At 37.9% G+C, this 52,655-nt stretch overlaps 3 protein-coding genes across 5 annotated transcripts in view; all 3 read left to right on the top strand.

The window, feature by feature from the left end:
• itga2 (integrin subunit alpha 2) overlaps positions 1-1,834 on the top strand; it is a 36,580-nt gene extending 34,746 nt beyond the window's left edge. Inside the window, exon 30 of the mRNA XM_015382619.1 lies at positions 398-1,834. Coding sequence (XP_015238105.1) covers positions 398-481 — 84 coding nt within the window. The 3' untranslated portion in view covers positions 482-1,834. The remainder of the gene's footprint in view (positions 1-397) is intronic.
• A 7,690-nt stretch (positions 1,835-9,524) lies between these two features.
• Positions 9,525-17,280, top strand: fst (follistatin). 3 transcript variants are annotated; one of them, XM_015382605.1, is made up of 6 exons: positions 9,525-9,718; positions 10,836-11,027; positions 11,197-11,415; positions 13,309-13,533; positions 14,865-15,095; positions 17,111-17,280. In XM_015382605.1, exons 1-6 carry the CDS (start codon positions 9,628-9,630, stop codon positions 17,194-17,196), a joined length of 1,044 nt encoding a protein of 347 aa, XP_015238091.1. In that variant the 5' UTR covers positions 9,525-9,627; the 3' UTR covers positions 17,197-17,280. The 3 variants fall into 3 exon arrangements, with proteins under 3 accessions (XP_015238091.1, XP_015238090.1, XP_015238092.1); XM_015382604.1 differs by having other exon boundaries at positions 10,836-11,033; XM_015382606.1 differs by having other exon boundaries at positions 10,836-11,033; positions 16,733-17,280.
• A 1,726-nt stretch (positions 17,281-19,006) lies between these two features.
• Positions 19,007-43,849, top strand: ndufs4 (NADH:ubiquinone oxidoreductase subunit S4). The gene is made up of 5 exons (XM_015382568.1): positions 19,007-19,122; positions 23,947-24,025; positions 41,824-41,996; positions 42,124-42,197; positions 43,645-43,849. Exons 1-5 carry the CDS (start codon positions 19,040-19,042, stop codon positions 43,746-43,748), a joined length of 513 nt encoding a protein of 170 aa, XP_015238054.1. The 5' UTR covers positions 19,007-19,039; the 3' UTR covers positions 43,749-43,849.
• Positions 43,850-52,655: the final 8,806 nt, after the last annotated feature.

Raw genomic sequence — 52,655 nt, 5'->3', positions numbered from 1 at the left:
AAGGCTAATCATGTTTTGGGTGTACTATTCCTTTAAGTAAATTTGCAAGCCTGTACTTTGTTACTTTTACTTGAGTAAAGAAGTTTAATCAGTACTTCCACTTTTACCAGAGTATTTTTTAACACAAGTATCTGTACTTTTACTCAAGTACAGAAAGTGAGTACTTTTGCCATCTCTGAATATAATGTTCCCTGATTACCTATATCCATAATAGCTATAATAAATATAATACATAGGAAGATTAGAGTAGACTGAGAGTTGAGGCAAATTATAATATATATATATATATATATATATATACTGTTTCACGGGGCTTGGTACTAAAACTGAAATAAAGTGCATTTTTACTGAGTTAAGTTTAAAGAAAGTAATTAATCTCCATGTTTTTACTCTCTAGTTTGGATTTTTCAAAAGAAAGTACCAGCAGCTTCAGAAGGAGGACGGTGAGGACAGACAGAACCATGCTGACGAAGTTCTGTAAAGAGAAACCCCTCAGCCTTCTCTCTCTGCACAGATCAAGTGTTGTTTGACACATCTTGAGTGCAGTTAGATCACAACTCAGTCACTGGATCTCAGGCACTTTAAGGAAACAGAAGCTTGAAAGTTTAGGGATGAATGAGATTCAGTTTTTTTTTTTTTCTTTTACAGAGGTCTATTTGGTATTTTACTTTCCTTTGTGAACTATAGCAATCATTAATAACTATGCACTGATTCTGATAAAGCGTTCACAGTTTTTTTTCCCAGTATAAGTATTACAGTCCATTTTTGAGGGCTGTGGGTGAAATTTACAATAAGGCATCTGGGGTTTTACACTGTAGCTGCTTCTTATTTATGATTTTTATTGTTTGTTTTCTTACTTATTTTGCTATACGTTGTCAAAGTTTGGTTATATCTGGGAATAAAACTTAACATCTGACTCTCAGGGTTACTTTTGTATTAAATTTCTAATATTATTGGTTTAATAAGCAAGACTGAAAATAAAAATACAAAAAACTAAGCCTTTAAATAAATTAATCTAATTGCATTTATATCGTCTTTTCGTTTTCAAGAGAAGAGGAATGAGCCTGTGTCACATCATATTTTTATTCCCCAGAATGAGTTAACCACTGAGTCTTAATAACAGTTTCTTGAAAAAATTACATTTGGACTGAGAGTAGCAGTTGTATTTTTCTAACACATTCAGTTTAAGATTCAAGCTTCTGCTACAAAAGACAGTTTATTTTAGAACTTTATAATGAGCACACCCTTTATGTCATACCTATATTTATTTTTACTTTTTGTACTTTAAGAGCTAACTTTATTATTTCTTTCATAAATGCAGATTTGGAGCTCAACATACTGCTATTGGTCATACTTGTGGTACTTGTTTTTTAATCATCAGTGGTATAACTTATCTGTTTGTTGATGAGTCTTGATAATATTTTTTAACTAAGTTAATAAAGCTACTGATTATTAAAGTAGTCAAATAATATGTTAATAATATAGTTATTAAAAAGTAATCCCTTCTATTGTTGCAGCGCTGAGCTCTGCATCATCTACACTTCGTGTTTCACTCCTCTCCATGCAAACTGTGTATATCGAAGCTTAAAGCTTCAGGTGTATATTATCTGTAATGTTTTGTTTTTTTTAGATGGCCATACTTGTAAAATTATTTTACTGGTATGAAAACGGTACAAATTTGTCTAAAGCTAGCCCATATTTTTCATTAGGTGTTGGGTTTTTTTATTGAATTCCTTTTTCATTTTTATGATTTAATGTTTTAATCCCAAACATTTCGTTTTTATGAACTGTGAGCAAAAAAAAAACCCCATTAACATTTGAAAAATTCAGATTCCGTGTAATACATCTATGTTTCACATTGTGAATTGAGAAAGTGAAATAAATGATTTTTACATATATATTGATACGTGTGTGTGTTGTGCTTACATATACAGATATGTATACTATATGTATGCTTGTATTTGTATTTGCAGGGTTTTGACACAAGGTGGCAGCAAAAAACAGGCAGTAGTTTCACTTAAGAAACCGCTGATCCATGTAACTTTATACACTTTTTAAATAATATATTGTCATTTTTCTCCAGTGTAATTTATGCCTCTGCTGTTTATCATTGGAATATCCTCTTTAGAAGCCGTGTGTCTTCTAGGAACACCGTGTTGACATTTCTATCTTAAACAAACAATTTCTTTAAAATTGATTGCCATGTTCTCCTACTATAAGGGTTATTCTCTCCCTTGACACTCCTGGAATGTGTTTCTGACTGTTTTCCTTCTCATAAAGTCAGCACCCGCAACCAGCAGTCTTTACCATTAATTTCTTTGGACCTAGGCAAATGGAATATGCCATTTGTCTCTAATAAATAGCATATTTCTGTAGGAGCTTGGGTTTGGAGTGTCTCCTCATCAGAGGGGGTATGCAGAGTTTGATAAACTGCTAAGCTGCAATGTTTCACAATTACTCACACGGTGCAGTGTTGTGAAACAGCTGTTAGCTTCTATGTATAGGTGTACAGGGAGCGATGAGGAAATACTTGATGAAATGAGATACAGCAAATGTTTTTGAGCACTTTGGCAAGTTCATCCTTCTGGGGTTTTCTTCAGATGACTGGCAGCTACGGGGCCAAGCAAACGGCCCCCACCACAGTGGAATGATTGCTGCTGAATTGCTGCAGTATAAATGTAAATCAGAGATGTTATTCCATGATTTTCTTTTACGTTGACCTTCATTTGTACTTTCCCAAAGTTAATCCACATTTTTCTTACTCTAAGGCTTCTAAGATAAAGATTGCTTTCAGGAAATGAACTAACTTATCGTTAACACAATAGGTTTCATCTTTTTTGCAGATGATTAATGTGAATTTCTCCTACAAGCAGAAGAGATTAAGTATATTGCTGTCTTTTACCAGACCAAAAATGAGATGAAACAGGATGGCTAGGCAGATCTGGACTTCATCTTCACTAATGTTGACACTTCTTTTGTCAGTCATCCTTAATAAAGATCTAAGCAAACTTGCAAAGCTCAGTAATGAGATGTGCATCATGATCCTGGACAAATGGGGCTGAAATGACTCCCCTCCACAGGGAACAGAGTAAGGAGGTGGTTGATTCCCCCAAGGGAAGTTGAGTGTAGAGCCAGTGCTCTTTTCCATCAAAAGTAGTTGGTTAAGAGGATCTATACCCCTCTTTTTTTAGGAACACATTAGGAACTTGTCACTGCTGGAAAAGACTGTCTGAAATGTAAACGCAATAATGGAACGGCGGATTTCCAGATCTGTTATGAAGTTCATCCTTTCATGTCATATATTTAAATATGCAGTTATCAGCTGTTTTAGGGTTTGACAGTCTTTTTTCTTGCCTCACATTTAAGCATGGCGTTTCATACATTATGTCTGAGAACTGAGGAACAGTGAGTCAAACACGTGGCTTTAAGATAGAGATGAAGAAAAAAAGTTTCAGCCAAGACCAGAGAAGTGCAGCACCCCTCAATGGATCCCCTACAAGTTTGCAATGGATTGCAAGCATACAACTTTAAATATTTAGGTTTTTTTTTTGTGGAAAATTAACAGTAGGTGCATTAGACTAGGAGCGCCTAACTTTCAGTGCAGTTACAACTTGATTTATGCTCAGGTAACTTTGATCTTCCATTTGCTTATATGTTTTTCATGATTTCTGTTCAAAAGCCAAATTTCACTGAGGCAGTTCCAGAAGGTGCTTAAAGGGCCGCTAGATAATCATGGGGCATAAATTAACTATACAATCTGCAACTTTTGGGAATTGCCTTTTAATGTGGGGCTAAAAAAAAATAGCCATTACATTTGTTATATGCTACTCCGTTTATGACAGGGTAAAGATGTGTAAGGACATTAGAAAGCATTTAAAAACCGTCAATATTACAAAGACTTTAATATCATGAGTCATTTGTGTGAGTGAACAAAAATTTTATCAAGGTTAAGAAATTCAAACTTTTATAAAGCTTTCCTGGTTAAAATGACTTTTACTCAAAATTGGTTAGTCTGGCTTAGTTATACAATGCTGGGTTCAGAGGACTGTTACTGCGAAACAAGTTTCAGACCATTGGGGAAAAACAACTTATAGTTTTATAGGACTTTTAAACTCATAATGGTTTTAAATTCCATCACATGACAAATATTTAAAATTTGAGCTCAGGTCTATCCAACTGATTTTAATAAAGTCCTCAACACTTGATTTGATCTCTAGATAATCTTCCTGAGGTACAACCATGGCCTTAGAGTCTCACGCAGAAGGTCAGGTGGGCTAAACTGCATCCTTCTTTGTTAACGAAGGAACAAGAAAAATGTCATGTCCAAATGTAAAGAACTGATGGGAAATTAAGCTAATTCATTTATCAGTAGGAATGGAGTATAAGCCCAACTACAGATTAAGCATATATATTTCCCAACCATACCTCTGTAACGTGAAGCAGACGTGTCTTAAGCATCACAACAATGATCCAGTAAGTCCACCTAGAAGCAAATGCAGCCAATAAGTACAGTATAGCAAACAGCAGCCAAAATATGTGTTGGGTTGTTTTGTTTTTTTTTTTTTTTAGATTTCTATTACTGCTACAACCTTTTATATTAATATGTCATTAAGCATTAGTATTGCTTCTTAGTTTCTCCTGTGCTCCTCTAAACAGGCATAAGTTAATATTGTGTCCGTCTGTAGAAAAGATCCACCTGTAAAAATCAGGATAAAGGATAAATGGGTCTTCGTCAACAGGGAATATTAATGTAAATATTTGGGCTTTTCTTTTTACAATAAACACATTTTCTTCATAGTTGTTTATGATGCTATTTTTTACTACTATTAAGGATCAACCAAATTCAGCTGAGTCAGTGATTATGCTCCTCTAGGTTTTAATCTCTAGGCCAAGTGTTATTCTCTATTTCCATGATTCCATTCAAGTAAATCAGCAGGAAATAAAGTTACTTCCCACAGCTACGCTGATCAAATAAGCTCTCTCTGTGCCTCAACAAGATAATTCCCAACAGTAGTCTTGCTTATGTGCTTGTGGTTAAAGGTATTAGTAAAATCCTGGAGAGCAATCAAGTGTTCTTCTTTACTTGATATTGAAATTAATGTGAAGAGCCCCTCACTTTGCATGAAATATGTGCAACACTTCTGGACCTAGATTCACACATTTAAACTTAAAACCCTTTCATGAAGCAAATATAGATAAAAACATGTCAAAATGCCTTAAAAAGGACTATCAGTTTTTCTTCATCAAAAGATTTTTAGAGATAATCAAAATCTCTAATTCTTTTAGAGATTCTGATAATGAACACGAGAAATGGCCTTATGGGTTGAAATGGGTTATGTATTTCCAAGTCAGTTCAGTCTAAGAGTCCAAGTGCATAAATTCCAAACTGTTCAAGTTAAAACAGTGTAGTTAATTTTAGTTTATTGTGCAGATTTGTTAAAAAAAAATTCTGTTGCAGTAAAACCCATTAGATTGCATTGAGTCGTCGGCCTGCAGCATTTTCCTTTCAAGATGACCATATCCAGGGAGTGGATAGGCTCTTGCATTGTGGTGTTGACTTTGCAGGAAAGGTGGAAAGACAAACTCCTCTTTAACAAGAAGAAACCCAAACCAGAACGCTACCACTGATGAAGGTTAAAAGTTCTGATGAACTATTGAACTACTAAATTTAAAGCTGTTATCCTCTCAGTGTTGTTGTAAATCTTTCTTAACAACTGAATTTTCTTCACATTTGATTGATGGTCAAAGCAAAACATTAAACATTGGCTTCTTGTAGGCAAACAGAAAGGATCAGTTATACAGAGATTATGTGGTCACCTGCACTATTGAAAGGAGTGGAAACTGAATCACCAATCACAGTAGTAGTTTTACCATATCTGAATGTTCAATACATCTGCTAAAACCAGTAAAGATTCAAAAATCTGTAGTCGGGGAATGGGAAAAAGGTGACAAACAGGCTTTTAGAGGGACATGACATAAAAGAAAAACAAGCTTCAAATAACTTGTAATAATTTAGATTTAAGCTAATCCTGTTGCTGTAAGCCTCAGTGGTATCACCCACAATAAATCCAAGTGCAAGTCCACTAAATCTAAGTTAGGCAGCCTTAACATTTTTGATAGCAGTGCCAGATTCTTGGGGGACACTCTTGACAAAGACCTTTCTTTAAAACGGTCCGCCTTTCACCTGTAAAATTACTTAAAAATGTTGTGCATCTTCCATTAAATGTGGCATGCAGACTATTCTGTTGCATTTGAGTTTTGGATATTGAATTCATGTTCATCCAGGATAGTGCACTAAGGGGTTCTGACCCGTGAAAAGCATCACATTTCTCTTCTTATTTTTTTGCCTACCCTTGATACTCTTTAAATTTATTACCAAATTTTTCTTATTGCATTCAAAGCACAAAATATCCCAAAACCATCCTACCTGTTAGATGTACACCTTTCTGACCAGCAGAGGTAGGTAGAGTATCCAAAAATTTGACACAAGTAAGAGTAGCACTGCTAAATCATCAGAAGGAAAATCCAAGAGTTAAAAAAAAAGTATTTGGTAAAAAAGGTTACTCAGGTGCTGAGTAACTCATGACATTGTATTTTTAGGATTATTCACTAAGAACAGTCAAAATTCTGGTATTTTAAAGTCTAATTAAATAAATGAAACTCATAATTAAAGCAATTTAAAGATATGAACCCCTGGCAGAAGACAATCTTTTCTAAACCAATTTTTTTTTTTTACATGAATCTTAAAAGCCCAGTACTTCCAGTGACTATTTACCACTTACTGTGCACAAGCTCGACCTCCAAATTTAACACCTGATATAAAGTAAGCTTATATACGAAAAGGAATTATAATTTTGGCATAGACATTAACTTTTGGTCATTGCCTGGAGACCTATTGTTTTAAATAAGCTTGTTGGTCTGTTAGGGTTACACACCTTTGCTGACTAGCCTACAGCCTACTCTGCTCCCAACAATGAAGTCTATTTGCCATGCATGATCTGCTCTAGAATCAGCTTGTTCTGGGGTTGTCAAAACATTTCCAATTAAAAGTGCTTTTATTCAGTATTTATCCATTCGTTCTGCACATTTTACTGCATGGTTTAATGTAACCATCCAGTTGATTGAATCGCCTTGTAGCACTTTTTCTCTTCTTTATTTTCCATTATTTAACATGATTGTGTAGATTGTGTAGATAGCAAAGGGATCATGTAAGACACTCATATTTACTTTTAAAAGTCACAGTATGAGTTTGAACCAGATTTCAATTCAATTCAGTTTATTTATTCATCCATCCATTTTCTGTCACTCTTATCCCAAGTAGGGTTTTGAGGGGTGCTGGTCAGGTACAACCTGGACAGGTCGCCACTCCATTGCAGGGAAACACAGAGACAAACAGAGAAAACCTAACAGTCAGTTTGGACTGTGGGAGGAAGCCGGAGTACCCGGAGAGAACCTACATATGCTCAGGAAGAACATGCAAACTGCAGAAAGACCCTAATACTGGGCCGGGCCTTCTTGCTGCAAGGCGGCAGTGCTACCCACTGCTCCACTAAGCTGCCTTTATTTATATAGCGCCAGTTCACAATACATCTCAAGGCACTTTACAATTCAACCATATCATCCAGTCAAATTGATTCAAAATTTTCTATCTAAGGAAAACCAGTTGCTCACATAGACTTGTTAACTCAAATGCAATCCCTCACACTAAGCATGCTTGTAGCGACAGTGGAGAGGAAAAACTCCCTTTTTACAGGAAGAAACCTCCAGCAGAAACAGACTCAGTGTGAGCGGCCATCTGCCGAGGCCGACTGGGGTTCAAGGAGACAGAAGCAGAGATACAAAAGGCAACTGTTAACCAGCTCTGTCCAGGAAACGCACAGGCAGGCAGACAAGTTCCGAGCCAGCTCCCATGTTGGAGGAGGAAGAGAGCACATCCAGCCAGTCACAGTCAGAGAAACAGGACAACACCTAAAAACAGGCCGATCTCCAACATCTATAAACAAAGGTGTTGATGGCAGCAGCACAGCTCATATTTCTCTCCAGGATGGTGTCGCAGCCAAAGGGGACAGACCAGATGTAGCTACTATGAGAAAAAGCAGAGAGAGCATAACATTGGAGATTGAACTAAAAGATTCTGCAGAGTGGGAGAAGACTGATAGAAAGAAGCAGAATGATGGAAATAGGGGTCCCTATGTCCTCCAGCAGTCTAAGCCTATAGCAGCATAACTATAGAGATAGCTCAGGATAACCTGAGCCACTCTAACTATCAGCTTTATCAAAAAGGAAAGTTTTAAGCCCACCCTAAATAGCAGGGTTCAGAACTAGAAGAACTGACTGAAATCTGTGCACGCCTATTAAAAAGAAGAGCAAATAAAATTAGTGGTAAATATAATTGAATGAAACAAATGAATAATTGAAAAATGCAACACTACTAAACATTTGTAAAAGAATGGAATCTGGACAGTGTTTTTGTTGGGTTTGTGTGAATATTTCCAAAAAAAATAAAAAAGAGAGAGAGAGAGACACTTGACATCTTGCAGTGCTGACATGGAGTATGATCACACTGTCCTCTACCTGACTGCTGGTTAAACACCCAGATAATAAACTCCCCGATGTCTGGTTCTCGCTGCGCTCTTTACGCATGAGAGCTGTGACCAGGATTCCGCTGAAGAGGTCGCGCAAGGACTTTCTGAAGGGGTACAGTGTGTGTGTGTGCGTCCGTGTGAGTGGAGACCTGTCTGTGTGTGAGCTTCATTCAGTGAAATGCAACACCCCTGTTCTCCTCCGTCTGATGCCTTCCTCGGAAACAGGTTTGATTGTATTTAAAAGTTTGACCCGGGAGAGAAACCCAAACAACTGTCTGATCTAATATTAGCAGCGCGGCTGGTTGCAGACTACTATGAGGTCTATTATTGTCCGAGGATCGGATGTGCTACTGAAGGCAACGCTCACCATAAGATTTGCACTTCACTGACCGCAGCTGAAGGATAGAAATATCAGTTTTCTCCAAGTGATGGATTTAAAATATGATAATATAGTGTGACCCTGTATAACTTCTTGGCCTATTTCATTTTAAAGCAATAATATATATTAATATATAATTTATTATTAATAATTTATTATTATTATTATTATGATTTATTTTATGCAATAATAAATCATTATTATTATTATTGTAGAATACTGGCTATAAATTAGTATCAAATCAATAATTATCTATACTTAAGAAGAAAATACAGAGATTTTAATAAATGCAATGCACTTCATCCAAATTCTTATCCATATATTTTGGCTGGCATCTTAAATTTCCCAGCAAATCTGCCTCCATCCTGTTCCGTTTTCCATAGTACATTTCCGTGTTCTTCTGTTCTCACAGGAAGAGAAAGTTTACTCGTGTGTCACCTGATTGGGATTGAAAGAACTTTGGTAAGAAAAAAAAAAAAAAAATCTCCCCACCCCCACAGAAGAGGAGACCGCCCACCAGAGACAGTCAACCCGAGACCCCTTATAGATTTAAAAAGAGAGGCTGCATTCTCAGACTGACACTTATTCAACACTGCCACCTTAAGCAGATTACTTTTGCGCTCGCCTGTGTCAAATATACTTGCTTCACTTTGCCTATCCATCATGTTTGGGATGCTCCAGCACCACCTTCACCCGGGTGTTCTTTTCTTCTTCTTATGGCTGTGCCATCTTATGGAAGATCAAAAAGTTCAAGGTAAGCTTTTTCTATTTCTTTATTTCCTCCTCTAAACTTTGCTGTCATGCGCAAAAACGCGCGGTTGTCTGATAATTGGAAACTTTTCAGAGAGTTCTCCTTTCCTTCTGTATAGATAAATGCCCATCTCTGTCAGACGTCGCATGCATATGGCCTATATAAAACAGGTGTTATGGTGTGGGACATTTCAAAGATAGAAATTTCAAGTTTTGCAGCCCTATCCGTGCACGCAGATGCGCGCTTCAAGCCAAATCTAATCTAAATGCATTTAAAATACATATTTTTTGTGAACATTGTGTTTTTGTAATTTTCTCCTTCATCCAGTAAACTCACCTATTAACTCGATCTTCTCCAGAGGGAGTTAATGGGTGAGGTTTTATTTGTTTATTTATTTATTGCACACACCCTTTCAGTTCTGTGCGTCAAACTGTATTTTTAGTTTTTTTTTCTGACAAAAGAAATAGAAAAGTAGACTTTTCCTGATTTTTGTGGGGGTTATTTTGCAAACAAATCGAAAAGAAGATGGTTTTAGAATTAAATACCCACCAGACAGACAATGTCATGCGTGTCTGCTTCGATTTAAACGCTCCACTCGTGGCAAAATGAATTATTTTCCCTTACCACTGATACATTTGCGATTATGAATCTTTGAAATATATTTCTCCGTGTTTTATGAATGAGCGTGCCACTGTCTGGCGGATATGCATGTCTAGAATATAGTAGACGATGTTGTGTTCAGTCTTGTTACAGCCTATACACCTAAAGACTGTGGTTTTCACCGTCTAGACGCTCCAGTTTCTGTCCAGTGTTAACAAGGAGACTCTGGGAATAAAAGAAAAAAACCTTCCCCTCCCTTAAAAGAATATTCTCACTTTTTGGGGGGTTCGTGGCTGCATTATACAGGCTGTCAGTCACAGTTCGAACAGACAAGTGTTAACAGTCTTTCAAGAAAAGGGGGGGAAATAAAAAAAAAATCAGACAAAATAGCGCCGGCAGGGCGAAAGAGGAGGGAGGGCGCGTCTCGGATAATGCGGTCTGAGTGTGTCTGGTGCGTCTGGGTCAGCGGTTAGAAGCTCAACCAGCGATATTCCTTCTATTAATGAATCTTTCTTTGCAGCTGGAAACTGCTGGCTGCAGCAGGGGAAGAACGGGAGGTGCCAGGTGCTCTACATGCACGAGATGACCCGAGAGGAGTGCTGCCGGAGCGGGAGACTGGGGACGTCCTGGACCGAGGAAGATGTCCCCAACAGCACGCTCTTTAGGTGGATGATCTTCAATGGCGGAGCTCCTAATTGCATACCGTGCAAAGGTGGAGGTGCACTCATTTCCCCTGTTTTTACCCCCTTATTATAAGCATGCATGCACGAAGGTTATCTTGGTGCATAGTGTGCGTAAAATATTACAACCGAAATATTGCAGCCAAACCCTCTCTAGAATCCAACGCTCAATTGTTGTGTTTTTTTTTCTTTTTTCTTCAGAAAGCTGCGAAAATGTTGACTGCGGACCTGGAAAGAGATGCAAGATGAACAGGAAGGGCAAGCCGCGCTGCGTCTGCGCTCCAGACTGCTCCAACATCACCTGGAAAGGACCTGTGTGCGGCTCAGACGGCAAGACCTACAAAGATGAATGCGCGCTCCTGAGGGCTAAATGCAAAGGCCACCCCGACCTAGACATACAGTACCAAGGAAAATGCAAAAGTAAGTTAAACATAAATATTCTTGAACAGGTTTCAAATAATTTAAAATCACTCGTTTAAATCTCTATACTCCAACCATCACAAAACCTGTCTAAAGAGTGGCCATGTAATTTCTATTCACCCTAGAATATGAGAAGGTTTAAAATATAAGCAGCATGGCTGCTAATTATGCTTAATAAAAAAAAATAAGTAATTTATTGTTTTTTTTGTTTTGGTTTTCCACCCCAAATGATCAGAGAACCCCAGCTGTTAAGCCCTTTTGAAAACCCTTTGGTGGCGGTGAGGTGCTGCTGGCCTGACCAAGGGATAACCAAAATATACATTAATTACAGTCATGCAATTAAGTAATAAAATATGAATTTACCTAAGAAATTAATGGACGTTCATTTATGGAGCTTGCATCTAAAAAGGTTGCATTTTTCTGCTGCTAACAGGTTACTGACAGATTGTAGAGCTTACTTGTAAGCACAACCACTTAAACTTTGACTTTTAATATCATTAAGTGTCTAATGATTTTAGACACTTAATGATACATACTATTTTACTGCTCTATGATGACTCACCCCTATTCTCTAGGTTTTGATTTAAAAAATCCTCACAAGTCAGTTTATTGTGGTTTGATCCATAGATAAATAAAAAAATATTGTTTTTTTATTGAAATGCACAGTGAGCGTACTAAAATTAAAAAACTCAACCAGACAATCTTTACCTAAAAAGAAATAAGGTCACTAAATTAAAAATATTAATAGGTATGCCATCTTTGAATTGAGAAACCTTTAAAGCTGTTAACATTGAGAACATTTCCAATAACAAAATAGATCAAAATGTGAGAAAACTTTAAGATTTATTTGAGTCACTGATGAGATTGTTAAAAAAAAAAAAAAAATTATTTTTTTTTTTAATCTCACCCACTGCAGTTCTCTTCTTAAACTGTAGGAGTCAACACTGACAAAACTTTACTGCTCCATTTTGTATTTTCTTTGGGGTTTTTCTCTTTCCTGTTTTTGCTTATATTTTGTATCCTTTAATAAATCATTGACTTGAATTGTGTCATTGAACATTATTTGTAGTTTTAGTGAAATATTTGCATGAATTAATCTTAATGAAAACCAATCTCTTGTGTGATTCCATTCATTTATTATCTATAAACTTTATACTATAACATATTCCCCGTGATTGCTGTTCTGATCTCACTGAGCACTCCGGGAAATTTCCTCATGGTAGATATTTTTTATTGGAATCATTTGACACATTTCCTATTGAGTAAATACAGTTTCAGTTCAGGGGAAGCGATGGAATAATGGTTAGAGTATTTTGCTGGGGTCCCGGAGGTTCTGAGTTCAAGCCCGACTCCCACAGACTGCCACTCTGACTCCTTTAACCCCACACTGCTCCCTGGGCGCCGCACAATGGCAGCCCACTGCTCCCCAAGGGAATGGGTTAAATGCAGAGGAGAATTTCTCCAGTGTCAGTTTAATAAAGTTCAATATAATTAGTACAGTATAGTATAATTAGTTCATATACTGGTGAAATGGCCAAATACATTTATGAATAATATCACATTCCTGTAAAATGAACACTTCCAAATAAATAGTTAAAGAAAAAAAAACATTCTGTTTACAGTTATCTCCTTCCTAAACATGATATCTTAACTTGTTTTTATTCAACAAATGCTTCAAACTGAATCATGTGATTGTTAATCAGGTTTTTTTTCATACAGTTAACACAGTTATTTATTATTTTCCTCACACATTGATTTTAAAATATGTATGGTAGCTACTGGGTCCCAGTTATGTCAAGGGTCTCATATTGTTTTTATCCATCTCTGTCTGAAAGAGATCACAGCTGTCTCCTCCTCTCCTGACTCATCTTTTTCCCGTCTTTGTGTCGTCAGAAACCTGCCTCGGTGTCATGTGCCCAGGGACCACCACCTGTGTTGTGGACCAGACAAACAACGCGTACTGTGTGACGTGTAACCGGATTTGCCCTGATGTGGCTTCTTCTCAGCACTACCTGTGTGGGAATGACGGGATCACCTACGCCAGCGCCTGTCACCTGAGAAAGGCCACCTGTCTCCTGGGCAGGTCAATCGGATTGGCGTATGACGGGAAATGCATCAGTAAGTCTGCAACCGGAGACGTGAGAGCGTGAGACTTAACACCCTCACTGCGCCTCCACAGTCTCTGACTTTGAACATGCTTTCAGTGCACTATTCTGTTCCAACTGCATATTTTTACTGCCAACATTCCAGTTTAGAGGGGGTTAGATGGAGGGAAGGGGAGCTGTTTGGTAGTTGCTTGTGTTTGCTCAACAAATGATAGACATCTTATTATTTCCTGATGTTGGCAACTCCATCTCATAAGGGAGAGAAAGAAGGAGAGGGGAGGAAGGAAGAGTGCTGGGGGCCATGAAGACATACTTCAAGATTTTAACCAAATCATTTCCTATCCAGATAGCAGCCAGTCTTAGTCTTATAGTCTGAAAAAGGCTCATTTAAAGCAATTTTCTGTTCCCTTCATAACATTTTGCCCTATAAGGTTGGATTATGATTTTATTCCATTCTTAATAAACAAAAAAAATCCTGCTTGAAAACTTTTCTGAGTAAGTTATAAGAGATTTCCACTTTTTTAGAGATATCCATAATTAGGGGGAATGGCTTTCCCTATTCATATTATATCAGATTTTATGAATATAACTTTAAAAAGAAAAGGGAAATGGATACACATTCAATTAGTTGCCACATTTTTTTAAAGAGAGGGTGCAATCAGTTGGATACTTTTCTGGATTAATCAGCTCAGATTACTGATCTGCAAATTATCATCTAATTTTGCTTTTCCTTTTAGATTAAATAAGCGTAGCTTTCTCGTGGAAACCTACTATGTTCCTGAACTGTGTGTTAAAAGCAAATGAAATCTTTAAAAAAAGAAAAAACAAAGCCAAGCCTGATTAGACTATCTCTATTTTATGTTTATATCATGTAACATCAAATTTTCCCTTTAACAGAGTTAGACTTTAGAGTGGCAGATATACAGTATATATTTAGAAGAATATTTACTTTATTTCTTTCTTTTACTTTTTTATTCTATTCGTAAGTTTAAAATGTCTGTCTTACTCCTGGCTCCACTTACCCAACACACCTAGAGGGAACAACAGCATTGTGAAACTCCTGAAGTCATGCTATGGCTGTTGGTTTTGTGTTTTTTCCCATGATTATAAATGGCTCTATTTGGTAATCCCTTTGAGAGCTTTCTAAATATGTCCCTCAGGCCACTTACATCATGTTACACACAAATGTGATGGAAGCATAATAAATCTTCTAAAGTTCTATGAGAGTTTTTGATTTAGTTCTGAACTCATTCACCGCTCAAAATTTTACCCCCTATCTTGCTACCTCTTGCAGAAAACTATAGAGGTAACTGTAGTTGCTGATTTCTCCCTATCTCCATCCAGAGGCCAAGTCGTGTGAGGACATCCAGTGCAGTGCAGGAAAGAAGTGTCTGTGGGATGCTCGGATGAGCCGGGGTCGCTGCTCAAACTGCAATGAGTCCTGCCCAGAGAGTAGGACGGATGAGGTGGTGTGCGCCAGCGACAACACCACATATCCCAGTGAATGTGCCATGAAGCAGGCTGCTTGTTCTATGGGGGTGTTGCTGGAAGTCAAACACACAGGATTCTGCAACTGTAAGTAAGAATAGAAGAGGAAAGTAGAATATGAAACAAGAGAAATTAAAATCCTCCCCCATCCGTCCAAGCAAGAGACAATATTCCCTGTATTTCCAAAACACAAACCCTCTCCTTGAAAGTGTTCCTTTATCCCAACTCTTCTCAAATTTCCCTCACCAGCTATATCACTCCAGCTTTAGGAAGCAGAAAGGAATTGGAAAAGGAAGGACTTGCATAACTGTTGTCTTTGTCGCTGGCTTTTGGTCTTGTGTTCTTGATATTTTTTACTGAATTTTTGAAATACTATGTTGTGAAGAACAGGTTAGTTTTAAGTTTCAAATAAGTGACTGAACGATGTAGTCCTACATCAGTTATTACTAACACCCTTTTGGAGGAAAAATTGCCATTTAAAAAAATCTCAAATACTAAAAGTTTCCTCGTGAATGTGGTGAAAAACCTAAAGGGTCGAAATTCCTGCTCTAGACAGCCAGGCCAAAAGGGGGGCCCAGAGAAATCTTAAATTTATTTTAAAGTTTATAATTTGGACTTAAAAATGACCTAAGAGTAAACTCAGCTATGTCTCAGCTGTAAGTTTGACAACCAGTGGAGTTTAAAGATTCTAAAATGCTGCAACTTTCTTAAGTTTTAGCCTAAATACATGATGCTGATATCAGTGCAAAGGCTTTCGCAAGCTCTTTCAGAAGCATTCATTTTGACATAGAACATCTAACATAAAAGTATACCACATACAGTATATAATGGCTGTTGTATGATGGTCTTAGATTTAATTAGTCTCCCAATTCATAATCTGTTTAGGGTCCTTAAAATCTGGGGGCCACTCAAGAATATCCTGAAACTTAAAACTAAATAGCGTCATAGTCACCTGCTGAAGCAGAAAGCCTTAAATCCCATGCAGTATGTCCTGATACAGATCACATTCGCACAGTTTGTAAATTCCTCTCTTACTTTTGCTTAATTTAAAAAAAAAAAATTGTTTTCCGTCTTGTTGCTTTTGGCTGTAATCAATCGAACATCATATAAATAATAGCGTACAGCAAGCATAAGGTGATTGTAACAATGGTGCCATGTGGTGTTGCATAAAAAAGGAACTTTAATGAGGACCATTAGGATATTTAGATATCTGAAATATGAACATTCCATTTTCTGCATTTTTGGGAATTACTTTTCTATTAGTTTCTTTTTCTTGAAAAAAAACAAACAATTTTAGCTGTTTTTAAAGTATGCCGTAGACTGGTGGCCACTTTTACGATCACCTCATGAACTAATTCTAGATGTGGTTTGTTACTGTGAGCAGGATGAGCTCTTTTTTTTTTATGGCTTTTACTGTCTGCACTGTTATAATTTATGAAAATGTTATCAGATATTTTAAATCTACTTTGAAATCATGAGAGACCCTTCTTTTTTTTGTATTGCTGTTTTTGCGCTAATTTGAGTGTTTTTTTAAAGAAAAAAAGATGTACATCTATAGAAAAATGAAAAAGGAAATACCTCAGAACTGTGTAGGGTACATCTAATGTGTGGGCCATGACCCTGGACTCTTAGGTCATTATCTGGCATTATAATTAGAGGAAAAGCAAAGCGAATTTGAGAGCAGAAGAGCACACTTTTTTGTGTTATGTCTGTTTGCCTTCCAGGACTCTGCCAAAAACTGAGCTACTGGAACCATCAGCCCCAGTGTCCTTATATCTGTATAACTCACCTTGCGATCCCCACTTCCAGCCTCCCATCCAAGCCTTAACTTTTTCCCACCATCCCAGCTTTCTTCCCTATACTGTGGTGCTGACATGCTTGGTTATATAAATGGACATTGTATAATTGATGATTCTTGCAGCCAAGTCACGGAGACTCTTTCTAACAAAACTGATCATTCTAACAGAAACATCTAAAAAAAAAACATTAAGAAAAAGAAGTGCAAGACATTTCGTTCTGAAATTTTTTTTTAACATTCACTGATATTCTGCGCTGTTGTAGTCCATATTCATACAACAGCTACCATGTATTCTCCCATTTAGCCATTACAGAAGACCAGGAGGAGGAGGAAGATGGGGACTCAGACTACAAGGCCTATGTCCATTTATCTTCTCTACTGGATGGATAAGCTCCCATCACTATAAAGGGGGAGGGGGGAGCGAGAAATCATGTCCATACTGTACATTATGTGTATGCTTATTTATTTTTTAAAGAAAAAAAGGAAGTATACATATAGTTCAGTCTGCTAGATGTTTATTTATACTGTTTTTGTGTTTTATAATTTATACATTTACCTTGTCCGGCTTTCATTTATCGTGATATATTCCCCCCTTTTTTGTTGTCATTTTACTTTCTTTTTTTTTACTATGAAGAATTATATCTGTCCAAAGAAAAACAGTGTTATTTATTTGTCATTTTACTCTGTAAGTATAAGTCATCTGAAAGCTGTAAATTGCATTCTCTAAGCTGTGTAAAAAAAAAAACTTGCTTGTTCTGTCAAATCTCTATCACAGATGTTTTTGTCACATAAACGTAAATGCATGTTTAGGCTGCTTGTTTATTTATTGGGTACATATATATATATAAAATGTACTGTACATACATACATGTTTTGTTTTTTTTGGTTTACAGCTATGATATCTGACCAAAGGGGTTCTCTCACTGGTTTGATCATTACAATTGTCACAGAAATGAAATGGAATAGAAAAAAAGAGAGCCATTTGTGTTTTTTCACTCACATTTAGATTATTTTCATTGTGGCTTCTCTTGTTTAATTATGTTTTTTTTTTAAACCTTAAAGCGTTCTTCCACCGCATTCATGTCGTCTCAGCATTGAAGCCTAGGTAAGACTCTAGGCGATACTTGATCACTCCAGAAACAATGTGCCATTAACATTTTCAAACTGTCTTCTTGCCAACATACTCCGTATTGGTCTCACAGAGCTACAGAGGGATTCCTTTCCTACAGTATTCTTCTCTATATCAGACTCCTTTACAGTATTTGTTTTCCTTCTTTTTTTTTCTCTGACTGCATTTTTTATTTTAAAATATCACAAGAGAAATACAAAATTCTGTTATAATTATATATAGTTTTGTATTTTATGTAAATGTCATATGTACATACAAAGTTTGATGGTATTTGTACAGATATGAAGAGTGAAATAATAAAATCTTTTCCTTATATATTTTTTTCTGAGTTTTTTGTATTTATTTATCAGCAACATGTGACCATTCAATTTCTAAAAAGGGTCAACATAAACATCTAACTGGGGCTTGGATAATAGCATGAACCGATAAGAAAATTGCTTTTTTTTTTTTTGGTTGTTTATATCATCCTAAAAGTCACTTTTAACAAAATGTTAAAATTTCCTATGTTTTAAAATCGTCGACAGCTTACAAAGCTTGTCATTTAAGTTAAAATCTGAAAAATTGTATTGTATGCATTGCAAATTGCAAAAATACTAAATATCATGCAGTATAGCAGAAATAAAAAAAAGATTTCCATTAAAATGTATTAAGAATATTTTGTGCAAGCTTAATGAACTATGATTATTAAAAAAGTTAAGCAAAACTATTTCTTCAACATCAAAGATACTGTATCTTCAAGTTTTAACAGCTAAATTTTCTTTGTTGACAAATACCTAGCTTTGTATGTTCTGTAAAAGTAGATTTAGGCCTAGTTATGTCACTTTGTTTTGGTAATAGATGAATTTCCTAAATTGCAAAAGGTGAAGGCACACCTTATTGGACAGAAATACAATAAATAAGACAACTACTTAAATGCATTTTATTTTAGTTTATATTAGAAAATGATGTTCCTGGAAATTGTTTTCGGAATCCTGGTTTTTAAAAATCGATTACAAATTCATTTATAGCAAAAGAAAAAGAAAAAAAAAAAAGAAATGATCTCACCCTCTCACTCTTGGTTTACTGGTCTTTCGTGGCCACCGTACTTAATTGTTGCCTACAATCATGGCGTCCTCAATGTCACTTTTTGCTTTAGGTCGTCTGTCTGCGAGCAATGTAGCCTCCAGGGTTCTCCTGAACCCCTTCAGGTAACTTAATATTGATTATTTTGTATTGTTTTGCGTATCTGTTAATGTGTTTTGATTTTTGTTTCAAATGTTTAGCTCAGAGACAGAAAACCCGTCGAGGCCGATCGACCCTCTTCGTCCTAGGTTAGAAAAACAGCTACGAAAGGAGAAAATTTATTTGAAAGAAAACAAAATAAATAATGGAGGTCGTGATAATTATTTTTCATTAAATTTACCTCAACAATCTTTAACGCCTCCCTCACTTTGTTGTTACATGCTCCTTAATTTTAGATAACTGCCGTTGTTTTTATGGAAACGGTGCCAGTTAGCTTATTAGCTAAAGCTACATCAGTTTACAGATTAGTTTAAGAGCCAAGCATTTAGCTGCTACACACAGAACAAATAACACCATTAATGATTAGCGGTACACATTGAACTTATCTTTAATTAGACCCGTTATGTTCCAGACTGGGGTTTACAAATAAGTCTTCTTTATTTTTAAGGAAGCTAGATACTGGAAGCTGAACAGCACTGAGCGTGTATTATCGGACATAATTAAATATATGTACCGGCATTTGTCACATTAGACTGCGTTATAATTAGTTATAAGTATAATTTGACTTGTTTGGGTGAAAATGTTAATTACCTTTATGCATCATATAGTGACGGAGCGTGTCTGAATGTGTTTACCAGGTGTAATTTATGGATTAGCAGTTGATCAGTTGAAAGTATTTGTCTCTCTTTGAGTGACAGGGAAAACATCTGACATATAGTCTGATATTTACATGTTTGAGGCAGTGGGGGTAAAATGCTGTGAACTGTTTTGATTTTGTTTACTGATATGTTTAGACTTTAATTACGATCTGATAGAATGATTTGGTTCTGATAGAAATTATGACCTAAGGCAGGGGTAACCAATTAAAAATCAGCAGGGGCCGAATAAAGAAAATCATCAACCAGTAAAGGTCCAGAGACAGTTTTAGTTATCTGTTACTTTAAACAGAATTTAATGCTGAAATAAAATGAGCTGTTTGTGCATCCATGTTATACATTGAATTTGTAAATTAAAAAATTGAAAAATAGAACATTTTAAAATCTTAAGTGTTTTTTGAGGTAGAGAACAACAATCTTTCAGTTTGGTATATAGACAATTTCCTGATTCACATGTTTTATAAAACACCTTAAATAGCCGTTTATTTTCTTTCTTTTTTCTATCTTAATGAGAGCAGTAAGCTTTATGCTGCCCTGCAAGGCTTCAAACCTGGGCTTGAATGGAGACAAAGCCATTCTCAAGCACACATCAATGTGCTCATTTTGAGTCTGGATCAATATTAATTTTTGATTAGCTTCATGGTGGAGAATCCTGCTTCACAACAGCAGGTTGAGCCAAACATAATCTAAATGTTCAGGCTCCACTCCGGCCAGGTCAAGATCCGCTATTGCAATCGCACCAAACAGGAAAAAGAACAGTGAGAAGATCCGGTTTGTCGAATTAAAATATAGTAACAACAGATCAGTAACTACAAATTAGAGCAAATTCTTATATACTTTAAAAAGCTAACACCGTTTATCTCAAAGATTGGATGAAAACTATTGGTACTTCAACAGACCAGGAAGCAGATTTCTCATCTCCATCAGAAACCGCACATATGCTGGATGCTGATGGAGATTTTTTTTTTTTTATTAAGCCTTCATTTCTGCATGTTTTTCTCCCACAAATTTAATGATAATGTTGGGCATGCTCTCCTCGAGTTCCGAGAATAAGTTGGAGCGCAGCAATACAGGAGGAACAGCGGAGGCTGTAGGCTTTGCTTTGCGCAGGAGGTCTGGAGCTCTGCAGGGCAGAGCGGAGCTTTTGGGGTCAAAGGAGAAGCAGATAGCATGCGGTAATTTATAAATGTTTTAAATCAAGTTGTGTCCGAATTAGCCAGCAGGTCGTTCCAGATCCGGAGCCTGGTCCGCTTATCCCTGACCTCTGACCTAAGGTATTAGTTGAGCTTGAAAAATTAGGTATCAATGACTGTAATGATTTTACAAACAGCATCAACGAGCAAAGTCGTTTTTTTCCCCTCCATTTTTAAGTACTACTTTTATATCTTTAAGCACGTTTACATTATTTTCTTTAGATTTTTCTCTGATTTCTGAAGTGGATCTCAATACGCTGTACTTGTGAAACCGTCATGAGAATCACTTGATCTATGGCTTAGATTATGTTTCACAAATCTTAAAATGTATGCAACAGATCTATACACCCCTGTTTCAAAGGTATAGTTTGGGGATCTGCACTGTTTTTTTTTTTTTTTTATCTTAATGTGAATTATAATGTAAAACTTGGTTGTTGGGGAAAAAAACAAAAACAAAAAAATGAATAAATGTTGTTGAATAAGCGTGAACCATAAGCTTTTGAAGCACCCTTCCATTATTTCTGTTTTGAAGCATTTTTGTGTTGAAGTCTATCACAATGGTACATTTTCTTTGCCAAAATGCTGCATATTTGTCACATTGTGAGAACATATCCAGGGTGTAGCCCTCTATATACCCCATTTACACTACCCTTTTGAAACTGTGCCAAGATCAGTCCCACAACGATAACTAAGATAACTGTTGAGTGTGTATGGCACGCAAAACTGAACCAGAGTGTGTCAGACAACCGAACCGTGCTAAACTGGTTCTAGTTCATCAGTAGAGATCGACGGGGTTCAGTTGTGGCTCAGTTCTCAGATAACAGCAGACCGCGTCATCTCCTTACAGTCAGCCTCCGTAATCATAAAATTTCAGACATTCATAAAAATGCTAGCCTCGCTACCGTGCCACATGATTTCTAATGATAATTTTGCTTAGCACTGTGATGAACCTCAATGTCTGTCATTGTTTCCTGATTCTTTAACACCTGATTAGACTATCTTTTGTCGTATCCACTCCTCAAAAGCCGGCTGTCAAGTAAATTCCCCAAAGGCTGCCTTCTTCACCTGACTCGCCGCAAACAACGAAATTACAATCACAATTATAACCAAAATCTTAAGGGTGCCGCCATGTTGATTTGCTTGATTCCCTCTAGAGAGCAGTAATACTGTAGGTCGTCACCTGGAGGTGAGGAACCATGCTAACGTGATGTGTAAACGGTCATAAGGAACCGAGCTTGGCACTGTTGTCTGATACAAGCGTAGTGTATATGGGGCTGTAGATTAGTGTCAGAGTTGGGTGTTTTTAGACCATTCCTGAACCCGAACTGTCATCTTTTGAAGCAAACTTGCTTTTTTCTTATTTTAATGTGTTTTGGTGTTCTTGTCCAGCTTGTCAATCAATTAGCTTGTCTGCTAACAAAGTCACATACAGACAGCTATTTAACATACATGCAGCTCTTGTCTCTCAAACAGGCAGATTTCTTTGTGTTGAAGGGAAGGTTGTATTTTGTCTTCCTTCAGGCAGATTATTGGCAAAAGATGGCAAGAAAAACTTGGATCTCTTAGGAGATAAGGCTGTATCTTTAATACCAGGTACCTGGGTTCAATTCTTGGTTGCGTGAGGTAGAGCATCCACCATGAAAACTCTCCCACTTATGTGTGTAATTTGTAATGAATTGCTGTGGCAGTACCTGAATCAGAGAGCCACCAGAATCATCACCACATGACAAATCTCTAACGTTCACTTCTACAAGAATACGTTAATTGCAAATGTTCCCAATATTTTTTCTTTATTTATAAATGTGTGGGCTGCTCTTAAATGGGTTGCACAGTGGAGATGACGGCAGTCCGCCAGCTCTATTACAGACTGGTAAAGTGTTTCAGTCATACTCAGTTATTGCTTTAATGTCAACAAATGTATGTTTGTCCACAGAAAAAAAGCTAATCCCACTTGTGCGATATAGGGCTGAATGATTTTTTTTCTAAAAATTTATATTGTAATTATCATTTAGTTTTAATTTTCCTTAGTACATATAGAGAGTTCATTGTTTTCATGACCTTAAACCCTGCTTGTCCAGAGTCCATTGTCCCAGGACTTTAGTGTTACTATTGTGTGAGCAAAGTGCTTTGGATCTGCATGCTAGCTGCTCATCTCTAGTCCCATATGTGTAGCAGCAAGCTCACCTTAGGTGTAGAAGCACCACCTAAAGAGCTGGAGCCAGAAAATCAGCATCTCACTCACTGTTAAATTTAACATGGCCAAAATTGAGTGCATCTGTGATTTAAAAAACAAAAAGTTTTGTAAAATTGCAATCAATTTCCCAAACCTAGTGCCAAATCTAATGTGCAGTAAAAAAAATCTTTAAAGAATCTTTGGCTATCTGATTATTAATCGAGGAATTGAAAAAATAATGGACAGATTAATCGTTTTGCAACATAATCCATACTTACAGCCCTAGTAAAAATCAAGAGCTAACAGTCGCTGCCGTTGTGAGTTTCATTAAGCGCAGTATGGCTTTCACATTTTTTAATGTGCACAGTATTTATACAAATTGTCTTGGTCATATTTTGACATTTGGGACGTTACCCAGAATGTGCTCTTGCTTGGCTGAATAGCGATGGCCATCCGCCGCTTAGTGTCAGGATGCGGCTGCACTTTGACAAAGAGCTCCACAGTCCCCTCCAGCCAGTCATCTACAGCCAACATTAAGCACGTCCAGTCATTAGGATGAGAGCGAGGCTCTGCCAGGGATTCACCAGACAGAACTAATAGGTGGTAGTGGTGGTGGGGGGTGTTCCTTCCTTTTTACTGTACCCTCACCCTGCCATCTCCTCCAAGGCTGTCAGTGGCTGCAGAATGCCACTGGTTTTTGTAATTCCCTGCTTTGTTGTGCACCATTGAGTGAAATGTATATTCAATTTTTTATTTTATTTTTTCCAGGTCTGCAAGCACATCAGCATCGAGGTTGGCAGAGAAAGCTGGGCAAGACACGCAACTTATTACGGTTGATGAGAAATTGGTAAGGATCCCTCCTGTTCAACAGGACAAATAGCTGCTGATTTTTGTTTTTTTTTCTGTTGCTGTTTTTTGTGTGATCTGCCGTCTACCAATTATTCTCTTGGTAAACAGTTGGAAAGTCTCTTAATCAGGGGACAGTAGGCTTTTACAACAATTCGCTAGCAGATTTCGTCAGTGGTGTGCTCGCTCAGCGCTCACATCATTACTTCTGAAACTGCTCCACTTGTTGTTACAACTGCTGAATAGTTTACTGAAAGGAATTTAGGCAGCGATTCAGCATATTTGCAGCAATAAAGCTCAAATTAGGTTAAGGTTCATATAAAAGGGGGAAAAATGTAGTTGGTAGAACAACAATAAAAACAAAAAATTCATATTCATTTCCTGATTCCAGTGTGTTCTTTACTATCAAATCTATGCCTATATTCTGTCTTTTCATTACGGTCCAGTGGGGATTAAAGTTGGTCATAAAAACATTGCTGTTATTTTACATTTTATATTATTACGCTGATGCACGAAGAGGGAGAGAAATATTTGTAGGACACGTTATGTAGCGCTGTCTCCAGCATGCTTTACCCGGGGTTATTAATGACTGAATATCGGCTTTGATCATCATTAACTGTATCACCCAATGTGTGAACTGAACTTTATTCTTTCACAGGTCAAACAGAGTGTTAGATGGATGACAGGCCAGCAAATAAATGGCCTCTTTGAGCCACACTTATTGCCTTGGGCATATTTTCACAAACCAAACGAGAGGCCAGAGTTATGTCCTATGAAGACATATTTGTCCTTGAGCTTAAATGAAATTGGTTTTAACAATTTCCACTGTGTGTATGGCAGTGTTGTTTTTTAAGAATCATTGATTTTACATTCGATTATATTTTCTTTTTTGGGGGTTCATGCTTTCAAATCAGCAAACACACTTTAATATGAGGCAAACATAACTTGAGTAACAGGGGTTATATTACTTTAACTGACTGTCCTGCGTACTTAGCGTTTGCAGTTTACATTAAATTTCTGAGCTTAATTTTTAGCTGTGAAAGATTGAATAAGCACTGGAATGGATGAAAAACTGCTTGGTTAACTAGAATTACGCAGAACTGATGTTTAACATGCTCCTTCCCTTGTTAAAATAGCTTACCAGTCTTCCATCCACCAGCCACGCTAATTTGGTGTTCAGACTATTTATTTGTAGCTTCCTTTGACTTAATGTGATTTAGAATTAGAACACCATGTGTATCCATGGGAAGTCATTGTTTCATGTGTAACCTGCAAAGTTGTAAATGTTTAGATTGGTATTTGACCTCAGTTTGGCATTTGACTTGTTATACACTTGTATCCACTTAATCTATTTCGTTTTAGAGTTTTATCTGCTGCACATTTAACCGATGAGGTGAAAATTCCACGGTAGGTAAAGGATTCCTGAGGGACGGCTGTAAATTAGGATTTTATAGCCTAAGTGTTGTGAGTTTTGGCCTGTAATTTTACATGCTATATACTTAAAGTAAAGCAAATGACTTCAACACTCCATTTGCAGCCCTGGATGTGATTTTTATGTGGTCTGTGACAGATTTAAGAATGATGCAGATTTGGGCTTCTAGAACAGCCAGGCAGATACAGTTGGACTTCATTCAGCGTTGAATTACAGATTTTCACTCAGAAAATACAAGCCCTTTTAAAATGAGACATATAGAGGATTGCTAATAGTTTTCATCTTTTATTAAGCACATATTTTACTAAATATCTAAAGGTTCCTTGAGTTCCCACCAACCCGCCTATATACCAATCACATTTGGAAGGTTGCTTGCCAGGATATAAGACCTTTTCTATTGTGTCAAATAGTTCTTTCCTGGCCTGCTGGAGTACAATTCTTAATTATTTTTACATAGAGAATCTAGGCGAGAATTGTTTTTTTAATATTCAGAGTTGTTTTATGAAGCATGTCACTTACACAGCAGTCTACTTATAGTAAATCAGAATGTACAGGTGAAAACTAGAGAGTTTATTCTTTACATGGAGCCCAGAACTTTATTTTTACTCCATATGGCTCAAGAGCTATAAAGGTTTGAATTTGGAGAGGGCTTTTTAGGCATTTTCAGCTGAAAATCCTGGTAATGGTATTTTCATTTGATATTGGATGTGGCCTCAGATATTTAGCCATCTTACTCAAAAGTAGACTTTAGGAGCTTAAGCCTTTTAGGAGGCTACAGATGGCAAGTATCTTCCATAGAGTGGACCTCTTCAAGGCTGAGAAAATAGAAAACAGTTGAGAAATTATGAATAAGACTGTTCAGTGTGTCCAGTTAATCATGAGGCAACATTTTAAGAGGGTAATTTTACTGTCTTTGTTTCCAGAACAGCCTAAGAATTGAAATAGACCTCTGTCAGGGAGTATTTGAGCACAGTGTGCAGAGGGATGTGTAACAGAGACCTATGGAGGGACAGCAGCTATCGCAGTCTCTTCTTCTCTGTGGATGTCATTGCTAAAGTTGAAAGTTATGTAGATTGATCAGAAGAGCTTATCTAAAAGACAAAGATTTCATTTTATACTCTAGAAGAGTAAACATCCTCATCAATACTTGGAATATGATCGAATCGTCTCGTGTTTTTACAAGTGGTTCAATTAAGAACATTTGGATATTTTTAATTTCCAGTGATGCATGAAGAAAAAGCTCTTATGCAAAGTGCATTAATTGGTTTATTGGGATCTCTTTGATGTAATTTAAAAAATGTGCATTTACCAGCTGCCTATGTTGTTTCTTCATAGATGTCGTTTCTGAGTTCAGCCTAAGTAGAGATAAAGGCGTGTTTGAAGAGGCCAAGGTTAGCGGTGCACCTACTGTTCACAACAGGGCGCTACAAGTTAGTGGTTTCTTAATAAAACACGAGGGATATGGAAGATAAGTGCAAACAACAGCACTTTGGAAGAATGAAGGAGTCTGTTTTAGACTTTTTTTCTCTTTTTCTTGAAGGGGCAGGGGGCGGTGTGGGCAGCGTCGGTGTGCTTTTGTCCCAAAGTAAAGCTGGCCATACTGGCAGACAAACCTTTGGCTGGGCGGAGTGTCTGTCTCGGTCCTCTCAGTAGGGGCCGCTGAGAAGACCAGCAGAGACAAGAAAAAGGGCCTCCAAAAAACAGGGAGGGATTTTAAAGAAAAGAAGTTTGCATGGAAAATAAGTTCGTGAGACACTGAAAACTCGATTTGGGGGGAGGAGGAGAAAAAAAATAGACAGTGGCCACCTCAGTGTTGTTGGTCACAGAGCTCCCTTTGTGGCGTGTTGTTGCTGGTGGCGGCGGGAAGTACTCTAATGCTCACCCAGACGGGCCAAAAAGAGAGGCCCTCAGCTGTTTACAGTCCAGTGGTCTCAGTCTCACATGGAACAGGGGCGCTCTTCCTGGTGCACCTCAGCACGCTAGCCGTTCATCAGGCAGTCGATGGGTGAAAATTGCTTTCTGGTTAGACAGATAGGCAAACAGATCTCGACCTTTTGAGGGGTTATATTGGGTGAGGATGCTCCCTCTCATAACAAGCCTGAGGAGAAAGTGGTGTTCTGTAGAACTTTGATTAGCTGAGGCTGCATTTTTGGCCAGGCCAAGTGATACTGACTGTTTCCGTCTTTGATGCTCTGTTATCTTGATCTTTTTTCTCATCTCAAAAAATTCAACCCGTTAAAGGAGCCGACATCTCTACAGATTCTCCCCCTCTCTATTACACACAAATATAGGATGTGAAGGACAAAAACATCCATCTCTTTCTGAATCCAGACAGATTTATTGGAAAATATCCCTCATTGCTGGCTGCTGTAAAAAACATTACATAACAATCAAAGCATCTAAAATCAAGGATTATAAATGGCTTTCTAAAGGTCTTCACTCTCTTTGGACTTTATGTTGGGACATTGTTTTCAATTTGCCTTTTTATAAAAAAACTAATATTGTGATGTGAAATTAAAAGACGGCTCCGGCTCAGACAAATTAGATAGAGAACATCTGTGAGCATCTGGTTTTAGATCATGCTTTTGATTCTCAACTAGCATAAGATCATGATTTGGACTAGACCGTAAAGTGCAGATATACCTCTGGCTACGAGCTTACAGTTATTGAAGCTCAGTTTAAGATGAGGGGAGCTTAAGTGCCACCTTTTTGGTGGCCGTTATACTACTATATATATTTTAAATATTTAATTATCCAAGGTTGGGCTGGAACAATTAATCGTATTGATCGTGATTAATCGATTATTGAAATAAACATCAACTAATTTAGTAATCGATTTTATTGTTAACTGGAGTATAAAGACTTGAAAACATTGCTTTAGCTAACAAGGCAACCCACTTTTAGCAGAAACTATAGCAACGTTATAAAAAAAATATATATATATATATATATCACTATTTTGCATTTAAGATTAAAAACACTTTTTATTCTGTCGGTATGCTCTAACCATTAAGTTTTTGTTTCAATTGGTTTAATTCTGTAAAAAATCTTCTTTAAGTAGCTTTAACTATGTGATTATACATTTTTTTGACATTGGTCTTGAATAAATTAAAATGTTCTATTTTGTCTCAAATTTAAGGAGCCATACTCTTCCTTTGTTTTCCTGCTATATAATTATAGCACATGTGGATATAAAGAATCATTTATATCCATTGAAAAAACATATTTTCTTAGCTTTTTAATTGCATTAGTCAAATAGGTTTTTCTCCTGTGTTTGTAAAAATGTGAAGTTTGCTTTTATTACCAACAAAATTTTTGCGTCATTGTCTGAAATCCTGAATCCACTGCAAACAAAAAGGACCTGCGTGATGGAGTACCTCTGCCCTGAGCAGTTCGCAGGAGCGCCCGGGCCGACGCGCCTTTGTTTGTAATTACTGTTTGATTAAGCATGCTGGGCAGCTCCCAGGGTCCGGCTGGCCGGCCACTGATACACAGCTTTACAGGGAATGCCTGTGACCTCGGTCAATTAGAGTCAGCTCCTTTTTGCTTTAACGCTCCGGCCCCCTTCTGCAGAAACAGCCACTACAGCTGCCTCAATAAGCAGCGCCTCGTCCCCCCGCCTACGGACAAGTGTCCCACCACAGGCAGAGTCGCTCCCTCTCTCTACATAAAGACAACACCATAATCTTAAAGTGCTTGTGAAGCGTTGTTATAGAGTTCTCTAAATGCTCTGGGCTTTTACGAGAAGGAGGTAGACAGTTATTAGGCTGCAAGGAATGGAAGGAGGAGGAGGAAAGAAGATTGGGAGGGGGGTGTAGATTGGCAGGGCCATTTGATTCTTGGCATGTTGTTTATTTAAGGCAAAGTTCTTGGTTTCTAGTTGATCTTAGTGCACACCTCTTGCCTTGCAGTTGGCTCAACATCTGGGCACAAGATGTGAGGTTTCACTGGAGCAAAGTGGTTGACTCAAAAGGCTTGTTGTTGGTTCTTTTTAAAGGCCTAAATTGGAATCAGATTGAAGGACTCTGTGCTTGTCAGTCTGCATATATCTTGACTGACAGGGTTTCTCATCTAGCAGGATTTTAATTGGCCTGAAAATGGAGTTGACTGGGAGTTTTGGTTTACTTCTTGTTTTTCAAAACCTCAAATCTGGAATATGAAACTCATTCCTGGAAAGATCTGCTAATAAATAACAGAGAAACTTTTACTTGTGTGTGAGCCTTCTATGTTCAAATCCCTCCTTATTTCATTATTTGTAAATAGATGAGTAAAAGCCGTCCATATGCTGCAGGAGCTTTGCTTGCATCCTGGTGACGGTCCTGGTTATCCCAGCATGTGAATAGGGGTAGCAACAGCACTTTGAAGTCTACAGTACAGAGGTGAACACTTTCAGATTCAGTCTACTCTTGCAGACAGGGTGACCTACCATGGAGCAGATCACATTCACTACCCCCCACCCCCCTCTTTTTACCCACCGTCCTCTTCCCCCCTTCCCTCCCTCCTTTACACACAGCAACTTAAGTGTCTGTTTTGTCTGGTTGAACCTCTCATACGGCGCATTTATCCAAAAGTGTGTGTATGTATGTGTGTGGAGAGGGGGGGGGGCTTCCAGCTCAAGTTTAGAGCAGAGTGGCTCAGAGGATGTTAGTCTTTGAAGAGTGCCAGACAAGAGGCTTTATAATGCATCATTCAGTAAACGGTATTTCCTTTATTGACGCGCTCTACTATTGAGAACAAGCCTCCAGGAGGACTCTTCAGCTGTGTCAGTGCAGGCCTCTTTTAGAAGGCGTCTGGTCGTGTTTGCAGATTGGAAATGAATTATGTCTGCCGCTTCTCTTTGCCTGCGTTTTCGTTGCTTTCGTAGTTTTAGAGGCAACCTCTTTCAAGACCCTGTTTGTTCCCTCTCATCTTTAACAAAATCTGACAAAGGTTCCAAAAATGTGTTCTGATGTTTGCTTCATGAGTAAGAAGATAAACAACTAAATGAGTAACAGAAAGCGATGGATCACAGCCATAATGCATGAGTCAAATGATTGTTGCACCATTTTAGAGGAGCAGGTAAGGTTAAAGCTACAGTGTGTAACTTTTAGCGACATCTAGCGGTCAGACTGCAGACCGCAGCAACATGAACATCTCCCCCCCCCCGCTTCTCCCCCCCAACAGTACGGCGAGCGTTACGGGACAAAATGTCTTCCACGACGTCCGCATCACCTACCTTCTCAAGTGATGAGGTTTGTTTACATAGATAATTTTACAGATAGTATTTCATTAGTCTGTTTAGGGTATAGATTTCATGTAGACTTAAGATAATAAATATACCCGTTATTTTTTCTACATCGTTGTGACGTTTTGGTGATCTCGCAATCGCTAGTTAGTTGGCTCTGCGCTGCCGTAGCGCAAAGATGTCTGCCTCCATGGCTGCGAGACCCGCTCCTATGTAATTATAAATAACGAATTCTAAGGCAACGCAAATATTAAGGTTAAGAGGCTGAGCTCTTAGATGATGATAAATAACATAGTTATGTATAATATGTTACATTTCTGACTGTATATCCCTGTAATTATTACACACTGTAGCTTTAAGTGTTTGATCATTTCTGATCAAACATATTTGGCACACGGTCTGATATCGGTAAGCTGGCTAAATGGGGAACAGGTCATCTTATCAATATCATGCTGGCAAAGGAACAAAACAATAGGGCTTGTATTCATCTATGCAGTAATAGTAATGTAGGATACCAAACAACGTTCTAGAGATTTTTTTCCACCACCAACATGTGACGGTACGCTTCTGATCAACTGGCTGAAAACACTTACAGTCTTGACTTGGAAATCAAAGAAGCATCACCCATCAGTTAAACAGCCCATCCGTCTTATAAGGTATAATATTATCAGCAAAAAGATCTTTAGAGCTACTAAACTAGCAGGAGTTATTGTTGAAGGATTTTTGCCAAAAATCCAAATCGCAGTTATTTTTAACCAATATTGCGATATTATATATGTGATATGTTTTACTCCAGGGTTTTGTTTTCCTGACCTCTACAGCTTACTTGTCCAGAGTCCATTGTTGCAAGACTTTACTGTGACCTTTGCATTAAAAAGTTCTCACTTCTACTATAATGCCGCCTCAGCCTTTCTCTTCCATTGTATGTGGTAGTAAACCTACTTAAAGTGTACTACTGCCACCTAAAGGGCTGGAGCGAGACATTGATTGTCACTTGTTAAAGAAAATGTGACTAAAATCAAGTGCTTTTTGAAAATTGGGTTTTATAAATGAATTGCCCAGCCCTAGCAGGAGTTAATTCATTCTATTCACTTCAGCTGATAATTTCCAAATAACATCATTATTATCCCAATAACATTTCAATAACTACAAGCCCTTGTGCTATATTATTTTATCAGCCACACAAATAAGTATTTAACTCTTTGCTTTAACAAAAGCAAAAAGACGATATGGTTTTGTTTAAAACTGTAGATTAAAATGTTATATTTTTACGTAAGGTGTGAAGACCCATGCATATGACTTATAATAACAATACTAAACCTTGCTGCCACACACCTGATTCAAATGAATGAGTGATTAAAAGATTTCTGCAGCACCTGACAGCTGAGGTCCTGCTGTAATTTGAATCAGGTGTGCTGCAACATGCAAATAAAAATGGCAACCAAGTCAGATATCCTAAACATGTCCATATAAAAAACACAGAAATTATAGTTTTTCGTATTTTATTTTTAAATCCCTTTTAAGTAAGCTGTTCCCTATACATTGTAGAAAATAATTATTTGAACATGCTGCTATTTTTCAAGTTCTCCCACTTAGAAATCATGGAGGAGTCTAAAATTGTCATCGTAGGTGCTTGTGAAATGTGAAAGACATAATCTGAAAGAAAACAAAATCCAGAAATCACAACATATTAATTTTTTAACTATTTATTAGTATGATACAGCTGCAAATAAATATTTGAACACCTGTCTATGAGCTAGAATTCTGACCCTTAAAGACCTGTTAGTCTGCCTTCAAAATGTCCAACTCCAGTCCATTTATTATCCTAAATTAGATGCACCTGTTTGAGGTCGTTAGCTGCATAAAGACACCTGTCCACCCCATACAACCAGTAACAATCCAACTACTAACATGGACAAGACCAAAGAGCTGTCCAAAGACACTAGAGACAAAATTGTACACCTCCACAAGGCTGGAAAGGGCCTCAGGGAAAATGCTTCATTCAAGATCTCCCCTCGTGGGGCCTCAATGATCCTAAGAAAGGTGAGAAATCAGCCCAGAACTACATGGGAGGACCTGGTCAATGACCTGAAAAGAGCTGGGACCACCGTTTCCAAGGTTACTGGTTGGTAATACACTAAGATGTCATGGTTTTAAATTATTCATGGTACGGAAGCTCCTCCTGCTTAAACCAGCATATGTCAAGGCTAGGTTAAGTTAACCAGTGAGCATTTGGATGATCCAGAGGAATCATGGGAGAAAATCATGTGGTCAGATGAGACCAAAATAGAATTTTTTTGGTCATAATTCAACTAACTGTGTTTGGAGCAAGAAGAATGATGAGTACCACCCTAAGTAGACCATCCCTACTGTGAAGCATGGGGGTGGTAGCATCATGCTTTGGGGGTGTTTTTCTTCACATGGGCTACACTGTATTAAGGAGACGATGACTGAATTTTGGGGAACCGCCTCCTTCCCTCAGCATTAAAGATGGGTCAAGGCTGTCCAACAGGACAATGACACGAAGCACACTGCCAGGATAACTGAGGAGGGGCTCTGGAAGGAGATTCTGGAGGAGAATCTTTGGAGGGAACTCTGTATTTCTCAACGACAGCCCAGAAACCTGACTGATCTAGAGAAGATTTTTGTGGATGAGTGCGCCAAAATCCCTCCTGCAGTGTGTGTAAACCTGGTGAAAAACTACAGGAAAGGTTTGACCTCTTAAATTGCAAACAGTGGCTACTGCACCAAATATTAACATTTATATTCTCAGGTGTTCAAATACTTATTTGCTGCTGTATCATACAAATAATCATACATTTTGATTTCTGAATTTTTATTTTTAGATTATGTCTCTCAGTGGACATTCCCCTAGGATGATAATTTCAGACACCTCCATGATTTTTAAGCGGGAGAACTTGCAAAATAGCAGGGTGTTAAAATACTTATTTTCCTGACTGTTGCATTAAGATATCCCCACAAGCTAATAGACTTGCCTTTGTCCAACACTTTCTTGAACGACCTTTCCTCTTGTCCTTCCTCCGATTCTCTCTAGTATGTGTAATGTGAGATCCGAGATGACCCTCCAGCCAGCTGCTTTCTGTTCTCCAGCATTGGATCACTCCCACACATGAGCAAGCAACATAATATTTTGTTTCTGTTAGACGCACCCCGCTCCTATGTCCAATCAGTAAATTGGCATGCTTTCTGCTCTTCAAAGACATCTGAAGGTGGGAACCGGCAGAGGCCGATGAGTGAGTCTCTCGGTCTGGGCTGCACGGTGTGGGGTTAAGGGTGATCTGTTCGGGCTTTCAGCACATGCTGACTCGACGTCATTCCACTCAGTTGACCTAAAGGCTGCTGAGCTGCGGTTATGGCGTACAGGTGTTCGTCCTGTGAAAGGCTCTGACTTGGTAGTGTTGTCACTCTTGTACTAGATCCACAGAAATGTAGAGGTGGAAGCAGATATGTTAGGTGTGAGCAGGTGCTTTTTTTGTTTCTATACAGGATGACTGGTTAACGATGTGTGTTCTCTTTTGAAGCTATCAGTATAGGATCTGGATAAATAAATATGGAAAATAAAATAGTGTTAGAAAATATTTTGAGTTTCCAGAGGCATACTGATATTAAGGTATACCACCATTTTTCACTGTTACTGTTTGAAAACAATTAAAATATTGGACCATGCACTTTTTAATGGTTTAAAGTCCTCTAATATGTAATCCTTCAGTAATCTGAGTTGTGGGATATATGGAGCAGAGGGGAACACCACATTGCTCATTTTTTTTCTCCTGTTCCTGTGCACTAACAGTTAGCTGGCTTAAAAACAATGCAAACCCATTTTCACTGCAAAATTTGGCTGTCAGAATATAGCAAATATTACAGACATTGATGTATGCATGCTAACACTTGATTCAGAAATACAGTATCCTAAATGGTATGAAATGAAATAAATAATAAACTGTTTTTGTAACACAAGAAAGGTATCATTCTACTTTTTTTAGATAAAGACAGTTAAACTATTAAATACAGTTCAAATTCAAATATTTGTGTAAATACATGAACAATAACTGGTAGTTAAACTTGATTTTATTAAACAGCAAGAATCTTCTACCAACCCATGCTTGTTTTGTAGACATTACTTGCTTAATTATATTACCTTATTTTTCACACTATAAGGATGCCTTTCATTTTCTCCAAAGACGACAGTGGACAGTATGTGGATTTATTCTGTTTGTGCTCACTGACCTCAATGTTTATTTAGTATGTGTTAATGGGTATTTAGTCCTTATACTGGTGAAGATTCTGTCATCCAGGTCATGGTCATTCCCAAAAACTTAAGAAATAATCCACTGGACTTTGTTTTGAAGTTTAAAGACGTTTTACTTCCCATCAAGGAAGCTTTTTTCAATGCAAAATGTCAGAATTAGCGCTCAGTTCGAGGCTTTATAGAATGCCCCTTTATAGAAGGCTTGTTTTATTTTATTCTTTTTTAACAAACTACATAACTGTTAAAGACTTTGTTGGAGGTTAATCCCGTTCAGAATTGGACAAAAAATGCGAATTAGTGCCTGATGATTAGAAACCAAGGTCAGAGTCATGGTAATTTATAATCTCCTGAACACTCAGGATACTAAAATCCAGGCATGCTAGGTTTTTAAAAGTGAAAGGTGGAGTTTAAACTGAGCAATAAAACTCTTTTATAGAATAGCCAAGCAACTATTTATCTTGTCTTGGTTGGAAGACCTCTTAGCTGTAACCCTAATCTTTAGCTGCTGCCAAAGATCCTCTATCAGAAGCCAGGACTATAGCATGTTTAATACAAAACACTGATATTAATTCCAGTGCGAAGAAATATAAAGGTGGGGAGACTAACATGATAGTAAAAAACTGTAAACCTAAATCTGGAAACTATGAAATAAAAAAGAAAAGGAAAAACTCACGGTAAAGTTGGAGAGTTTGAGATTGTTTGGGGTTTTAAAATGGAAAAATCTAAGCAGCCATGCTAAAGTTAAGGCTTTCCTCTCAAACACTTCCAAAAGTCATATCTGATTGTCCACTTCCTCTCCCATTTTCATAAGTTTTATTGTTGGCAAACTGCTTCCAGGGCTGAATTACATTTGCTGTCTTGGCGAAGCTCGGTCGCTTACAGAAAAGCATGACACAGCACAGAAAATCTCTTCCTTCTTTTGGACCGGCCTGCAAATGATATAGCAGGAACTATGGAGACCATGCTTTAGATCACTAAGAGGGAAAAGGCTGGGTTTAATATCCTTTTGTATAAACTGTGGGAAGTGATCTGCAGGAAACGTGGATTTTCACCTGCAGATCATCTGAAACTGACCAGATGTGTTAAACGATATGAGGGTAACAATGGCTGGAAGATTACTTAGAGAAACGGACAGCAGCCGGCCTATGTACTCGGCTCCTTAGCAGGGTGGATATTAAAAATGTTTTTTAATTGTTTATTTTCTTGAACTGGACACTTAAACCTGCTAATGGTTATGCCGGTGATTGGAAGTCTGGTAGAGCACAGGCTTATTTTAATCTCTCATTAATAAGAATCAAGGAGGAGTAATGAGTTCTACCTCAGCTCAAATAGAAGACATCAATTCTGCAGACAGGTTTGTCCTCCTTATTGTTTAGGTGGCTCCATGCAGGCATTCCTACTTTTTACTTTTTCACCTGAACACCACACTTGTGCTGTTTGAGATTCTGTGCCCTGTAGCTTAAAAAAAAAAGACCACCTTTGCAAGAACGTTAGAGGTAACGTCACCTAACCCCATTTTCAGACAAACTCTGACTTCCTGTAAACACACAGTACCTGAATTTTCCATGCCTACTTTCCTCCTTTTGGACTTTTTCAGCCTCATTCTTGTTCTAGTTCTCATGTCTGCATTAAATAACAGAAGTAGAATGAGGCCCTGGCTTTAGCAACGGACAAATGAGCTCACATTGATGCTGCAAAACCGTTAGTATTTTCTGCTTGAGTTGCTTGACTTTGTTGTGCAGAGAACTGTTCTTTTCATTGGGATATGTGAAGTGAACATAGTTCAAGCAGTATGAAAAAAGCCCCTAATATCAGTACTAATAAGACTGAGTAATAGTTCTGCATGGTATGTCAAACTGAAAAATTCTTGGAGTGAATTTCTGAGCTGTAGCCATAATATAGCTGCTCATCAGTCACCTGAGGATCTGCGGTTTCCCAGCGAATAATGTTCCAAAGTCGGTACTCCTGTAGAGCTGACACTTAGAAGGCTCTAAGGGCATATCAAGGACTTCTGATGTCTGATTTATGTTTTTTTATATATAAAATTAAAAAGCTGTCTTGAGATGCATGAGGAACTTGTTGCATCCATCATTCAGTGAATGGTATAGTCTTTTAAATGAATGTTCTCCTTGGTTCTGCTAAGAGTCCCCTGATGCAACTCTAAACTTTACCAAAATGATACAGTTTCCAATTAGGAGTTTTCTCCCTCTGACATTTTCATTAGAAATAAAGGACACTGTATAAAGCATATTCCATCATTCACAGATGATCCTCTTTCTTATTTTGTTAAAAGTGGAAATCCAAATGTTTTTTTTTTCCCCATCTGATTTTTTTCAGTCTGATTACAGTTTTTCATCTCTGCTTCCTGTGTTGGGTATTTTGATTTGATTCTTTTTTTGAAGGAGAATAGCCCCTTAGCTCTCTCTGCCTTTAGATTTAGTTTGTCCAAAAACAGAAAACCAAGTGGGCTTTCTTGGACTTTCACGTGGGGGAAGGAGATGATGAGAAAAAATCCCGACTGTTGCTTTCCAAGCTTTTGATGAGGACTGTAATGCAGCTTCAGTTTTATTGAGCAACATAAGGATTTGATTGTCTCTGAAAACTTCAGCTGATTAGATTTAATCGTCCCTCGTGAGTCCTACAGGTGTCTGGTTTAGCATTTAGCACCTATGGTTGAAAATTTCCAAGAGCTTAGAGCTCATTATTATTATTAACATCCTTCTTTCTAACAGCTTTTCTTTGCTCCAGACTAAAGTACTTTGGGATCTCTTTGTTTATACAAAAATGCTCAGCCCCAGGTCTCTGTTGGAGTATTAGGGGTACCAGCTTTCAGCAGTCTGGTGGGCCCAGCAGAGCAGCCCCACAGCGACAGGCTCCTACTCGCTTTTATTTGGCACGTAGCCAGAAGGTGTCAGAAATATTGACACGCTTTCACGTGACGAAGACTTTGCCAGCCAATCCCCCCGACCTTCCTTAAAGCCCGGCTTTCTGTCTGCCCAGCCAGGTATTGTAGGGCCCCGTTAAGGCCCTCTGAATAGTGTCAAACTTGATAGTTCTCATTTTGCTTCCTGTACATGGCAGAAGAAAAAGTGCCCACCGTGTGGGTTTTCCTTTGTGACGACCCTTTCTAGTCCTCATGGGAACACACCACATTCCAGCCACAACCCCCCAACAACCCCACCCTCTTTGTGAATCCGGGCATTGTGGGTGAGCCTGTTATGCCGATAACCCTCCTACCTCTCGGGTGTAACGATGGAAAATGTTCGTATAAGTCTAGAGTTGTGCTTCTGCATGCAAAGCCAGATAATAAGCAGAAGGTTTGCAGTGATTTGGCAGAGTTCTTGTTTTTGGCTGGGTTTGTGTGTAGATTTCCTCCCTATGATATGATTTAAAGTCTGCTACATCTGGACAAATTACCACACCAGTGTACCATGCATGGGCCCCATGTGTCAGTTATGGTTTATGTAACTACATACGCGGAACCATAGTTTGACCTGCTAATCCCAGAGGCATCATTTCTAGTGTGGCTCAAAGACCGATTTTCATGCATCCAGCCACCAGAACTGAGTCGACCCCCCAAAAAATTATAAAAATGATAAAAAATTCACAAAAAGAGTCTGATTTCTAATTTCAGATATAATTTACTTTGTGTTGAAATGCATAGATGGTTAAGTTGAGGTTTGTCTCTCTTTTCTATGTTTGAATCCCCCGAAAATCTAAGAACTAAATTCGAGATGCATTTTAAATCACCAAGCTGGTGAAAAAAAAACAACTCAAATTTCTGCTGCTATGCAACCCTATGTTGTTAGTTATTGTGTCATGAACCATTACCCCCTCTGGGTGAGGAGAACATGTTTTCCTCCTCTTTGTGACAAGAAGGAATTGTTAAGGTTAAGTAGATGGGGCAGCCGGAAATAATTACCAAGCACTTGTGAAGTCCAGCCACCCCAATCCCTCCTCCTTTTGTCCGTCCTTTTCCTTTCATTTTAACAATCTTTTCAATGTGCAGATCTTGTTTATGATTAAATTCAGGCTGTACTTCCCTCTAAGCACAGCAAAAAGACGGTCCACTGAAACAAGCTGTAGTTTTGCGGTTAGACCTGTAATTTAGCGGGCTTAAATGCCAATCGGAGGCTCCTTGGCTAGGAGAAAGGCGGGCTTTTGTGTGGAGTTCACGGAAAATGACCCCCTCTCTACAAATCAACTGGCAGATGACAGACAATGATGAAAATTAGATTCTTTGAAGTTGTAATGGCTATTGAAATGTGTAAAATTCTTGCAATGAAAGGAGAACCTCCTGGAAAGGCCTCAGTCTTTGGGTGGCTGCTGCCGGCGTGCTGGGAGGTTCGTCTGTGTTTTGTTGCCGACTTCCCAGTGCTTGTTTGCTAATTCCCTGAAGGATTGGCCAAGATCTTTGATAGGAGCCTAAAAGGGGCTCCCAGGTCCCACCGACTCCAACTGTCACACTGTCGTACTTTGCTTTGGCCTAGTCCAAAACATCTGGTAGGCTAAGCTGCAGTTGCACCTCTGTGCCATAGAGAGTAAGAAGATAAATAGGCCTATGTGACCAAACTTAAATTTCCAAACATTAATTTAGACAAATATACATACTTATATGTGTAACAGTGGTAAATGGCCTATATTTATTCAGAGCTTTTCAAGTCAGGGGACTCCGAAGCAGTTTCATATCCACACACTGATTGTGGCAAGCTACATTGTAGCCCCAGCTGCCCTGGGGCACACTGCTGTGAAGAGTGAAGCAGGACATCCCGACTCAAACGGAGCTGAAGAACTCTGACATTTTTCTAACACTACAGATTTACATGTGTAGAAAAGCTTTCACTTTTATTTGAATTATTGTGCAGCTCCTTTTTATGATGTCTGCCTCATATAAATGACAACATGCACTCTGTCCATCAGCCAATAATTTTTACTTTGAATTATTTTATTTTATTTTATTTTATTTTTGCTTACTCCAGATGCATGAGTCCAAATGCAGCTCGACGTTAGTCAATTTAAATGAAGCAAAAGCCGATGAGGTTTACTAACTCTGTCTGTGAACCTGAACGAAATAACCTGCAGATGTTCTTCCAGTGAAACTGAATAAAAATCAGGAGGAGAAAACACATTTTGTCAGGATTGTTTTGTGCAGTCAAATCAGAACTGAATCATATTATTGCCCTGGAAGAATGTATAAGATGAGGCCTACAGACATTTTCTGAAGCGCTTTTCATCTGCTCGTTCCATTTTTGGAACCTAATGAGGAACCTAAAAGTGACATTAATGCTGAAGTGTAACGGGTTCCAATCTAAAATTGTGCGCATAGGAAATAATAAAGAAAACCTAAAGTAATGTGTGTAAGGTTAACTTCTACTTTTAAATATTTTACACCATATCAAAACAAAATCTTTTGATATTTAATTGAAACTGAATTAACCCAGAATGTGTGTAAAGAAAATCTATCAACTGGAACCCGTGAATTTGGTAGAAAACATTTAGGTAAAGGGCAGGAACATTTGGCCGATTGATCTCACATCTTGTTTTGTTTCCATGATTTTGTTTTCCTGCTTTAAAAACCTTCTCAAATCAACAGATGGAGAGAAACTAATGGTAAATCTTTACAAGCCCAAAAAGAGGACGGATAAAACTCTGGCAGGTCAAAACATCGGATTCAAAAGAAGAAATGTCCAAAAAGAAAAAAAAAAAAAAAAAAACATAATTCCAGAAAGACAATAAAAGTTAAATCCACACTTTTTGTTTGCTTTATGGCTCTTATAAAATATGTTTATAGCGATTTATTGTTTTTCATCGCTCCTGTTATTTAAAGTGGAAATGATTCTCTCCGGTCTGAAGATGGACAAAAAAATATAAAATATGAAACAGTTGAGTGCAAATTTCCATCTCTACGGCCAAGCGATTTTTTTTTTTTTTTTTCCTGACATCAAGACAAAGTTTTAAGGGTCTTAAATTCAGGATTGCCTCCAGGTGACCTCCTGGACTGACAGGTTTTTGGCATTATTGTCTCTGCTTTTTAGGAAAAACAAAACAAAACTAAGTAACCAAGACGACAAAAAAAAAAGTCTGCCTCTGACGATGCTTTCATTTTTTTAAGGGAGAAATCTGCTCTTTTATCTGATGTAATAACTACTTCCTCTGCATGGTGCGGTGGATCGCAAACTCAACTTCATTCATCAAATTTGATTCCTAATTTCTGGTTCCGCCTTTTACTGGATATTGTCTCCATCCCAGACCACAGACTCTTATGATCCAGGATTTCTGAGATTACAGACACAGCTGTAGGTGCTGAAATCACATGTTGTCTGTCTTTTTCGGTAAAAGTCAACAGCTGAAATAAAATGAATTTATCTGTTTTGAATAAAAATGATGTATAAGAATTAAACAAAGAGATAGTTGTGGTTTCGGTTCAATTTATAACTTAGCCATTGTTTTTTGGTGGTCATGTTTTGGGGCACAAATCAACTCTTCTCCTCCATAAAAATCTCTGCGGGAAGTTTGTCTGTAATCGAGATTTATGTGAGATCTACCAAGGAAACCAAAATGTGAATGTAGAACGCCCAACACTCAGATCATAATGGCGAAGATTTCTTTATGGACCGACAGGAACAGTATCTCAGCCAGAAAATAACCAAGCTTTTTTATTAGACGTTATCATCACTTCATGCGTTTCTCTAAGAAGGTACAGCTATTGCCTTTCTGCAAATCTTAAAGTGACCAAATTCAGCAAACATTTATAATTTATTGGATTGTTTTCAACAAAACCCCTAAAGATGATTCTTCATTTTTAAGTTTCTGTCAGAAGTTTGCATTTCGTCATCATCTTTTTACATATTTTTTTTTCTTCTGGTCCCTCAGGACATAACTACTCTGACCGGGGTCCCAGAAGAGCACATCAAAACTCGTAAGGTCCACATCTTTGTCCCCGCCAAAACCTCCATGCAGTCTGGCATCAACAGTACCAAGAAATGGAAGATGGACTTCGACACCAGAGAGCGGTGGGAGAATCCGCTGATGGGCTGGGCCTCAACGTAAGTACAACATTCCCCATCCTGCATCGGTCAAATCAACACTGAACAATTGGGACGTTCATTTTTTTCCTGTAACGTTTCTGTCCACTGGGGAGTTTTCAGCCGCTTTAATCTGTGTGTGTTTTAGGGCCGATCCTCTGTCCAACATGATGCTCACGTTCTCCTCTAAAGAAGATGCCATTGCTTTTGCTGAGAAAAACGGTAAGATGTATCAATTAAGAAGGAGGGGAAAAAAAAGGCTGTCGGGTTAATGGGAGTTTATATGTAGCTTTGGTTTATAGAGAGATTTTGGTTAAAGAACTAAAACCATCATGATCAGCTTCATTTTAGTTTTCTCTTTGGTCTTTTTTTTCCAAATAGAATAGAATAGAATACAACTATATTGTCATCACAATGTCAAAAGTACAAAGCAACGAAATGTAGTTTTCATCTATGCAGAAGTGCTATACGGGATATAAATATTTATATCCCGTATAGCACAGAAACTATGTATGTATGGACTATAAATGGTGTATATTAACAGAGAGTAGTTCTAAGAGGCTAAAAAATAAAGAAAACCTAAAGTACCTAAAGTGTCTAACCCCCCCCAACTTTTCTTTTTTTAATCAATTTATGTACATTAAGTCTGTAAACTAGTATTCCAAACTGGTCTCTATTTACTGCATCTAAATAATTGTTCCTCAGTTGTATATCTCACTTATCAAGCTGCTAATCATTCAATGTGCACACTTGATATTTGAGATCTCACTATAAATTTATAGTTCCATGTTCTCAAGTCTTTCATACAATAGCCTAATAAGCTTCTGAAAATCCCACAGTGAAGGAAGGGTATAAGGAAGATGGATGCAGCTGATTTGAATCAAATCATACTGATGTTGCAACGGCCTAGTCAAAGTCCGGATCTATATTCAGTTTAAAACCTGTAATAACACTCGAACGTTGTTATTCACAAATGTTCTCCAGTATATCTTAGCTGAACTTGAGTTTTGCCAAAGAGGAATTCGATCAAGCTGTTAAAATTATTCTAAAGATATTTCACAGAGGGTCTGAAAATAAATACATGCCACACTTCTGATATTTGTTACAAAAAAATAAGAAATATGTTTGGATCCACCTCACAATGATGCTTTTGCATATTCTTTTTCATAAAATCCGAGAAACGTTTTTTGCAACGTAAAATGCAACATGTGAACTCGTATAACATGATATGCATGATATGGAGTCTTTGCATCTCAGCTGATTCAGTGTAATAAATCCAGAGATTAGAAAGGCGGTTGTAATACATCACCTGTTATACTCCACAATACAAAGCCAAAGCCTGCGAACAACTGAGGCACAAAAGAGAAAAGTTTGGAATGATTCAATCTGAGCTGAGCAGGCAGTTAAACATGAGTGATGTGTTTTCTGTCTAGCAGCAGTCAAGTTGACTCTGACTCAGAGAACCAAACCATCTGGGGAAGTTTGTTTGAAACCAAGCAAAGGAAACTGGCTTCTTCTGTTTATTGCACCAAGAAAACGATTAGAGACGTTCCGACTACACACAGCCAGTTGATGTCCGCAGAACACCTCATCGTGGCTGGAATTCATCCCGAGTGAAAAAGCAGGACGCTCTCACCCCTCATTACTTACTCTCATGTTTGCTCTTCAGGTTGGAGCTACGAAGTGACAGAGAAGAGGACCTCAAAGCCCCGCGTAAAATCCTACGGAGCAAACTTCTCCTGGGACAAGAGAACCCGGAGGACCGCAAAGTAAACCGAAGGCCCATCTGTTTGCTGTCTTGCTGCAGACTTGTATCTTTCTTGTCAATAAACGCATAATTATATATAAGAAAACCAAACAATTGGGTCATGATTGCTTTCACTCTTCAAACACTCACCTCATTACTGACTACCTGGCGCATCCTGGACGATTAATGAAGTGTTTGATCTCTCGGTCATGTTGTGCAACAGCAAAACAGAGTGGTACATTTCATTACATTGAGAACCTGTTTAAACATGTAGATAAATGTATCTGGAGGCCAAAGCCAGAGACATTGTTTTTATCCTGGTTCCCGGATTGTTTCATTGTTTGGAGAACGGCACAAGTGGAATTTTAAATAGGAGCTTTGAACAATCCTTTTAGAACATCTGTGCAGCAAGGGTACCAATGTGCACAGTCCTGAAGTCTTATGCTGTAGGATGTCTGTCAGGAGCCTGGCATCATAAAAGATGGATTTTCATTTTCTTTTATTCAATATAGATGAGTATAAATGGTTTAAAATTGGTAGAGGATGAAACAAGCTTTCTGCAATTTCTTTAAATATTATAAAATAAGCAATGCTCATTGTAGGCTTCCATGAATTCTAAATAAACCAAGATATTCTATACCAGCTCACAGATTAGTGGTCCGGATCCAGACCCACCTGTTTGCTAATCCAGACCCAATCTGATTTAAAACATAAATTACTGCATGTTCTCCGGTAGCGGCTAACTTCCCTTGTGCCGCTTCTCCTATTAATATGGTAAAGCCGTCCGGAGTGTCGAGACCAAGCTACACGTTATACAATTTAGCCAATGAGCTGTCAGTCTGGGTTTCTGCTGCTGGCTACTTTTAAAAACAGCAGGCAAATCTGTGGCAAGCAGGGCAATCGGAAAAAAGGAGAAGACGACGAGAAAAAGAAAGCAGAGAAAGTGTGGACTGCTGGAAGGAGCGCGGGGAACTAGTGGAAGAAAAGTGAAATGGCGTGCTCAAAGATGACCCTGTTCATTTTGAGTACTTTTGGCTCAACCTACTGCTGTGAATCAGGATTCTCCACATTGAACATAATCCAAAATAAGTATCGATCCAGGCTCACGAATGAGCACCTTGATATGTGATGTATATGTTCTCATCAAACAATAAATCAGAAAGAAAAACAAACTGTCAGTTCAGGTGTTTTATAAAATATGTGAATCAGGAAATTGTCTATACACCAAACTGAACGATTGTTGTTCTCTACTCGTTCTCTACTCTCTTACACTTTTGAAATGGACAAAATGTTCTATTTTATTTATTTATTTTTATTTTAAAAATTCAGTGTATAACATGGATGCATAATAAATCTAAATCTAGTTCAGTCTCAGATTCGACCTTTTTTTTCTCATTTTATCTATAAATTTGGTGATATTCATTTGCTATAGTTGCAGTTCAGGTTAATTAATTTGGTTAAATTATTATTATAATGTGATTAAATACTCACTTGTCCCTATGCAACTCATCCGAAGGCAGCTTTGGTTCCCGAGGGACTGGAAATGGGAACTGGTACTGGCTAAAATCATTATGTTCAATAATATGGATTGTCTGCTTATAAATAAATGCAAACTTTACAATTCAGCGATGATGTTGAGCCAGTGCTGAATCCTTTAAATGTTGGATATGATTTGACTTGAGGACTGCTGAAAGTTGGCCAAAAACCTGCTGTCAGTTATTAGGGGGAAATCACAGTGACGGCAGAAAAAAAAAGAACCCAAGGAGAAAAAGTTAAGACAGAAAACATTAATAAAACAAAAATTAACAGTTTCTTTGAAAAACTAAATATGTATTAAAAGATTCCATTATTAAAGTAAGATTATCTTATCTTTTCTTATATCTTTTATCTTATTTTTCTCTTTTCTGTTTGCAAGAAAGTCATTTCCCACAAGGGATTAATAAAGTGTTTCTGATTAGCAATTCATTTCTTAGGGATCTGCAAAAAGTTAAATTGAACATCTTACAATTTGAAGAAACAATGTTGGAACCGTTTTAAGATGCAGCTGGTGATGATAAATTATTATAGTGCCAGTTCACTCAAATCCTGCAGACAGAGTGGTCAGGAATCTGTTTAAGGAAACCTGGTGGATTGCATCAAGTCTTTGACTTGGCAGAGTTCAACCCACCTGTATGAGCATGTAGCGACGGTGGACAGTCAGTTGCATTGTCGTTGATTTTGCAGCAATCTCCCAACCCAGCATACATGTAGTGACAGTCTGAAGAAAAACTGCTGAACCAGGCTCCGGTGTGAACAGCCATCCACCTCGACTGACAGGATGTTGGATCAAAGCATGGATTCACTACACAAACCTAAAGTTAAAATGTGCAACAAAAAAAGTCTCTACACTTAGTAACACTTTTTTTTTTTTTTTTACAAAGAAACTAATCAAAACTTTTAAGTGTCCAGAAAATTATCAAATTACTGTAACAAGACACTGAACGCAGAAGGTTAATGGTTAAAACAATAGCAAAGACTGACAACATTGGACTGTTTTTACATTGGTGGTGAGAAAGAGGTGGGCTGTATCATAGCATACCAATGGAAAGCTGAGTTAAAGGTTCTAAAGAATAAAAAGAGCAAAAACTGGTATAATTGGGAGGTCTAAGATTTTTGAAACAAGGCCCATTCCAGTGCTTGTTACATTCACAAGGTGTGCAACACAACTGGAGGTGCTTCAAATGAATGCAACCATAAATGTATGTAGGACATGGGCTACAGCTCTTATTCTTTGAGCCAGAGACGAGATCAGAAGCATCATCTCAGGAAAAAAAGGAACTCTGACAGCTGTCCTTGCACCAGATAATTGGATTAGATTCCCTAGTTGTTTTTTATCTAAATAATTATTAATGCTTAGAAATAACCTTCCTTTATGTTTAAAGCATAAGGCTGTCTTTCTTTACATTCTTCTCCTAATACCTTCAAACAGTAAGATCATTTTGACTGAAAATTAATAGAAAAAGCCTCAGGAAACTTCAAAAAAGATGTGATATTTATATCTTTTTATTTTTAATTGTGGCAAATGTAAATTGCATGTTAAATTTTGAAAGATAAATACATTTTAAACCCATTTATTTTATATTACAAATTTGTGACAATAGTTATAACAGTCAATGATAAATGCCATTAGAAACTAGTTATAACAGAAGCAAGAGCTTATGGGGAGTGGTGGTCTAGTGGTTAGGGCATAGAGCTTAGAATCCTGAGGTTCTGAGTTTGAGCCCCACTCCCACAGACTGCCACTGCCACCCCAGCCGCCGCATATTGGCAGCCCACTGCTCCCCTAGGGGATGGGTTAAATGCAGAGAGTTCATTTCATTGCTCTGTGCTTGTTCCTAGGTCCACACTGAACGCTATCTTGGCTTTATACGCCAATGTAATTGGATATTTGCAAAAATGGGCGCCAAGGGGTTAATGTTGGCAAACTTTACTGATTGCAACTCCTTGAATATTTGGTGTTAAGCTTTATTGTACAAGATATAATTTATATCAAGGCAGGAAGATGTTTTTTGACGGTGTAATTTATATAATATTGTTTTTTTTTTCTTAACTGAGGCCTTTCTTATTATTTGTTATCATCCTGGTCCCATTTACCTAAATGGAATTAAAGATGTGGAAACCATTCAGAATCATGCAGGAGAAGAGATCAGTAACTTGCATGACACTTTAACTCCCTATTTTCTTTTTCATTGTCATTTTGCTACATTTTCCATTCAACCTGTTGAATGTTGAGGAAGTTGAAGTTGTTGGTAAAGCCCTAAATTCTCTGCGGTGCCCCGCTACGCTCACTCGGCATCCCACTCATTGCCAGCACTTGTTTATGCTCTTTGTGCTCAGTGAACAGTGGTGTTGCTCTGAATCCCAAACTGCGTGACTGCACTGACATTCACACACCAATCATGGGAGCCTAATTGGTAGACCTTCATTAATTATCGCACCGCATTAAGAGGCCTTGCGCTTGCTATTTATTTTGCTCCATCTCTCGGCACATCAAACGCACCAAACTGATATGAGCGTAATGGCCCATCTGAACAGCAAGGGCATGAATTGCTTTTCCCCTTTGAAAAGCCCTCAGCAGAGGAGAAGAAAAAAACAAAAAAAAACCCTCTCTTGGCACAACTTTGTATCATAAAAGTTGAAAGCATTCCACACGTCTTGGCCTATAAGCGCAGTAAATTATGCAAAGTTGGAATGGCACCGCAGTGGCATTGTTCAGAACCATCATTACAACGCAAACATCAGTGATAAAGCTGCTCTGATCCATCCGGCTGTAAACATTGGCTCAGAGTGATGAGCAGCATTCAGTCCAAAGAGCTTAATAAGCTATAGAAGAACGGCAAAGACGATGAAACTGCTTAGACATGCAAAGATGCTTATCACATTAGAAATGTACACAATTCTCGGCGCTCTCCTTCGCTGACTCTCTGTTTATCTCCCCCTTTGTCACAATAGAAAAGTCTGACATTATTTCAGATGTTCCTCGGAAAAAACAAAACAAAAAACACTCATTTGCAGCAGAACCAGTGCTGCTTTGGAAAACACTTGCGTCACCAACTGCCTTTTGCAGTTGTTTACCTCCCACAGGGATCTAAAGAGAGCCTGAAACCAGTGGTGTCAGATCACATGTGCCAGAGCTAAGAGCACCAACAGAAAGAAACAACAAAAAAACATTTAATGTAGGACATTGGCAAAATGTGTTCTCTTCCTTTGATTTTCCCGCTAAGCGTAAAAGGGTGCATACAGATAAACTAGTCCTGAGCTTCAAAAAGCTGAATCAGTGGAATTTCCCCCTCAAGAAATCTGGTAGTTTTCCATTGTGGCTGCTCCTCATTGTTGGAGAACATCACTTGCTACCCAAAGTAAATAAAGGCCTCTTATTATTGCTTATTGAGTGCATAATTAAAAATTGATGAAATAATTCTAGTAATTTAGTCAGATATTTTAATACACTAGAGTGATAATTTAAACGTTTTTTTACCTTCCACTAAGTTTTCCATTGTTATATTGTTATAAAGCCTCACGGCTTACATTCTCAAGGAACCTTTTGGGATTCCCTGTCCTGGTGGAGTTAGTGAACACCAAACCTCATCATTTGCAGTCTAAAATAACTAAATTTCCTCCATTAGATATGAGCTCTAATCTTTACCATTAAAATAAAGGGAAAAAAATCCCAATTTCACCAACTATAACTTCAAAGCTGTTCAATTTATTTGGATGGATAATATGTTTAAAACGTTCTGATGTTATTTATGTTAGTCTTGCTTTTATTTATGTAGAACAAACAAACAAACCAATGCTAAACTCATCTGGTAGCTAATCTGCACTTATAAACAGGACTTAAAGTTAATTTTAGTGGATTTTCAGTTGTTGTTTTTTTTTAAGTTATTTGAAAACAGCGCAGGCTATGAACATGTGCTCTGCAGATTAGCAGAAAAAAATAAATCTTCCACAGTTGATTCATGCAACAGCAAAAATGAGGCAGGCACCTGCTCATTATGACAGTGTTTTATAGTGTTTTCAGTTATTAAAGCAGTCTTAAAACTTAACTGCTTTATGGATTAAGTAATAATTGGCCTCAACAGCTGGTAGATGCAATAAAATGTTGTAAAGGGTGATGGGCTTTTGTCAGAGACCAGCAAACGGGCCCTTCAGTTGCTGACAACCTTCCACAGCAATGTAATAATAGAGTTCAAATATGATTAGTGCACCAAAAATCTAGTTGAACCATCACTGCCAAAGGACTGCATTTTTCCATATTTGTTCTCATGAAAGAGTCAACTAACAACAGGAGATCAATGTTTGTGAGGATGATGAGGACAGATGTTTCAGAAGATCTGGGTGTTTAGATGGGAAGGGTGACAGCAGCTCTGACATTAGCTAATGATAAAGGAGGAAGATGATTTTTCACAGGTGTCACATTCACAGCTATGGGAAAATTAAGTACTTCCCAAAAGTTACTGGGTTGTACAAATTCCGTTAGGAGCATTGTCTTTAAATATATGCTTTTCATATGACTATAAGTCTTTTGCATTATACCACCCTGCTTTAAAAATCTGATAGGAATTTACAGAGACACATACACCTGGAAGGATTGGCAGCTGCCTTTAATAAATCTAAACTCTTTTCTGTAGGATAACGTCATCTGTTTATAAGATTGTTGCTGATAGCTTTCTGCTTTGGGATTGTGTTAACACAAACCTCCATGCTCCTGAGTAGCAAACTGCCCAAACCCTTGCTCTATAAACATGGTCACACTTGCTGATGGTCTGTTGCAGTGGTCTCAGACTCCATTCCTGTAGGGCCTGCAACACACCTGACTTCAATATGGGCTCATTACCAGAGCACCAAGTAACGTGACTGCAGGCTGGTGACGTAGTTTAGCAATTTGACTCAGTGTGTAGACAGGAAACATAGCCAAAAGTTTAGGGACATTGGCTAGAAATAACCTGAGACAAATGATCTATTGTTAATTTAGGAGATCTTTTAGAAGTTAGTGACAGTAAATGGGACACCCAGTGTTTCCCTAAACCAGCAGAGGGCAATTTCAGTTCCTGTGGGCCAGTTTTGGGCAACTTTTAGGCTACGTTCACACTGCAGGCCTTGATGTTCAATTCAGATTTTTTTGTGAATCCGATTTTTTTTTTGCGTTGCCGTTCACATTTCCAAATATATGCAACTTGTATGTGATGTCCTGTGTGAACTGCAGTCATACAACGCAAGTGTCCCGCATGTGCAGTAGAGGACGCGATGACGTCACAGACCAGCGTGCTCTATGTTTACGGAAGTAAACATGGATGGTAGTGCCGGGGTGCATCTACCGATCTTTCCCAAACATAAAAACTCAATCTTTTCAAGATGGTCATCACCTTGCCATCTTACCGCTTCTTCAGAGCAAGACCCAGCATGGTGTCCTTTGTCGATCATTAATGGCATTCAGGTTGGATGAAGGCAACCTGGCCGTTCAGACACAGGTCGCATTTAAAAAGATCAGATTCATATCGGATTCAGGACCACATAGGCAAGTGGCCTGGGTCACATTGGCAAAAAATCGGATCTGTGTTTTTAAGTCACAGTCATTAAAAGATCAGATCAAGGTCGCTTATGGGCCAAAACATCGGATTTGGGTCACTTCAGGCTGCAGTGTGAACGTAGCCTTAGATGTATCCTTGGTCCAACACACCTGAATCAAGTAATTAGATGATTAAGAGAACTCTCGGTCGACTGCATACTTAGGAGGTGATTCAGTTATTTGATTTAGGTGTGTTGGAACAAGGACAAATCTAAAAGTTGCAGGATACTGAACCTGAGGAACTGGAATTGACCACCTCTGCCCCAAACTATACTGCTGATGCTTCAGAGGATATTATAATTACCCATTTCTTCCAGCATCATGTGCTGATTTAAAGCCAAACAAAGCAGCGCAGCGACTCAACAGCAGCTTAGAGCAAGACAACACATTTGTGAATCAAAGGCAATAGGCATAAAATTACTTTACTCAGAATTTTAAAAATTCTGAGCAAAAAAATGGGGCATTAAATCTAGATCTATTAGCCACAAGAATAAATGAGCATTTGACAGAATCTGACCAGTATGTACTGATATATGTACTGATAAAAACGTCCTCCTGCTTCCAATGTTTCCAGCCTTTTACCCTTCATTTCACTGATCTAACTGAGGCTGGAAAGGTTTTTAGAAAAGCAATTTCTGTTTAAGCTTTTTCCATTTAAAAAAAAGGCTTGCTCGTCCATCTTGAATTGTTTTTATTTACTTTAACAAATGAGCCTCTGCCCTTGTGCCATAAAAAACACTCCCCCGCTCTTTTGGAACTTGTACAGGACGTCATTAAACCGAGCATTCTGCTTTGCCTCAACAGCTGGATGGAGGAGTTGGTGTCAAAAGTTTGAGTTTGAACATTTGCCAGTGCCTTATTTGTTATCAGCGCTCCTCTTCTTAACACACACATAAGCTCACACACACACACACACACATAAGCTCCAACACACACACATGTTTGCTCTCATGAGCTACCTTTCTCTTCCTCTTTTCTGCTCTGTGCATATACATATTAATGGAACCAAAGCTTTTTTTGAAGAGCAGAGATCTTAGAATCAATATCAGTTATGGTTTTCCAAATTAAATCTAGTCATAATTAATACTGGGAGAAGTCGTTTACCCAAAATAGATTTTTTCAGAACAGATTTTTTAGCCTTTTGTCATATGACCACAAACTTCAACAGGCTAGGGTGTTTAATATGACCTACCAACATAAAGCAGTGCAGTTACATATCATCATTAAACAAGAAGAACCATGAAGACAAAAACACAGGAAAGGTTTGTTATAAAGTTAAAGAGAAAGGTTATAAAACTATTTCCCCGCCTAACTCCCCAGGTTATAAAACAATATGCCAAGCTTTGATCTTCTCTTTGTTCAATCCATCATCCAATTATAGAGAGACAAAAGCACATCTGCAGCCATATAAGACATGACTACACACCTGTCCAGGTAAGGGGGGGGGGTTAATCAGAGAAGCAGCCAAGAGGCCCATAGTAAATGGAGCTGTGCCAGACAAGTGGATAAACAGGATGAGAGTGGTTTGGAAGATCGCCTTGAATTCACCCTGAGGTGCTACAGTGGAAGTGTTCAGACCAACACATGTATGTGTGAGAATAGCTCGGTCAAAATCTAGATCTAAATACAGTTAAGAATATGCGATAAAAACTCAATAACTGAGACTCTCCCTTGAATTCAATTCAGTTTATCTATATGGCAGAAACTCCACAAATGCTGATGGTATTTATCATTAAAAAAAAGGAATAGAGAATGATCTTTTATTTCCAGTTGGATCATCTAAATAAGTGGTCCTCCTAATCATTCTGGTGATATGTTTACGTAA

Source organism: Cyprinodon variegatus, unplaced genomic scaffold (assembly GCF_000732505.1).
Source record: "Cyprinodon variegatus isolate N-32 unplaced genomic scaffold, C_variegatus-1.0 Scaffold260, whole genome shotgun sequence".
In the NCBI taxonomy this organism is placed as follows: domain Eukaryota; kingdom Metazoa; phylum Chordata; class Actinopteri; order Cyprinodontiformes; family Cyprinodontidae; genus Cyprinodon; species Cyprinodon variegatus.
The sequence above is the reverse complement of the archived record's forward strand: the minus strand, read 5'-3'. Positions and strand labels throughout refer to the sequence as shown.

Coding starts and splice junctions, on each gene's coding strand:
- fst (XM_015382604.1), top strand. CDS start 9,628: ATGTTTGGGATGCTCCAGCACCACCTTCACCCGGGTGTTCTTTTCTTC. Junction 9,719..10,835: donor GGAAGATCAAAAAGTTCAAG/GTAAGCTTTTTC, acceptor CTTTCTTTGCAG/CTGGAAACTGCTGGCTGCAG. Junction 11,416..13,308: donor GTACCAAGGAAAATGCAAAA/GTAAGTTAAACA, acceptor TTGTGTCGTCAG/AAACCTGCCTCGGTGTCATG.
- ndufs4 (XM_015382568.1), top strand. CDS start 19,040: ATGGCGTCCTCAATGTCACTTTTTGCTTTAGGTCGTCTGTCTGCGAGC. Junction 19,123..23,946: donor GTTCTCCTGAACCCCTTCAG/GTAACTTAATAT, acceptor TATTTTTTCCAG/GTCTGCAAGCACATCAGCAT. Junction 41,997..42,123: donor CTGATGGGCTGGGCCTCAAC/GTAAGTACAACA, acceptor TGTGTGTTTTAG/GGCCGATCCTCTGTCCAACA.